At 42.2% G+C, this 60,948-nt stretch overlaps 1 protein-coding gene across 8 annotated transcripts; it reads left to right on the top strand.

Annotated features, from left to right (window-relative positions):
- Window positions 1-664: 664 nt before the first annotated feature.
- LOC135549853 (tropomyosin alpha-3 chain) lies at window positions 665-35,084 on the top strand. 8 transcript variants are annotated; one of them, XM_064980198.1, is made up of 10 exons: window positions 665-902; window positions 2,525-2,650; window positions 15,572-15,705; window positions 18,458-18,575; window positions 18,884-18,954; window positions 24,164-24,239; window positions 25,711-25,773; window positions 26,455-26,524; window positions 26,711-26,789; window positions 27,253-27,607. In XM_064980198.1, the coding sequence occupies exons 1-10, from the start codon at window positions 789-791 to the stop codon at window positions 27,254-27,256; spliced, it is 855 nt and encodes a 284-aa protein (XP_064836270.1). In that variant the 5' UTR covers window positions 665-788; the 3' UTR covers window positions 27,257-27,607. The 8 variants fall into 8 exon arrangements, with proteins under 8 accessions (XP_064836270.1, XP_064836267.1, XP_064836269.1 ...); XM_064980195.1 differs by lacking the exon at window positions 24,164-24,239 and adding an exon at window positions 20,401-20,476; XM_064980197.1 differs by lacking the exons at window positions 26,711-26,789; window positions 27,253-27,607 and adding an exon at window positions 33,705-35,084.
- The last annotated feature ends 25,864 nt before the right edge of the window (window positions 35,085-60,948 follow it).

Below are 60,948 nucleotides of genomic sequence, written 5' to 3'. Positions count from 1 at the left end.
GTAATTTCAAACACTGAAGCTAACTAATATTTTCAACAATTTAAGGTGTGCCCAGAGCTATGCTATCGGGGTTTCCTGATTTGTTATGGGAGTGCCCACTACCCTGCACCCCTAGACACCTCTGTAATTCGAACCCTGTGTGTGTGCATGCATGCGTGTTTGGAAGACAAAAAAACAACTGTTTATTTTGTTTTATGACAGCATCTGCCTAATCCTCTATGCCCCACTCTCATTGTCCTTCTCTATATTTCTCTCTCCCACCATCTCACTTTTTATTAATAAAAGCCCACACAGTAGGAAACGTACAATATATGTTAAATATGTCAAAGAAAATGACAGCTGACACAGGAAGACAGAGGGAAATGGATGGGTACTTGGGGACCAGGCTTTCTTTCTGCTGGTAGAAGTTGCCCGTATGCACAGATCTAGAATCCGCTTGTGTTCCACAAACCTGACCTTAACCATCAGGGGAACAACGCAACATCAAAGTACGTTCATCCTACTTTGCTTTATTATGGAGAGGGAGGATCAGTAGATCACTTTGAAGAATGGCGCTTTAAAGGATTGAGTTGGGTGGAGCCAGAAGGCTAAAGTGGGAGGTACATGTTTGTGGGTGTGGCCATCTACACTTGGGGATATATATGTTCTCTATCTATCCATGAGTTTGGTCTCTCCTCTGCTCTTTCTCCCTCCCTCCTTCTCTCTCTCCTGTTCCACTGAGTTGACCAGACTTGACTGTCCTGCACCCTTTACCCCCCTCAGTCAAATAGCCCAAAAAACCTTTAAAAATGGAGGCAGTCAAGAAGAAGATGCTTATGTTGAAGCTGGATAAGGAGAATGCTCTGGACGCGGCAGAACAAGCCGATACTGACAAGAAGGCAGCCGAGGAGAGGAGCAAGCAGGTGGGCCAACAACATTAAAAAGAAGGGGGGGGCTCTATCATGGATAGGAACATGGACACCTTGAGCGGTCAAGGAGCCTATTATAGGCTACTACTACCCTAGGGAGCAAAACTGGTTACAATGACGTAATTTATTTTGCGTCATGGTCAGGTTGTATATTTATTGTACAAGGACGTTTTTTCCGAAGTCTTTTTAGTGACCAGAAAAAGACGTGGTGTGTGATAAATGGCATCCTAGTCCCTATATATAACACTACTTCTGACCAGAGCCCTGTGTGTATTGTCTGTACAAGTATAAATCCAATTAACCACCAGAAAATGTCATTTTAACGTCCCATGGCAAATTTTGCCCCCTGGGACAGGGATGGGGGGTGGAAGTCTTGAAAGGTGAAATAGCTTATAGGTTTCCATGATGTGGCTGTGTTATTGAAAATGGTCAGCGGTAGTCATCTGCTTAGATATAACTCAGTTACAACCCATTGGCCTGTCATTGTTAATAGTTTAAAAAGTTCTGAAGTAATTGGTCAAAACAGATGTGAAATGTTAAACCGATATTGCAATATACTGGTTAGTGAAAGAGTCATCTCACCTGCTTTTCTAGATGTGTTTAACAGATTTGTATGTGTGTGTGTATAATATATATATATATATATATATATATACTTTTATTTGTAAGGGTTTTCTTTTACATTCCAGTGATTTAATTAATGTATTATTCTTGAAAATGAGAACAAAAGTTCATGACATTACTCTAAATACTAGAGGTTAGGATATGGTTAAGAATAGGACCGAGTTCACTGGACTTAACAACTGAATCCAAAGTGACCCCTGTCCAGGAAAAAAAAGACACTGGGAAATTCAAAACCATGCCAAGACAACTTGTTAGAAACTTTAGACCATATTTCTCTCATTAGCAAGGCCAGACAGGCTGTCTGTCAAGGCTGGAGTGGTTTAGCTAGTGATCTCTCCACTGAGAAATTGTGAAGGGCTAGACACTAGGATGGAATACGACAGTGGATCCATTCATTGAGTGATTGTCCATCCAGAGGTAGTATTTATATCTAGATGGCGTTGAAGTGGAACCACGCCAGGCCTGTCATCAGGCTTTAGGTTATTTGTGACAAGAGGACAGGTGAGGCGGCTGCAGAGACGGGTTCAAATAGTATTTGTTTTCTTTCAAATACTTAAAAAAGTCTTGCCTGGCACAATGGAGCCAATGCAATAGACTCAAAAGTGTAAAACCGGCCCATGTGCCCCCCCAGGAAGGCTCAATCAAATGCTCAATGTATTTTAAAGAAGAAAACTACTATTTGAACCCAGGCTTGGGTGACAGTCAAGATGCCTTGATGAATGGATATGGACAGGGCTATGAGGCTATCCGTTAACAAATACTATTTTCACACTAATGAGCCGAGCTTTACTGTGCTGGCCTGGTTATGTATCCACCATAGTTGCTTGAACCTTGTTGAAAAGGTCAAGGTGAAAAGAAAATGTCAGTCAGCACAGTACGATTCAGGTCCGCACCATAGTGTGAAAAGAGTGTGCAAATCTCACGCGCCCTTTCTCCATCTCTCTTTCCTCTTCTTGCCCTCCCTTCTCTCTCTCTCTCTCTCTCTCTCTCAGCACGAGGATGAGTTGCTGCAGATGCAAAAGAAGCTGAAGGGAACTGAGGATGAGCTGGACAAATACTCTGAGGCCTTGAAGGATGCCCAGGAGAAATTGGAGGTTGCGGACAAGAAGGCCGCAGATGTAAGTGTGTTGTGTTCTTCCTAGGTCTTACATGAAGTATTATGAGGACAATAGTATTACGAAGACAATGTGTTACGAGGACAATGTGTTTTGGAGGACGCATGTCTCTCGACCTTTGCCTCTTCCTAGTCCGTACAGAAGATGCAGCGATGAGACAAGACTGTAATTACCAATTGGATTCCACTAAATTGTGGAGAAACATGGGTAGTCAGATCTAGACAGATGCTTTAGTAAGTCACAAATAAGAGCTTTGAACCTGGAGCGATGCAGGTTCTGTGCAGGTACCCATTAAGCATTTAGCAAGCTTGAAGGCACCAAAAGCCTCATACATGTTCATAGTGCATACTGTATGTCAAAGCAAACACACTTGTACTATGAAAACACAAGTTTATATATATATAAAAATGAGACAATTTGAATCTGGGGGAAACTAGGTGGGCCAGATATGAGGGCCAGATTGGGAATTTTAAGATAAGTGCCATGGGATCTTTGGTGACCACAGAGAGTCAGGACACCCGTTTAACGTCCTATCCGAAAGACGGCACCCTACACAGGGCAATGTCCCCAATCACTTCCCTGGGGCATTGGGATATTTTATTTTAGACCAAAGGAAAAAGTGACTGCTACTGGCCCTACAACACCACTTCCAGCAGCATCTGGTCTCCCATCCAGGGACCAACCAGGATCAACCCTGCTTTGCTTCAGAGGCAAGCCAGCAGTTGGATGCAGGGCGGTACTGACCACAGGAGGTTAAACCTGGTGCCTCGTGTCTCTCCCCTCCCTCCCATTCTTCTCATTCCCTCCGGTCACCCATCCACAGCTGCTGCTGTTTTATCCACATATTCTGATCATGATGTCATCCATTCGAACTATGACCATTTTAGGGACAATAATCATCGATATTCTCACTAGAGTTCGTCAAGTCTGGTCCTGGGGACCAGGCTTTTGTTCCAGCCCAGCACTAACACATCTGATTTAACTCATCAATAAGCCCTTCCTTGAGTTGCATCAGGAGTGCTGGTGCTGGGCTAAAACAAAAGCTTGTACACCCTGTGGGTCCAAAGGAACAGGTTTGAAAAACCCCAGATCTAGTTGCTGTTATGTTACTAGCGATAGAAACACAAGACACTAACCATCTCCAAAGTCATCAGATCAACAGATACTATAACCATTCCGACTTTCTGAACAACACATGACATTTGGATTCACGAGCCATAGTGCCTTTACCCATACATTGCCAATGTTTTAGTTAAGTCAAGGAGTATGTGAAAACCACAGAGCCCTGCATGTTTCTGGGATGATAAATTAGTGACAGTTTTTGACTGACACTTTTAGTCCTCTTTGGTGAAAGTTAATTTTGAGCAGTAAACTGCTGGAGTTAAGGGTTAACCCTCGTGCTAGGAAGCTAAGATACAATTCAAAGGTTTGGTTTTCATGCTAATTTTGGATGGTGCACACAGGCTGTACTATCTGAACGCTCCCCAAAGAATGGAATAGAATATAACAGACCTTTTCTTGTCAAGTTGCACAGATATTGTTATTTTTGCTGTGACACTAAATACAAACATAACAGACTGGGAGCAGGACAGGGTCAGCCACAGAGCAACGCCCCTGGAGAAGTTTGGGGATTAAGGGCTTTGCTCAAGGGCACAGTTGCTGTAGATGGCATGTGAGTTATTGATGCCAGCAATCCTCTAGTTGCCAGGCCACTTTTTCCACTGGGATTTGAACCTCCCGTTACCAACCTCCCTCTCTAACCTTGAGGCTATCACAGCCAAGACTATACTTGGGTTGCCAATCTCATCTGAGTCACCTCCCCCTTTCTATTTCTTTACTGTTCTCTTCCTCTAGTTGTTTAGGTGTCTTTTTCTCATTCTACAATTTCCCTTGCATTCCCTTTGTCTCAGTAATTCTCTCTCTTCCCTCCATCTGTATTTCCCCTAGTTGACTGTAATGAAGTGCTTTTCTCCGGACTCTAGATATAGAACAAACAGCAGCTGTCATCATAATAATTTTCCTCAATAGGGAGAATGCATGGAATGACCATGATAAAATACCAGAAGAGCTTAGGTGTGTTGCAGTAAATAGGTCTTGTGGTGCCATGGAGTGATGATTACCCAATGACTCGTATGGCCAAGGTCATTACGGGTGTTATGTGCTCTTGTCTGGTCAGCCTGCCCTACGCTGTCTGTACAGTTATGTGGCAAAATCATGAGATTGTGTGTGTGTGAGCTTCAACATTGCGTTTAATGGTCTGAAATGGGGACAGAATGGGTCATAACAGAAATACCAGAGGAGGGGGATGTACAGCTCAACATTTGAGTTCAAATGTTTCATATGAAATGACAGTACAGAATGTCACCTTTTCATTTGAGGGTATTTTCATACATTACCTTTTAGAAATGAAAACACTTTATATCTTGTCCTCCCCACATTCGAAGATGTCATAAGTATTTGGACAAATTGCAATCATACTGTATTAAAGTAGTCAAAGGTGTAGTATTTGGTCACATATTCCTAGCACACATTGTCTACTCTACAAACTTGATGAATGGATATGCAGTTTGTTTAGGTTGTGTTTCGGATAATGTTTTGCTCAAAATGAATGGTGAAAAATGTCTTATGTAATTTTTGAGTGAATGAATTGTAAGAATAGATATTTTTTAACACTTCTACATTAATGCGGATGCTACCTTGATTACGGATAATCATGAATGAATCATGAATAATGACAATCATACCCCCAAAATCATGAACAAAGATCATACCCCAAGAAAATGCTAACCTCCCATGTTATTGGTAATGGTGAGAAGATGGCCTCTAAACGGCATCTCACTTGCCATTACTCATGGTTCATTCATGATTGTTCTTAATCATGGAATTATTAGGATTAATTTAGAAGTGTTCAGAAACATCTTATATACTCACAAAGAAAATGACTCCAGTCATCATTCACCTTTCAATTACTATTGGGCAAAGCATAGCACAACCAAAACAAACTGCAATTGCATACAAAATGGTTGTAGTCACAAGCTTAATGTAGTCATTGCGTGCAAGAAATATGTCCAAATACCCATGATTTCTTCACATGGGTGGGACCAGATACATAAAGTGATTTCATTTCTAAACGGTAAAACAGATATGTATAAAAAATACCTCAAATAAAAGGTGACATTATGTACTGTCGTCTCATGAAACATTTGATCTCAAATCCAAAATGCTGGAGTATAGAGCCAAATGTACAATTTGCCTGGCTACCCATACACCTTACTATATACCACACCCACGGACGTTTGTTTTTTCTCCGCAATGTGTCTGGATCTGAGGACCTCCCCGACCCTACACCAAATGCGAACACATTCGGGCAGTCTTATTGGTCCAGAAAGCGATAGGTTGTACCAGACCTAGAACACTCTTGGGTAAAGCAGCGGTTTGAAAATTAGTCATTGGCGTTGATACTCTGATTGGTTCGAGACAATCCAATCCCTAATTACTTTGTTTTGTACAACTCCCCTCGTGCCCCTCGTCACCAGAAATGACTTCAATGATGGCATCCTCAGACTAAATAAAATATGTAGCGAACGACAGAGCAGTCGAAGAATTTAGGGTGCATTGTCAGGCTACATGTATTTAGGTTGGCCGCCACCTTATTTCCCCTATAGCTGGTTATGTCCTAAATATCTTCCTCAGAATAGAATCATTGTTGCATAGAGACAACTAGATCAACATGAAGCAATAGTGTCACAGAGATTAGTGAAGGGCATTTATCCCTGCAGTGTATTCAGATCTCTGCCTCTCTCCACATGCTCGGGATTAGCGTCATAATAAGCAACGCTAAAGGACAGTTTTATGACTGCCTGAGGATGCCTAGCTCCTTACGCTCTTGTATTAAATCAAGGGTACCCAACTTTCAGCAAGAGGGTAAAGAGCAACTCAATCTTCGCACATTAAGGAGCTCTCAAAGCTCCGGTCTTTCAGCAGCACTACTTAGCCAGCAGCTAATGGCTAAATGTCCATTCAACTCCTGTTGAAGGCATAGTTTAGCATGCAGTATTTACTAACAGCTAACACATTTTAGCATGTAGGCTACCGCTATGCCCTTTCTTACCATGATAAATCCTGCTAACAAATTGTGGCTGAAATCTAGGTCTAGGAAATCTAGGTCTAGATGCAGCCTAAATTTTCCTCTGTATCCAATTCACTAAGACCTTAAAATGGTACACACACAAGGAAAAAGTAGCCAAGAATGCGCAACAGACCTCCCCCCCCCCCCCTCCAGTTCTACAGCTGCACCATTGAGAGCATCTTGACTGGCTGCATCACTGCTTGTATGGCAACTGCACTGCCCTCACTACAGAGGGTGGTGCGGACAGCCCAGTACATCACTAGGGCGGAGCTCCCTGCCATCCAGGACCTCTACATCAGGCGGTGTGAAGGCCTGAAAAATTGTTAAAGATTCCAACCACCCAAGCCATAAACTCTTCTCTCTGCTTCCACATGGCAAGTGGTACTGAAGCATCAAGTCTGACAACAACAGCTCCTGAACAGTTTCTATCCTCAAGCCATAAGACTGCTAAATAGCTAACAAAATGGCTACACTGACTATCTGCATTGACCCTTCTATAATTTTGGGGGGTCTCTATACGCATTCACACACACACACAACATTTGCAAACACACACAACATGTGTGGCCGTTTAACGTCGGGCTGTTTAAGATCAGGGAAGATGATTTGTTTTTCTATGAGCATGGCCTTATTTCTATGACAGCAAATTGGATGACTGTCATTCATATGCCATTCGTCCAGCACAATATAACATTGATAGGTTTAAGCTACTACATGATACTTGAATGTGACCTATACCCATCATGAGGTTGCTGTAACATAGCCTATCAATTAAACTTTAAAAAGTAGGTGCACAGGTCAAGAGACAAGTTGGAGTAATCAAGGTGACAGACAGTGACACATTCAACACCGCCTTGCACACTCTTGCCTGCATCTAGCTGATCTGGGGTGTAATCATTAGTCCAAACAGTTGCAACTAAAATGAGAGTTTCTATTGGGCAAATTCAGATAGGTCCATCCCCGTTCTGTTCCGTTTGTTTCCATTTAAAGAAACGCAACCGAATTGGCGGAATGAATACACCTACACACACAGTTCACTTTCATAGCAGCCACATACAAACAGCATCATCACTTTGTTTGTTGAATAATTCCTTCTCACATCTACGCGCTCTCCTCCTTTCACTTTTTCCCTTTGCTTGTGGACTTCAGTGCACAACACAACGTCTGTCTGTGACAAGGCAAAAAAATGTATCCAAGCCAAACCTTCATACCAAAACCACTAACCGCTACACAGCCTACATCATCACCATATTAGCTGACGCCGTAGTCAACAAAGTTACTAGAACTAAAGTGCTATTAAACGCACTCTCCCACAATCCAATCCATTTGTACGATCACACAGTACCGTGTATAGCTAGCTGTTACACCTGCGGGCCCCAGTGGCAATAAATGCATAAAACCAAAAGCTTACCTTCACTTGGAAAAGTTACAGTGTAGGATAACCTTAGCTAGCTAACATAAATAGCATTCCTCAGGTTTTGAGTAGGCTAAATTAGCTGCATTAGCTAGCTAAGTAAGTAAGTAAGTGAAAGGTCAACTAGGAGGAAGAAGAAAATACAATGAAATATGGCTAGCTCTATCTCTCTGCTACTTCTTAATTTTTTTATAAATGAATTTGTTCAAAACAGTTCAACTGTTGTCTTTCTCTGAGTCAACAACTCACCACACGTTATGCACTGCAGTGCTAGCTAGCTGTAGCTTATGCTTTCAGTACTAGATTAATTCTATGATCCTTTGATTGGATGAGCAACATGTCAGTTAATGCTGCATGAGCTCTGATAGGTTGGAGGATGTCCTCCGGAAGTCTTCATTATTACTTTTTAAGTCTATGGAGGTGGGTGAGAACATTGAGCCTCGAAAGTTTTGTATCTTACACAGAGGAGGACAGCATCTAGCAGCTACACCATGGTGCTATCCTACAGTGCTATTGAGGCTACTGTAAACCTTCATTGCAAAACACACACACACACCATATACGCTGTTGTCATTCATCCTGATGCCTAGTCACCCTACCCCTATACATATATAATTATACCACTCCAGTATCCCTGCAAATTGTAAAGATGGTATTAGCAGACTCTGGAACTGACCCTGTATAAAACTTACTTACTTTTTTTCTACTGGATTGTTGGGAAAGAGCAAGAAAGGCATTTCACTGTACTTGTGCATTGTGACAATGAAACTTTTAAACGTGAAAATAACCTCAACTTAACTAAGACACAAATGTCATGGAATCATTTTTAGAATTTTTTTCAATAGACTTACTGTTACAAACTTAGTTCTACATCTAAATAGACCCATATTCAAGTAACATTTCACAGTTATGTAAATGTATAGGGATACTTTGGCCATAGCAATGCAGAATCACTGACCACATTTACATGCACACCAAATATCCCGTTATTTTTCAGAATACTCAAGTATTCTGTTGTTGAGTTGACTCATATAAACATCATATCCCGTTTACAATAAAAAGCTTGTATTCGGGTTGAGAACCCTGGATAAGATGCTTCGGATATGCTGATCTAAAACGGGATATTGTGGCATGTAAAAGTCTTGTCCTGTTTCCTTCCATTATATACGAAACTGAGCCTGCGCGGACCGTGAAAAACCGCGTTCTGCGCTGGTTCAGTTTCGCATATTATGTGTGCAGAGTGACGTTTTCATCTGCTTGTCAATCACATCACTTCAAAAAGTAGACTACCTGCGCAGTTTGATCAACAATAATAATTTAGCCTACTATAATTCATTTACTATAATTTAAATTAAGTTTCTACTTACAATTTCCGACATTTGGTCGGCCATTTTGTTTGTCAACTACGTTTGATACACGCTTCTCTTATGTCACAACGTGTTGCCCCAAAATACTAAATAAAGTAGAATAATGTCTGACTTTGATATAATTAATGCATTAGTAATATAGATAACACCAGTAAAGTTGTCTGTTTCGTTTAGGGACCGGGGAGAATATGCAATTTCTCGAAAACAGTGGAATGATTGTTCCTGTAGAAAATTGAATTGGATTTATTTTGGGCAACAGACAAAAACAACAAAATGCACAATGCGAACCCAGAGGATATCACTTGAAAGTATTAATTAAAACGCTTGTTTCCAAAGTGGTCCTCGATGGTTCATCGTGTGTGACTATGCGCTTGGTATGTGTATATTTGTCCAAATGTCATGAGTTTGACCAGTCTTAAGGAAATTAAAAGCTGATAAAACGGCAAAACACTCTTCTGATAAGACTTCAGCTCGTCTTGGTTGCATATTTTATGTGGTTGAAATACGGTCTGCTTGCATAACGTTGTAAAAAAAACAAAAAAAGACATGAATTTGCATTTTTTTCAAGAGATGCTGAAATAAATATTTATCCACTACATGTGAGAGGTTATAGGCCTACAGTCGGTGTCCATATTTGTTACTATTGCATTTAACCCATGTGAATTTAAATTAGGAATATTCTGTTTATTCATGACTACAGGGATACTTATGAGAAGAATATCAAAGGTGCATGTAAACAGCTTATCCCGAATAAAACCTGAGCGGGATATGAGCTTCTATTCGGAATACTGTGTGCATGTAAACTTGGTCAATGTGCAGAAACTCACTCAACGTCTAAAATTGTCTCACAGTGCCAAACATGTGGTCTGGGGCGACACTTGGTGGTCACAACTGGACGTGCAAGTGAACGATCAATTCACCTACTGAGAACCATTCACACGAGTGAACCATTCACACCACACGAGTGAGTAACAAGGTCGGAAGAAAACAAGGAGGGACTTCCTGGACTTGAACAATTAGAAGTGCTTATTTTATTTTTCTCTTGGAAACCGTTTTAATATTTTCAATTGAGTGCCCTAATAAACACAACCCTGGTAGTGAGAGACAGGAAGGGAGGGCCAAGACCTGTTTGAAACACAAACACCTTCACAGCTCTGTGTATTCACTGAAATTGAAGTGTTCAATTCCATTCAAAACACTTTATCTCACAAGGAAATATTATTTTGGGCATAATTGAATTATTAGCTAGGCCTGATGTTTTCATAACCCATCTTTAAACCAAAATTTAACAAGACAATGTGCATTTTCTTGTTTTATATCACACTGAATTTAGTGATGGCTCACAAGTAGTGACTTGATTTGTGTGTGTGTTGTGGTGCATGTCTCAGCATCCTCAAGTTGTTGTGCAACAGGAAGGAATGAAGAAGCTGTCATATTTGGTATCTGGAGGCTTCAGGTGTAATGTGTTGACAAGCAAACAAATGTATGCACACAAAGCAAGTAGTCACATATGATGAACAAGTAGGCATACCATACAAAATAGCCTGTAGATAGACACACACTTACACCATTCAAACAAATGTGTACTAAATCGTGATGTTGAGATGACATTCTCATGCAGGTAAATCCCCCCTTACATGTACTTTCATATGCTACCTCGGGAGTGGCTTGGAATGCGAGTGATTTATAAATGAAACGTCACTTCACCTGGTCAGGACACGTGTAACCAGGGAGTGCTTTCCGGTCGAAGATACATTGTGCTCAATGTGCTGACGGGATCATTTTTTAAACTTTCCTTCTGGGGACCAACTAGTGTTCTAGGGGCTGACTCTGGATCAGCATTCCAGTTTATTGTCTACGCCAGACATTTGGGTGTGGAGCAAGCCGGAAGTGGGTTGAAAAGGAAAGAGCTGAACCAAGCGGGCAGGGCATAGTGATTTAGAGACAGGGGAGAGAACGGACAGCAAATCCCTTGTTAAGCCAATTTTGAATTCATTCATTCATTCGTTTGATTGAGCTTAAATTGTAACCGCGTGCAATTGAAAGAATTCGACTCATTTTCCACAGCGGAAGCCAATGAATTAGGACTGTTAGCTTGCCACGTCTGTAGAATAAAAAAAACCACACAAAAATATTTGCGTCTTCCTGGTAAATGATAGCAGCAGAAACTATTTAAAATATCTAACCGGATTAGGCTACTTTGAAAACACGAATTTTGGACGAAATTCGGTTAGACCAGTGTCAATCTTAAATGCGTTATTGAGTGTCCCTGCTGTTTGGAGGAAGAACGCATATTCCCACGCCACTACCCTACTACAATCAACGTTTGACCATTTGGCAGGGCGTTGCTGCTTTTTTTCTCTCCCGTTCTGAAGAACTCGTGCCGAAGTTGTAAAACTTTTTTAAAGAAGGGGAAACAAACTAACTAGGACTAACCTACTCTCACAAACAAAATAAAATGTCTGGAAACAACAGTATCGACGCAGTTAAGCGAAAGATCAAAGTTTTACAGCAACAGGCAGATGAAGCCGAAGAACGAGCTGAACTTCTTCAGAGACAGGTCGAGGTGGAGAAAACATCAAGAGAACAGGTAAAATTATATTTTAGTATCATCCATCGACATTCCCATTTTGAAAATATTTCTTTGGCATTTTGACTATTAGATCGACGTGCGCAGATGGGCTACATTGTTTCTTTTTAAAAGTATACTACCACTTGGACTGGGTTGTCATTCATGCAATTAACCTTTTAACGTTACACCCCTGCCCTACAAGGAGCCTATTGACATGGGACTTTTCGTTGCAGGTTAGGACAGTGGTACCCAACCGTTATCTGTTACTGTACCACCACCAACATTTTACTGTGCCGGAGAACACCTGAAGTATCCTCTCGTGCATTTTATCAGTATATTTATGGCATCATGAGTCGTAGACCAAGTCTTAGTACTGCTGGTTGTGAACTACAGGGTTAGGAGAGCATTTTCGCTAAACCTTTTCCTAACCTTAATCTAATTCTCCTAACCTGCTACGAACAAGTCATTTGTAGCTGTATGGAAGTGAGGTGTTTTTAGGTAATCTATTATTGACACCTATCAAATGGGTTGTGCATTGTTGAGTAACATTACAAAGGAATTGTTAGTGTAAGGTGTTGCGCAACATGTGTGGCGGCTTTATGACCACATTTTTGAAATTGAGGTCATTGAGGGACTGGGGCTTAAAAAGTAACTGTCCAGTGTTTGCGGACATGACCTGTAATTAATTACAATATGGGTTTAATAGTTTTGTTAATTATGTGTGTTAAAACAAATCTTTCCTGTGTTGGAATGGTGTGGGCCTATACACATCATTCAAAATATGAACACAAGTAGACTCCTAATTGGCCAGCTCATCCTCATCAGGGGGATGACATCCTCTGAGGAAAGTTTTTATTTTTGTATTTTTTTGACTTTCTGTTTGTTTGTTTCCTAATTTGTCTCCAATTTATGCTTTGGCCCCATACGAGTATTTGATGAGTCAACAACATAATTTGGTTGTGAGTTAACAGAATATTAACTTTTAAAAGTTAGATTTTCACTGGACAGGTACTTTAAGCCAAATATACTGAGGGGGATTTGATAATTGCTTTCCAGATTTGAGCCAGGTGCCCAGTTTTGGCCGAAGGTCAAGTCTGCTCAAAACAAAAGGGGTCTAGGTTAAGCACATGGCGTAATGAGTAGGATTCTGTTTTCACATGCAAAAGTGATTGCTTTGGATAAAAAGGCTTTATCTGCCTTCCCAATGAAACTCGCTTTAAAATGCAATATATTTTGTGTTTCCCCAAGCAGAGAGGCACGCCGCTGCTAAATCATGGCCGCCCCATGAAGACACTTTACCAAAGAGTCAAGTCTACAAAACTTAGTGCACTCAGTCATAACATATTTTAGTTTTGGGGGACAAATCTGCATTTAAATCCAATATTTCATCAATGAGAGAATTTGCAGAATGTAATCTAGCTCCATCTTCTTCCCAGTGGTGTGAGATCTATCATCTGTTTCATACATTTCCTTCAATTCGCAAGAGACACGTAACTTTCCACAACTAAGTTACCTTATAGCCTTTCTCTAAAATTGATTAAATAAAACCTTTTCATCACTCTTCACACAATATTCAATTTTGATAAAGCATAAACAGGTTTTTAGATTTTTGCAAATGTATTAATATTAAAGAACAAATCACATTTACATTAGTCATACCCTTTACTCAGTACTTTGAAGCACCTTTTGGCAGCGATTTACAGCCTCAAGTCTCCTTGGGTATGACGTTACATGCTTGACGCACCTGTATTTAGGGAGTTTCTCCCATTATTCTCTGCAGATCCTCTCAAGCTCTGTCAAGTTGGATGGGGAGCATCGCAACACGGCTATTTTCAGGTCTCTCCAGAGATGTTAGATCGGGTTCAAGTCTGGCCTCTGGTTGGGCCACTCAAGGACATTCCGAGACTTGTCCCGAAGCCACTCCTGCTTTGTCTTGGCTGTGTGCTTAGGGTCGTTGTCCTATTGTAAGGTGAACCTTGCCCCAGTCTGAGGTCTTGAGTGCTCTGGAGCAGTTAAAAAAAATCAAAGAGCTCTCTGTACTGGGTTCGAGTCCAGGCTCGGTCGCGGAGACCCATGGGGTGGCGCATGATTGGCCCGGGTTAGGGGAGGGTTTGGCCGGCAGGGATGTCCTTGTCCCATCGCACACTAGCGACTCCTGTGGCGTGCTGGGCGCAGTGCACGCTGACACTGTAGCCAGGTGTACAGTGTTTCCTCCAACACATTGGTACGGCTGGCTTCCAGGTTAAGTGGGCATTGGGTCAAGAAGCAGTGCTGCTTGTTTGGGTTGTATTTCTAAGGACGGACAGCTCTCGACCTTCACATCTCCAGGTCCGTACGGGAGTTGCAGCGATGAGACAAGACTAACTACCAATTGGATACCACAAAATTAGGGAGGAAAAAAAGGTTAAAATAAATCTCTCTGTACTTTGCTCCATTCATCTTTCCCTCAATCCTGACTAGTCTCCCAGTCCCTGCTGCTGAAAAACATCTCCACAGCATGATGCTGCCACCACCAAGCTTCACCGTAGGGATGGTGGCAGGTTTCCTCCAGACATGAAGCTTGGCAATCAGGCCAAAGAGTTCAATCTTGGATCTGAAAGTATTTGGGTGCCTTTTGGCAAACTCGAAGCGGGCTGTCATGTGCCTTTTACCTAGGAGTGGCTTCAAAAAGTGACGGTAAAGGACGTGTAGGATTCTGTGTTTTCACAAAAGTAATTTGATTAAGCTTATCCGTCTCCCCAAGGAAAACTAGTTAAAGCTTCCAACATTTATTTTCTGGAAAACCCGGCCCAGCGTAGGAGAACTCCCTCACTGATAACGCGGAGCTGTAGGAACACTGGCTTGTGGTCATTGTAGTTAATTACCACATGTTCTGCTCGTAACTAATACAAATATTGACCTGTTACAAATTGCATCTTACATCTTCCAACAGTTAATGCTTGGTAGAGAAACGGTGCGTTGAGCTCACAGAATACAAAGTAACAGATTCTGCAGTGTTGTGTTACACTGAACATAACCAGTGTACTGGATGGATGCATGTGAGAGAATCAAGGTGAATAAATGGTAATCTGACTGGAGCATTGAGTCTAGCCTCCTACTTCGGTGGACAACGTGAGATGAGATGCAATGTTAAGTGCTTTGCGCACTAGAAAAAGCACTATACCTAGGATAGGATAAAGTAATCCTTCTCACCCCCCCCCCCTTAAATGATTTAGATGCACTATTGTAAAGTGGCTGTTCCACTAGATGTCATAAGGTGAATTCACCAATTTGTAAGTCGCTCTGGATAAGAGCGTCTGCCAAATGACTTAAATGTAAATGTAATCATGGCATATACAGTAAATCCTATGTTGAAAGAGGGGTTGAGGTCAATTCCAATTAAATTTGAGGCTAAATGTCAGTATATGTCCAACTCTTTCCCTTCTCCCCCTCCCTGATACAGGCTGAGGCTGAAGTTGCTTCCCTGAACAGGCGTATCCAGCTGGTTGAGGAGGAGTTGGACAGGGCCCAGGAGAGACTGGCGACCGCTCTGCAGAAACTGGAGGAGGCAGAAAAGGCTGCAGATGAAAGTGAGAGGTCAGTGGAACACAGCGCATGTGAACAGAAAGGGGAAAACACTGTAATTCTCCAAACACCACTGTTTTAAATGGATACTCTGGGATTTTGGCAATGGGGCCCTTTATCTTCTCCCCTGGGGTCAGATGAACTCATGGATACCATTTTTATGTCTGTGTCCAGTATGAAGGAAATTAGAGGTAGTTTTGAGAGCCAATGCTAACTAGCATTACCCACATTAGCATGCAACTATCTATTTACTCTTTCCAGCAAGTATGAATTATAAACCAACCAGTGCTTTCTGTAAGGCAAGAATCTCGGATTGCAGCTCTATTATAGCCTGGGCAACTGTTGGAAATGGTGTGTCATTTGCATAAAGTTGTATACACTTGTACATGTTTGAAAAAGGACTGATATAAGCACCCACAAATAATTTATCGAAGGCCCTATGCAGCAAAGGAAGCATGACTTTTTAACATGGGATACCATGAAGTAAGACGCTCTGGATAAGAGCGTCTGCTAAATGACTTAAATGTAATGTAAATGTAAGACCTATTGGGAAAAAGTGGGGACTTGGCCATAGTCACTGGTCTGAACCAGGGATGGGCAACTTTGATGGCGGTGGGGGCACAACAATTGGAGGAGGCACAGTGGCTCATGGGTCTGCGGGCCTACAGTACCAGTCAGTTTGGACACACCTACTCAAGGTATTTCCTTTTTATTTTTTTTCCTCATTGTAGAATAATAATGAAGACGACTATGAAGTAACACATGGAATCATGTAACCAACGTTTTTTTAAACAAATCAAAATATATTTTAGATTCAAAGTAGCCGCCGTTTGCCTTGATGACAGCTTTGTACACACTTGACATTCTCTCAACCAGCTTGATGAGGATTCGTCTTAAAGGAATTCCTTCATATGCTGAGCACTTGTCTGCTTTTCCTTCTTGTCTGCTTTTCCTTCATCCCAACTCATAAATCAATCAAATGTATTGATGAAGCCCTTTGTACATCAGCCGATGTCACAAAGTGCTACACAGAAACCCAGCCTAAAACCCCAAACAGCAAGCAATGCAGATGTAGAAGCAAGGTGGCTAGTAAAAACTCCCTAATAAAGGAAGAAACCTAGAGAGGAACCAGGCTCTGAGGGGGGACCAGTCCTCTTCTGGCTATGCCAGGTTGAGATCATAACAGTACATGGCCAAGATGTTCAAATGATCATAGATGACCAGCAGGGTCAAATAATAATAATAATTAGAATCATCACAGGGGTTGTAGAGGGTGCAGCAGGTCAGCACCTTGGGAGTAAATGTCAATTGACTTTTCATAGCCAATCATTCAGTTGGAGACAGCAGGTGCGGTCGAGAGAGAGTCGAAAACAGCAGATCCTATATGGTCTCTTACAGCCATTCTCCAATGGAAATGCCTAAAAAGACGTCACAATGCTGCAGACACCTTGGGGAAAACGTGGAAAACGTAAGCTGACTCCTAGCTCCTTCACAGCCATATAAGGAGTCATTGGCATGAGGTTGTTTCAAAAAATGCGGCACTTCCTGATTGGATTTTTACCTGGGTTTTGCCTGTAACATCAGTTCTGTGGCACTCACAGACAATATCTTTGCAGTTTTGGAAACGTCAGCGTGTTTTCTTTCCAAAGCTGTCAATTATATGCATAGTCGAGCATCTTTTCATGACAAATTATCTTGTTTGAAACGGGAACGTTTTTCATCCAAAAATTAAAATAGCGCCCCCTATATCCAAAAGTTAATTGAAATGCGTTCCAGGTGACTACCTCATGAAACTGGTTGAGAGAATGCCGAGATTGCAAAGCTGTCTATGCAAAGGGTGGCTACTTTGAAGAATCTCAAATACAAAATATATTTTGATTTGTTTAATACTTTTTTGTTTACTACATGATTCCATGTGTTATTTCATAGTTTTTATGTCTTCACTTCTATTCTACAATGTAGAAAATAGGAAAAATAAAGAAATCCTTGAATGAGTAGGTGGTTGAACTTTTGACTGGTCCTGTAAATGCAGGCTGCCAGTTGACCATCTCTGGTTTAAACCTAGTCAGTTTGTCGTTGTTGGACTGGAATTGAAAGCACATAGGCGCAACGATGACAAAGGGGGAAACGCGTACACATCACAGGGGTATAAATCTGAAGGATCTGTTTAGATCTTCCCCTCAAATATGATGAGAGGATGTCAAGTGGGATGAGAGGATGGAGCTAGATGAAACTTGGCCAACATTCTGCTAAAAATGTTTAAGAGTGCAAGGGCGAATTGAGTTATTTCACACGTGCACTTCAGACTTTGAATTCCCTAATGAAAATATGCAAATACATGCTACATCATGCCAATAGGCTCTCTCTAGCTCGTTGTTGGCTCTTCCCACCTCTTTGCTTGTTCTTCCCAATGTGCTTCATTTGCTCCAATTGGAAACGATGCCGGTTGATACTTCTTGGGTTAGTTACCACTATCTTTGACGATTTGTGTTTGGTCTCGCTATCTTCTGTTAATTGATTGGATGTCTTTCTCTGATGCACCCTTTGAGTTTCTCCCTCCATTGTGCCTCCCAGAGTGTGTGAAATGTAGTGTCACATGCTGCTGACAGTGTGCAATATTAACTATGTGTTTAGTTTGACAAATATCCAAAGTCTAATATTGAGTATTGGCTTATTACCACAGGATACGAAAAATGTAACAGTTTCAATACCAAATTAATTCCTAGATGATACATTACATCTAACATGTGCGCATTTGTTCCAGGGGCATGAAGGTGATTGAGAACAGGGCCCTGAAGGATGAAGAGAAGATGGAGCTACAGGAGATCCAGCTGAAAGAGGCCAAGCACATTGCTGAGGAGGCTGACCGCAAGTATGAGGAGGTGAGGATATCTCTCTCACACACACGCACACAATGCTTTAGTACTACCTCATATGCGCGCACACACGGACACAATGAGGTAACATCGAGACACCAGTGGATGAGGTCATCGCATACTTTTCTTCTCACGTGAGGCTGTAAGCTCACGAGTACAGTTTTTCCCTAGATGTACCCAATTTATATCCACAGTGGGCATCTTTACTCACACTTCACCTGTTCACCATCTGCGCACATCTTGCGAGTAATTGTTTCCATCTGCCATCTTGTGCAACTGGCAGTAAATAATTGTGTGTGTGTGTGCGTCTACAGGTGGCTCGTAAGCTGCTGATCATCGAGGGGGATCACGAGCGCACGGAGGAGAGGGCAGAGCTTGCTGAGGCGTGAGTGGCCACGTGATTGAACTGCACAATAGTTACACACACACACACACACACACACGCATACACAGAACTACACTAGTGGTACGTCACATCACTTATTCCACACAGCCGAATAGGATTTTGTCAAATAATTTAGTTATACTGATGTTTTCCTCCAAATTAATGTAGAGATCTATTACACACACAATATTGCATCAATTTGACATGTACAGCATTGTAGCTCTGTATTAAACATACTCTGGTCACACAACTACAGAACTACACGATGCAGAATGCAAACATACATCTTGATGTCTCATTTGGAATATATTTGAACAATTCCTGGTCTACATCACTATACCAGGCCAGCCATGTATTAGGGGTTCAAGCAGCAAATCTAGGCCACATCCTCTCATGCAGTGCTGTGCCAGTTGGTCACGCTATAACAAGTGATTGAAGATGAAAACTTTCAAAGTTCATACCCTTCTATCATCTCAAACATGGCTGCTACTGACCAATGAACATTCAAGTGGTCTTGACCTGGCACATAAATGCATATAAATCAGACACATTATTCATATTGTAACAACTTGATATACATGTTCCAAACACAGTCGACTCAATGTGAACACGTTTAAATCGACCACGCGGAGGCGCTATAACGACACTAATTTATTCCTCTTGATCGGACTACCTTGATTCCAATTGACCTGAGGAAATTTGGCACACTCAGGGATGAGTCTAGCTAACCTGTAGAGTATGGTTCTTTGGCCGCATGGTTGCATTGTTGGACAGGGAAAAACAAGCTCATTGGCTTATAGCGGCCATATTGTTTGAGCGAGAGCCTTGGAAAACCTAGCGTTTTAAATATGTATCCATTGATGCTATATACCAAGTTTGGTGCTGAGCGGTTCTGGAGAAGACCACATTTAATACAAATGTTTAAAAAAATAGATCATCCAAAGAATTTTGTGATCAGTTGAGTTCTGATATTTGGCAAGTGTGGTAAGGAGTACAGAAGTGGCAAATCCTATGGTGCCTATCTGTCCAATTTTTTCTGATGGTGACATTGTGGGGCTGTAGTTTGAGCCCCGCTATGGCTGCTTGACGCTATTTTTAAATACAAATACTGCTTGGAGTTTGCACTTTTGTGACTGTTCCATAGTATTGGACCAACAAAATCAAGCACAGCAAGTTTTTAAAAGTGTTTTATATGGCTCTGCATTATAGCAGTCCCACTTCCGGTATCATCCCAAACTGGCCCAATCCTCACTGTTCCCATGGCCATAAGAATAAACGTGTGTGTTTGCATAACAATGGTTCTGCATCCTAATTAATAAATGCCCTCCTCCCCCATCTGTCCGTCTTTGCATGTTTCTGGGGGTCCGACCTAAATTCAACGCATGACCCACCCTCCATACGCCCCTGCACCGCATGTGTGACTCCGCCCCCTCCCTGCACTAACAGCAAAGCCAGGGCCCTGGAGGAGGAGCTGAGGGGTTTTGACCAATCGCTGAAGTCCCTGCAGGCCTCTGAAGACCAGGTATTGTGTGTTTGTCTGTGGAGTGAATTCATACCCCTCAATTTATTCCAAATTTGGTTTTCTTTGTCTCAATTCCAAAATGATTAAACTTTTTTTTCTTACACACACTACCCCATAATGCAAAGTGAACATGTGCTTTAAAAATGAAATACAATTAATTTACATAAGTATTCACACCCCTGAGTCAATACATGTTAGAATCACCTTTGGTAGCGATTACGGAGTATTTGCACTCTTGGATTGTACAATATTTGCACATTATTATAAATTCTTTAAACTCCGTAAAGTTGGTTGTTGTTCATTGCGAGAAACATTTTGAAGCCTTGCCATAGATTTTCAAGCAGATTTTGGTCATACCTGTAACTAGGCCACTCAGGAACATGCACTGTCTTGGTAAGCAACTCCAGTGTATGTTTGCCTTTTGATTTAGGTTGTCCTGCTCAAAGGTGAATTTCTCTCCCAGGGACTTTTGGAAGGCAGACATAACCAGGTTTTCTTTCTTCTAGGATTTTGGCTGTGCTTAGCTCTATTCCGATTTTATTTTTATCCTAAAAAAACACTCCCTAGTCCTTGCCGATGACAATCATACCCATAACATGTTGCAGCCACCACCATGCTTGAAAATTTGAAATGTGGTTTCTTTCCCAAACAACGCTTTGTATTCAGGACGTAAAGTACATTTCTTTACTTTTTTTGCAGTCCATTTTAGTGCCAGGATGCAGGTTTAGGAATATTTTTAACTCATTTTAAAGTCACCATTGGCCTCATGGTGAGGTCACTGAGCGGTTTCCTTCCTCTCCAGGAACTTAGTCAGGAAGGACACCTGTATATTTGTAGTGACTGGGTGTATTGATACTAGAGGTCGACCGATTAATCGGAATGGATTTCAAGTTTTCATAACAATCGGAAATCGGTATTTTTGGATGCCGATTTCCGATAAAAAAAAAAAAATGTATTTAAAAAATATTTTTTATACCTTTTTTTATTTAACTAGGCAAGTCAGTTAAGAACACATTCTTATTTTCAATGAGACTGCCTAGGAACTGTGGGTGAACTGCCTTGTTCAGGGGCAGAACGACAATTATTACCTTGTCAGTTAGGGGGCAGAACGACAGATTATTACCTTGTCAAATCAGGGGTTCCAATCTTGCAACCGCACAGTTAACTAGTCCAACGCTCTAACCATTGCACTCCACGAGGAGCCTGCCTGTTACGCAAATGCAGTAGATGCCAAGGTAAATTGCTAGCTAGCATTTAACTTGTCTTTATAAAAAACAATCAATCATAATCACTAGTTATAACTACTAATGCATTTTAGCAGGCAATATTAACCAGGTGAAATTGTAATTTCTCTTGCGTTCATTGCACGAAGAGTCAGGGTATTTGCAACAGTTTGGGCTGCCTGGCTCATTGCGAACTAATTTGCCAGAATTTTACGGAAGTATGACATACATTGAAGGTTATGCAATGTAACAAGAATATTTAGACTTAAAGATGCCACCCGTTAGATAAAATACCGACCAGTTCCGTATTTCACTGAAATAATAAACGTTTTGTTTTCGAAATTATAGTTTTCGGATTTGATCATATTAATGACCAAAGGCTCGTATTTCTGTGTTATAATTAAGTCTGATTTGATAGAGCAGTCTGATTACGGGCCTGCTGCTGCTCATTCATTTAAACAGCACTTTCGTGCGTTTCGCCAGCAACTCTTCGCAAGCACAGCGCTGTTTATGACTTCAAGCCTATCAGCCTAATGGCTGGTGTAACCAATGTGATAGTCAAAGGTATATGAAATACGAATGGTATAGAGAGAAATAGTCCTATAAATACTATGTTAACTACAACCTAAAACCTCTTACCTTGGAATATTGAAGTCATGTTAAAATGGGACCACCAACTTTCTCATGTGTACTTAAAAGGAGGGGTGTGTGTGAATAGGGTGTCTGTCCACTGTGTCTGAAAACATGCTTTGGCGATAAAATTTAACTTACAAAGACAAATATGATTGTTCATGTTCTGAATCATTCAGTGGGGTATTTCTAACAGATCATTGACATTATATCCAATAAGTCAGATTTTGTAACCTAATGCAACTGAGAATCAGTACAGAGCTCTGTTGACATAACGTGCAGGTTTCTCAACATTTTAGGATTCTACATTTTGGTTGTCATCAGTTTCCGCGGGTTGCAAAACTAGCATGACACGAGCTGAATTAAATGTAAAAGGCTTTGAAAATAAAGCTCAGTGCTTCGTTGACATTTCAGAGACGCTTGTTTTTGAAAATGACAGGAATTAGGAATTAATATAAAAAGCGTATACATGTCATGTCTTATCTATATCCATCTTACCTCTACTGTTTTATGTCCTGCAGATTTTAGAAGAAAGATTCGTTTTTAAGGGGGAAAGTGAGCCTGTCAGGCAACCAGTAGCTTTAATTCATGCACAGAATCCAGCCTAGCTGACGCAATGCTGTTTTCCTTATTTATTTTTACCACTTTAAAAAAAAAACCTGGCCTCCATTGATTTGGTCACCCTAATTCTGGCCATAAACATGAGGTTTGGGCCATTTGGTGTTTTTTTTTTTTAAGAGGATTATATAACTTTCTTTTTTTTTACCCATTTGTGAAAATCGTGTGTTTTTTGATTAGACACCCCACTGTGTGTGGTGAGTGTGCCTACACTTCATGGTGTGTAAGAGAAATGCATGTATGAGCGTGTTCATGCTCAACTGACTGCTTTTGTGTAATCTACCATTGGTCTAACATCAGGCTCGAGATTTATGGATGTAGGACATATTTATTGTTAAAAGATCTCAAAAGGTGCACATAGAAAGTCTCTCTCTGTGAGTGTGTGTGTGTGGAGGATGAGAAGGAAGTAATCAGAATCATGGCCTCAGGACAAACGGGTGGTCCTCTTTGGATGACTCCCGGACCTGCAGACTCCAACCTCTCCTTCTCTTTCCATATATTTTCAGTATCTGCCTTGTCTCTCCTTGACTTGCGCTTGCCTCCCTTTCTCTTCCCTACTCTTTTCTCAACTTGTGTTTGCATGAAATCCAGTGTGCATGTTAAGGAAGTGGCATCCTACTGCTTTAAAATCGATTGGAGTTCCGGTTGTGTTTAGTAGGATAGCTTCGCCCAGTTTCTATGTCAACTCATCCAATAAGAAATGCTTGCTTTAGTTTTCTGTTGCAAAACATTTTGCTATGGTGTGCCCTACTGAAAATAACACAGAATTGACCCATGAGAACTTGAGCATGCACAACTCACTTTTTTAATGCCCTTAAGGACATCTCCAGCATAAAACATGCCATTCTAACGACAGTGAACAATACTCGTATAGCTTGTCTTTCGTTGAGGATGTTGCTTAAACTGATTTCCTGTTGTGAGGTAGGCACACTTTAATATGGAGATATGGTAGTGTCAAGGGTCTGTGACCGCTGGGTTGTGTGGTTAGCCTCATGTCTTTTCTCTGACATAAGGCACTCATTCTTCATGTTTCCTAATTATCAACTCCTCCTGAGACCATTTGTCATCTCTCACCATCAATTATCTTAAACTGTATTGCCAATGTTTTCACACTGCTACTCTTTCCTTCTTTTCACTGCTCCGCCCTCGTTGCCATCTTTCCTTGTCTTCTGATTCTCTTGAAACAAACTCAATGGCGACCTCTCCTCAAATCCAGTAAATGTGCTGAACTGGAGGAGGAGCTGAAAAACGTCACCAATAACCTTAAGTCCCTGGAGGCCCAGGCAGAGAAGGTAGCGTGTCCGTGTGTTGGTATTTTACCTGTTTGTGTAAACCTCAGATTAATCTAGCATGTACCTGTGGGCATGTTTTTGTCTGACTGTTTACATCTCTGAGGTAGCGATTTAGTAAGTATTGTGCGTTGACAATTTTTCTTTGCACGTGATGGTGGGGAGGGGGAGGGGTGCTGTGTGTGTGTGTGTACGTACACAGAGTACCTGTATCTGTGTGCAGCATGTGTATTTGAGTGCAGCTGCTGTATTCACCCTACACCAGAGGTTCTGTATTGACTCTGCCTTGAACAACATTGCCTGTGTGTGTAGTTCATATCCAGATGCCTCAGGCAGTTAACCTTGGGTTACTTGGTCAGTGTAGTTAATTTCCCTTTGGCATTTACCCCCATTCCAGTCTTGAATACCTCCTACCTCTCCCAGACATCCATTCTTGTCATCAATGCCCTTTACAGCCTATGTTTATAATTCCTAGAAAGGTCACACTTGCATGATTAATTGAGAATTTAATCTCCATATTTCTGATTGGACCGAAGGCCTGCATGGACAAACACCCCCATACTAAGTTAAGGGTTTGGTCTAATATAACACAGAGAACGTTACTTTTAATGAATCGTTCCTTTGCACCCACTTTGTAATTGTTTTCCTCCAATGACCCTGCAGTGGAATACAGATGAACACTTCCAGAGCTATGTTCAATAGGCACCAAACAGGAGAGACTAACAGGACTCATTTTCTGTTGCAGAAACATTTGACGGTTTCCAATGCGTGACCTAATGACCACAACCTAGGTTTATAATTGTTGCCTCTGTATTCCTGCAAATGCATGTCCAGATCTGCTCCGAGCAGATGCATAGTAAACATACCTACAAGTAAACTTTCTTCAGTGAAATAATGGTTAGATAAGTGGTATTCTACTTCCACCTTTTTATGGACAGTAGTGTTCTCGTGTTTCACCAGTGACTGATTTAGACCTGGGAAACCAATGGCCTTTCCTATGGGGCATAATGTTTAGAAGTAGTCATTTGAATAATTCCTATCTACAGTTATTTTGTTTGGTACATTTCTATTTTCAACATCCTGAACGTTTTACACCTCGATACTCATCAGATGTTTTTTTTTCCCCCAGCCAATCAGTCATGATTGGGTAATTGAGACACTGCGTTCCAACCGTATTCAAGGCCCCACCCAGAATTGCAATCTCAGCAAGAATTCTGGTATCTCTAGAGCTGTAGACAGATGGATTAATTTAACCTCTGAAGGAGCCAAGTCATACATGCACTATTGACTTCACTGGGATTGCCCTATTTGTTGAACTAATTTGGCATTCATTATAATGGCATGTTTTTAGGAATCCTTCTATTGCAGCATCAACAAACTGGTCTTTTACATGAGATTGAGTTCATGTCAGTTATTTAATGTTTTGGTGTTTGGGTGCTCTGCATTGAACTGACAGTCCTTTCTTCTACTACAGTACTCCCAGAAGGAGGACAAGTATGAGGAAGAGATCAAGATCCTGACTGACAAGCTCAAAGAGGTAAGTGGATAACCTGTAGAGCAGGGATCATCAAGTAGATTCAGACGTGAGGCTATTTATTATTTTATAAGAAAAATGAGCTGACGGTAAGGGGGCCAGAACATAATTACAAATAATTAGTACTTTGCAAGTTGAGCAAGAATCCCCAACAGATGTAATATTTGACTAAAACATGATCATTTCAAACCTTGCTTACATTTGTATAGGATCACATACAGTGAGCTCCAAGTATTGGGACCGTGACCGACAAAAATATCATCCCCGCCAAAATGCTAACCTTCCCTGTTATGCTAACCTCTCACCATTACAATGGGATTGGGATTATGATATTTGTGCGTTCAACCTTCACTCATCATCATTCACAATTTTATTCAGGACTATCTGTAATCATGAGTGTGACACACTCAAATTACACACTACATTTACCACAAAATAATCTAAAATGCAAAAAACAAATGGCAAATGCTTTCAACAAGTTTGTAGACTCACATGCTTGATGGAATCATTGCGTGCTAGGTATATGGGACGAACGTGAATTTGTCCCAATATTTCTTTATTCACAAAGTCAGGTTAGTTTGGTTTTAATTCCTTTTGTAGTCTACAAGTTAACCTATTTAGTCTAGGTCATCAAGGTTTTAGTAGTTTCTTGATTGAATGCTTTGTTTTGACTTATTTTCTTAGGCTGAGACTCGTGCTGAGTTTGCTGAGAGGTCTGTGGCCAAGCTGGAAAAGACCATCGATGATCTGGAAGGTAGGATCCAGACGCTTTGCCTTGACGGTGCATTGGGACATACAGGAGGGGTCCTGTTCTGGCTTAATCAGTCTATTTTAGCATATATTACTTTCCCTTTGGCAGCTTCCCTCACTCTCCTGTTTTTTTCCCTCCTGTTCTCCACTCTTTCTCTTTTTCCCTTCACTCTTTGGCCTCTCTGAACAGATGAGCTATATGCACAGAAACTCAAGTACAAGGCCATTAGTGAGGAGTTGGACCATGCCCTCAATGACATGACATCCATGTAAATACGGGCTGACCGTGTGTGTGGTTGGCATGCAGGGCCTGTGGGGTTTGACTGAGAATCTAATATTCCACTGCACTGAAGTCAGGGGGCCAGGAAAAACACCTGACTCTCTATAACACATCACCTAATAGCCATGTAATGTTCACTTTTCTAAGGAGTTGGCATATGTGACAAACTACATCATGCAAAAGCAAAGCTTGAGTCATGCAACAAAATCTGCCAACCAACACTATTTATACTAATGGGTTTTTGTGATTGGAAAAAATATCTAAGTGTGATATGAGTGGTGTGACATTTAAAAGGTGGTTTGAAGTAATAGCTAAATTACTGAATGCTTACAATATCAATTGCACTAAATGTCCACAAGAAAAGAGTCGGTGACACCCAATGGCTACTAATCATCACAATGTAATGATTCTCAGAATCTGTAGTCACGGTCTCTCAACCCCTCTGTTTTCAGATAAATGTCGGGAAGCTCACTTCCTCACTCCCCTGTTGTGGTTTCAAGAATTTCGTCTCAGTCCTCCTGATGAACATCCATTTCGGTGGCGTGGTTCTCTCTCCCCCTTCCTTCCTGTCCATCTTCACTCATTCCTTACGTGGTTGTTAAATCTGCCCCCTTTGTGCTTTTCTTTTCACTCTTAGTCCTTTGCCCCACTCTCTCTCTCGGGCAACTATTTGTTTCTTTGGGTCACTATGCACTGTGCTCAAGCCTGCACTCTTTGTATTTCTCTGTTGCCTTGTCCCATGTTTCACCCTGTTCTCTACATGTGATTCTATATAAATGTTGAACAAAGGGAGGAGGAAAAACCTGTCTGCTGTCTCTAACAATGTTTTTTGTTGTTTTTTTGGGGGGGAGGGGCGCTAGGGTAGCTTCAAAGTGACATCACAAACACAATGGTTTCTGTTGCTCTTACCATGTTCACTGTTTTTCCACAAATAGTCATGGTAGAAATTGTACATTTTAATGAGCAGAGGGATTGGCAGTAGTGATGGTGCCTCCACAGTGGGGTTTAGGATAGAAATAAGAATGGAACAGGGCAAAGCACAAGGTTTCATTAAACATGTGACAGTGGTATTTTTGCCAATTTACTCTTATCGAGAGCTGCTGCAACAAGTTCATTCAAACAAGATGTCACATAATTGATAGGGTTTGTTTACACATACAACTAGATGAGCCACAATGGTGCACGAGCAGTACAACAAAAACTGAATAGAAGTGCAGCTTACATGAAATATGAACATACTTGAAAAATTAAACTCATTCAAATTTCAATATGAAGATCCACCCCATCTACTGTCCGTGACAGCCTAACTTGGGTTTGGGCTCGTTCTGTGCTGCATCTGATCTCCTGTAGTTTCAAGTCTTGTACTTGCTCCCGGCTATCTTGGTGGAGTGGGTTTGCAGAATTCTATGATGTCACGCAATTTATAAACTGGTCAGGTAAGATGGATAGATTTAGATCGAGCACTGATTTAGTCCTGGCTTGCAGTTGGCGTTCCAATTCATCCCAATGGGGTTGAGGTCAGGGCTCTGTGCAGGCCAGTCAAGTTCTTCCACACCGATTTCAACAAACCGTTGCTGTATGGACCTCGCTTTCTGCACGGAGACATATTTGTATTTATTATGGATTCCCATTAGCTACTGTCAGAGCAGCAGCTACTCTTAATTGGGTACAGCGAAATTAAGGCAGTTTATACAATTTTAAAAACATTACAATACATTCTCAGATTTCACAACACTCAGCCCCCATTGTCATGCTGAAACAGGAAAGGGCCTTCCCCAAACTTTTGTCACAAATTTGGAAGCACAGTATAGAATGTCATTGTATGCTGTAGCGTTAAGACTTCCCTTGACTGGACCTGAGGGACCTAGCCCGATCCATGAAAAACAGCCCCACACAATTATTCTTCCTCCGACAAACTTTAGTTGGCTCTATGGATTCAGTCCGGTAACATTCTCCTGGCATCCGCCAAACCCAGATTTGTCCGTCGGCCTGCCTGATAGTGAAGTGATTCCTCACTCCAGAGAATGTGTTTCTGCTACTCCAGAGTCCAATGGTGGCGAGCTTTATACCACTCCAGCCGAGGCTTGGCATTGCGCATGGTGATCTTAGGCTTGTGTGCAGTTGCTCTGCCGAGGAAACCCATTTAATGAAGCTCATGACGAACAGTTCTTGTGCTGATTTTGCTTCCAGAAAGCAGTTTGGAACTCTTTAGTGAGTGTTGTAACTGAGGACAGACAATTGACACGCTTCAGCACTCTGTGTGCCTGTTCTGTGAGTTTGTGTGGCCTACCACTTTGCGGCTAAGCGGTGATGTTTCCTTTTTACAATAAGTGTCAAAATATTTATACCATTCACTTAGTTTCATAGTATGATAATGTCAGAAACATGACCAATAGTAGTAGGCTACATCAACTATAGCAGTAGACCTACCTGTATGGGGAAAAACACACATTTAAATGGAACTGTAGTCTACCTCGTTCATAATTTGGAGGTAGGTTGTAATCTATAGTATCAATGGGTTTTATAAACTTTTGACACATTCAAAGCAGCTGATGAACAGAAAGGCAGTTGCAGATAGTGTTAGTTGTATTAACTTTTGAGGCAGCGGATAATGTCGAATAGACCCTTCCCCGATATTCTGATTTGATAGGACAAAGTTGTCAATGGATATGCGTTCTGCCCTGCAAAGTACAGACAGCTAGCCAACTACCGTTCAATTCGTGATTTAATGAACAATGCTAATTGACTGCAGATGATGGTAGAATTTTACTGAACTTTTTTATTTTTGATGGCATGAGAAATATGGCTGTCCGTATAGGCTACTCGTATTGAACCCAAAGTCAATAGATTCCTGGCAGACGAGACGGTGTGCTTCTGATTCTGCTTCCACGCCCGCATCTGTTTACATCTCTGGTGTGGCAGGTAAAATGACTGCGTTCACGTCCTGTTCACATCCTCTTCATGGTGTCGCTCCTCTGAAACAACCCCTCCTGAAAAGAATCACATGAAATTGCACTTGTGCTTAATAGCTTACAGAGGTATGGAATGCAATAGTTGGAACGTATCGACCATGTCCTTTGTACAACAAAGGTGTAGCCTAAATACTTCGAGGGTGTTCATCGCAGATCAAGGAGGGGGCAGTGGAGTGTGCAGCAGCTACATAAAAATAAATGTGCAGACATCTTTAGCCTAAAGAAAATCAGGTTTCCAGAAAATCCAGACCCGCAGCCACTCCGATTATAGAGATTTCAATTAGATTAGAAAAACTTGATTCAGATTTTATTATGACCACATTCCTGATTATGGTGGTTAAAAAATATTATTTGTAGTAAATTCACTTCAACTTAAGGATGCAGTGGTTGAATATTCAGGGGAATATCTTTCTTGCACGAGGAAAAACATGACAACTTATCCCAGTGACTCTATCCTAGGCCGCGGTCAACTGGGCCAAATTGTGGCATGTTCAGATTGAAACTTTACGTAGAACAGACGTGCCTCTGACATGCAGAATAGGGGTCAGCTCTATTTATTAGATTTCTTTCTGCAATGTTTCACAATTGCATTAAAGGCCCAACACACCCTACTCAAACAGAGCGACAGTGTCGTATACAGTCACTCCCAGAATTTGTGCTGCCATAAAAGTATGTACATATGCTCGGTCGCTGCGTTTGCCTGAAGTGTTTAGCGGCCTTTTGCTGAACGTGGTCCTATAGTGTCCATGTTGCTCAGGTAATCCCTTCCTCAGTGTACACATCCCTTTTTCCAGATGCATTTTACACTTCCTACACTGTGCTTTAGTGGGCTTCCAACGAGTGGTCACTCAAAGTATTCCTTTGGGCTGGGCGATTATGGCATATTAACTTGTAAGCTATATCTGGATTTTTAAATATGTTTTCTGTAATTAAGCTTTGTACAATTTTAAAGGTAAAAACGAATGCATTTGAAACCGTTAGCAATGATCTAATGAATTCAGGGCTTTAGATTATACCTAGGCTAAATATCAGCCTTCCACAACCATAAGACCCATTCATTTAATTATTTTATCAAAATACACTGCTCAAAATAATAAAGGGAACACTTAAACAACACAATGTAACTCCAAGTCAATCACACTTCTGTGAAATCAAACTGTCCACTTAGGAAGCAACACTGACAATACATTTCACATGCTGTTGTGCAAATGGAATAGACAACAGGTGGTAATTATAGGCAATTAGCAAGACACCCAATAAAGGAGTGGTTCTGCAGGTGGTGACCACAGACCACTTCTCAGTTCCTGTGCTTCCTGGCTGATGTTTTGGTCACTTGAATGCTGGCGGTGCTTTCACTCTAGTGGTAGCATGAGACGGAGTCTACAACCCACACAAGTGGCTCAGGTAGTGCAGCTCATCCAGGATGGGACATCAATGCGAGCTGTGGCAAGAAGGTTTGCTGTGTCTGTCAGCGTATTGTCCAGAGCATGGAGGCGCTACCAGGAGACAGACCAGTACATCAGGAGACGTGGAGGAGGCCGTAGGAGGGCAACAACCCAGCAGCAGGACCGCTACCTCTGCCTTTGTGCAAGGAGGAGCACGAGGAGCACTGCCAGAGCCCTGTGAAATGACCTCCAGCAGGCCACAAATCTGCATTTGTCTGCTCAAACGGTCAGAAACAGACTCCATGAGGGTGGTATGAGGGCCCGACGTCCACAGGTGGGGGTTGGCAAATTCGCCACTGGCGCCCTGTGCTCTTCACAGATGAAAGCAGGGTCACACTGAGCACATGTGACAGTCTGGAGACGCCGTGGAGAACGTTCTGCTGCCTGCAACATCCTCCAACAGGACCGGTTTGGCGGTGGGTCAGTTGGCCCTGGGTTCCTCCTAATGCAAGACAATGCTAGACCTCATGTGGCTGGAGTGTGTCAGGAGTTCCTGCAAGAGGAAGGCATTGACGCTATGGACTGGCCCGCCCGTTCCCCAGACCTGAATCCAATTGAGCACATCTGGAACATCATGTCTCGCTCCATCCACCAACGCCATGTTGCACCACACTGTCCAGGACTTGGCGTATGCTTTAGTCCAGGTCTGGGAGGAGATCCCTCAGGAGACCATCCGCCACCTCATCAGGAGCATGCCCGGTGTTGTAGGGAGGTCATACAGGCACGTGGAGGCCACACACACTACTGAGCCTCATTTGACTTGTTTTAAGGACATTACATCAAAGTTGGATCAGCTTGTAGATTTTTGTGATTTTGTCAGCACATTCAACTATGTAAAGAAAAATATTTAAGAATATTTCATTCATACAGATCTAGGATGTGTTATTTTAGTGTTCCCTTTATATTTTTGAGCAGTGTAGTTTAACCTGCTTTTTGGCAATAACTCTCTGGCTTTCTCGTCAGTCCTATGAAAATTCCCGTTTTGTTCATAATGCACATTCACTAATGATGACAACTAACTCCTTGTCGCAGGTATTACAGAAAATGTAACGCGGCTCCATCTCTCAAGCACAAGCCCACGTGCTAGCTCCTTGTCAAGTTTAGCTATCTTGGATCTATTTGCTAGCTAACAAGGTAGAACAGTTGCATTGTGAACACACCCTTCTACCTCCAACTGTTTGAACAACGTGCTAGCTTGTCCACTATGTTCAGATGTTGAAATCAAGTGGCCTTTCCATATTTCTCAGCTCTGTAGTGCTAGGGCAAAAGAACAACACCTCATGGTCCACAGGACCGAGTTTGGGGAAACACTGCCCTAGTGGTTGACCTAGTAAGTCTGCCCTTTTGCGGCAATTTTTTTCTTCATCTTCCCTCTACTCCATGCTCAGGTAATGTGACCTTTTCTGTACTCTGCATATTTTTATTCATTCTGTTTACTATGCTCCACTATTTTTCCTTACATCCACTTGATTGTTTTACACTCTACACTTTTTTTATAGCAGTGTTGCTCAATGTGTATCCTGGGGACCCACTAAATGCTGGGTTTTGGATATTTATACTGCTTTTACTCAGGCAGCCCAATTATATATATTTATTATCATTAATTGGTCTTATGACCAATCATAAGCTCAAACATATTTGATGTGTAAATATCTGATGTGATTGGTCAAAAGACCTAGTGAAAGAACTGGACTCTCTGTAAATGCAGCCTTTGTATATTTGCCTGGGTCATGAATACAAGTTAAGCCGCTGAATAGGGTTGCAAAGTTACTGGTCATTTACCAAAGTTACTAGACTCCAGTTTGGTAATTAACAGGTAACGGGTATTAACAGGTTGCTTGAATGTGGCTAGCATGACTGCCTATGGTAACTTTTTAGTAAATTATACTTTTAAAGTGTGTGTATACCTTTGTATATACAAGTTTCTAGTGAATAGACCACAAGGTTCAAGAGAAAATAGCTAAATTAATGAAGAAATAACTCTGCAACTGTTCCAACTATAAAGTAATATTTTTTAGATTGTGTGGCCTTATCACATAAAATAAGAGACCCAGAGATTAGTTACAGGATCATCTGAAGTACTCAAAGACCACCTAGTTATCGTCTGATAAAATAACAATGGGAAAGTTACCAACATTCTGGTAATTTACTGGTAAACTTCAAAAGTTTCCAGTAATACCTTCCCTTTGCAACCCTACCACTGAGGATTGCTCATTTTAGAAATGTTGAGTTATATTTTTAGAGGGTAACATTACCCAAACCCTCATTCATATTGGGCAAAATCATAATCGCAATGGGAAACCGTCGCGACGGTTAGAAAACAGGTTTAAGTAATTATTGGGGTCATAGTCAGTTGTCATAAACTGACAATGGCTGATTATTGCAGTGTTCTGTAGCCCTTAAATCAGAGAGCTCCATTAGTGGTACCTAGGGATTCTTGGCGTGTTACCAAGACGAATAATAAATGATTAATCTCTCCCTCTCCAGAGAGACTGGCCAATGCCAAGGAGGAGAACCTCAAGATCCATGCCACCCTGGACCAGACCCTGCAGGACCTCAACAGCTTCTGAGAACCCCCCCCCCCTCCGACTTCTCTCTTTCTGTCTCTCCTTTCTCCTCACTCTGCTGTTGTTGGGGATTTACCCTTGTGATGCTGAAGCATGCCAAAACCACTATTTACTATGACACCTTTATTCTCAACAGCTTTGATTGTTCTTGTTACAGAGTTCATCAATGTGACACATTGTGGAAGGGCTTGCCTTTATCCATTGGAATGGTCTTAAGTATGACCGAGTGTCCCTATTAATGTGGTCTACTATGCCATCTTCTCCTTGCTTGAATGTGGCTAGCATGACTGCCTTTAAGGATTCCTTGCCAAGTTAACGAGAACACTGTCTGTCCACTCACCCATAGAATATCCCATTTTGGTTTCTATCCATTCAAGATCAACCATAGAAAATGGGGAAACGGGCACATGATTTTTCTAGCCATTTACTACATAGGATTATTCACTTCTGACTTCAGTCCTGCCGTTGTATTCCATGGACTGGTTCTGTTTTCTTCTGTATCACCTTCCTTTAATGACTAAACCCTCAAAGTTCACACATCTGAAAGTGCTGAAGTGGTAACTACGTTGCTTTGGCATTTGCAATCCTTTGATTAGTAAACACCAAAAAAGTATATAGTGGATAGGGTCCAAAATGGAACTAGGCTTCTTTCCGTCCTTATATACAGTATATCCCTTTTATCCCACCCTTTGCCTACTTTACACCAATATAGTCTGGGACAAAAACCACATTGGGTGGTCTGAATTTGATGATGTCCAAGCGGTATCATGCAATCAAGTTAGTTGTTTTTGTGTTTTTCCTATTCCTTGGGGATATGCACAATTTGTTTGATATTTTGCCCAATGTATGTGTTTTCTCCTACTGAAACCATAGCCACAATCAAAAAAGTGCTGCACTTGTATGACACTTAATTATTCGGCCTCAACTCTCCAATTCTGAACTTTTTTAAGCGAATTGGTCTTTTGACCTATTACATCAGATATTTTCCAGAGGTTATTGGTCAAACGATATCAGAATTGGGTTGCCTGTTAATGCAGCCTTTAGTTTGAGAAGTTTATAGTGAGGTTGTTGGGTTCACAAATCAATGGCTATCACTTTGCCCGTACCAAGCCAATTATAGAAAATGGGTGGGGGATTTAAACCTATACTTTAAGTAGGATTTAAACTACAACACGTAAAATAATTCACCTCAATGTTTTAACTGGAAATTCACCAGAGATGTATAACCACTTTGTCTTGTTCCATTGTAATGACGTTTTCTTTGTTGAATAAAGACCATGATTTTTACTGCCATACAAAACTCTCTGGATTTTCATATGAAGTTAAATTCTCAAAGTGCAATCTGATTGTTGTGTAGACTATTTTAGATTGCACAAGTCAGGGATGGGTCAATTCAGTCTGAGTTGCTTTATAATTAGCCCATTTAAAAAAAGTATAATTTCCATCATGTTGCATGCACAACCACTCACTAGCAAACAGTAATGTACAGCTCCTACCTGGGAGGAAAAGTCATCTTCATTAAATGATGAATCACATTTTTATGTCTTGATGTGTAGTGTCTTCATACTGTATAGACATTTTTATTAAATGAGTGGCTGACATTTATGTTCAAACCTTATTGTTATTGATAAGTGAATTTGTATGAATGTCTGTATTTGTCTGTGTGCTTTGTCCATGTTTTGGTAACACTACTTGTATGTGTCCACTCGGTTCATATCGAGTTTGTGCCTTGTGTGTGGGAGTCCTCAATGCTTTGTCCTTGCTGTACCGAGGCAGAAATCAGAAGAGCATGTCGTTGTCAGTTTTCCAAGAAAGCCTGGCCTCAGTCGGCTCCACGTAAACAGGCAGGATCAGCTTGTGATTGGTACGCATCACCACAACATTGCAGGAGTCTGGCTTCTTAATGACCTCAAACCATCAGGGTAATCAATGGCTGGTTATAACAAGAGGGCAGAACAGATGGACATCAGTCAAATCTACCCCTGGTCCCTTCAACACTTCACCCTGAGGCATAACGTGATTGTATGTTGCATACGTATATCCAAGGTACGTACGTTAAGCCCTTCGTGGTAAGTCACGTGTCTTTATGTAGGGCTTGGGCCTCATCTCATCAGGTGTTGGTAGTTAGGATTGAATTCAAAGTGTGTGTCAATGAGAAAAGGCCAATAAGATTCACCGTTCACATCATCTCACCCCCAAGGCCTCCAGACACACACCCTGGCCCTTTTATCAATTAGATTCCTCATGTCATGTGTCCTCTCTCGCATCTTTTGGAAAAGGTCAAAGTTAATCAAGGAGAGTAAACATGGATGGAAATGAGACAGTCCTTCACCACTCACAAGTCATTAGGCAAACTACATTCATGGGAGGATCCCAAAATAAATGTGGAAAGTGATCAAAACAAATTAAGTTGGAGACATTTTATAGGACACAAGTAGCTTATTGTTTTTAATCATGAGTATCCTCAGAGTTAGCTAGAAGGGAGGACAGTCTTGTTTGCCTACTAACGAAATGAGACTCGACCACTTCTGTGTGTATATATATATATATATAGTGTATGTGGACACCCCTTCAAATGAGTGGATTTGGCTATTAAAGCCACATCTGTTGCTGACAGCCAGGTGTATAAGATCAAGCACACAGACATGCAATCTCCATAGACAAACATTGGCAGTAAAATGTTTTTTACAGATGAGCTGACTTTCAACGTGGCATAGTCATAGGATGCCACCTTTCCAGAAAGTCAGTTTGTCAAATTTCTGCCCTGCTTGAGCTGCCCCGGTCAACTGTAAGGGCTGCTATTGTGAAGTAAAAATGTCTAGGACCAACAACGGCTCAGCCATGAAGTGATAGGCCACACAAGCTCACAGAACAGGACCAAACGAGTGCTGAAGCGCGTAATAGTCTGTCCTCGGTTGCAACACTCCACTACTGAGTTCCAAACTGCCTCTGGTAGCAACATCAGCACAAGGACTGTTCGGCGGGAACTTCATGAAATACGTTTTCCATGGCCGAGCAGCCGCACACAAGCCTAAGATCAGCATACGCAATGCCAAGCGTTGGTTGGAGTGGTGTAAAGCTCGCCGCCATTGGACTCTGGAGCAGTGGAGACACGTTCTCTGGAGTGATGAATCATGCTTCACCATCTAGCAATCCAATGGACGAATCTATGTTTGATGGATGCCAGGAGAACGCTACCTGCCCGAATGCATAGTGGCAACAAAAGTTTGGTGGAGGAGCAATAATGGTCTGGGGCTGTTTTTTATGGTTCTGGCAAGGCCCCTTTGTTTCAGTGAAGGGAAATCTTAATGCTACGGCATACACTGACATTCTAGATGATTCTGTGCTTCCAACTTTGTGGTGACAGTTTGGGGAAGGCCGTTCCCTGTTTCGGTATGATGATATTACTGTGCACAAAGCCAGGTCCATACAGAAATAATTTGTCGATCGGTGTGGAATAACTTGACTGGCCTGCACAGAGCCCTGACTTCAACCCCCTCAAAAACCTTTGGGATGAATTGGGCAGACTGCGAAGCTTGGCCTAATCGCTATAGCAGCTCAGGGGGCATCAAGTCCATATTAATGCCCAGGTACTTTTGGTCATGTAGTGTATCACACGACACATTTAGTTATCACAGGATGCAATTGAAACTTCAAACACAGGAAAAATGTATAATTTAATAAACCTATTTTATCGATAGGAGTGGGAGGGTTGGTGCATTGCTAAGTACACCGAAGAAACTATATGCGTAAGAATGTCCAAGCCCATTTCACACCATAGCAAGCTGAATTTGTAGGTTTATTTTTCTTTCGTTTTTGGCAAAATTAACACGTAGCACTGACTCGCCGATGGATTGATGTTTCAGCATTTTCACAATGAAGATTTGGGCGTTCGACGAGGTATGTGTGATATGAATGTGCCGTTACAAGCCCGGTTTGAGTAAGCGGTGCAGTGTTGCCAACTTAGCGACTTAGTCAGACCCCTCTAGTGATACATTTAAAAAAATAGCTTGGAGACAAATCTAGCGACTTTCTGGTGCTATTGGAGACTGACGTGAAAGCACGTATCGTTCTTACTCTTCTCAAAGAGCAGCGGGTGCTGCCGTGGGACCCACCCCGCCCCAAAGCACTCACAGGCGGCCCAGTCCTAGCGCAGCAGTCCCTCCCAGCTGCAGTCAGAGCAGGAGATGTTCACCCCTCCGTGTCCAGACTGCAAATGAATCTCACATGTGGGAAGCCGCTGGCTGATCTCGCCCTGGCTTACATTCAGGGCGGAATGTAAATGTAAAATGTTCTTTGTCTAAAATAAATCACTGTACAAAAATAAATCACTGCATTTGACTCACACAGCCTCAGTCACTTACTCACCTTGTCCACTCTGTGTCTGCCTCTGTGAAATAAGCTAAACATCTAGATGGCTAGCTCATCATGTCTCAGTCTAAACTGTACACTCAAAAATACAGAAAGGAGTGGGAATCAAACCCTGAATTCAAAGGCTGGTTGAAGCTGTTTATTGGAGATGATCCACTGGCATACTGCCTATATTGTAAGGCGGATTTCTACGCCAAACTTGTGATCTCAAAACATACTCAAAAGGCAAAGTCTTATAACAGTTCCACCCAAAACAAGCTGCCATTTATGTTTTAAAACATTTACTCTGCAAAAAAGGCTGAGGCCACCATGGCATTAGCTATCGCTGAACACTGTTCCATGCTGGTATGTGATCACATCAGAGAAGCATGTAGAGCTGCTTTCTCAGACTCCACTGCTGCTACCCACTTCAAAATGCACAGGACAAAGTGCACAGACATGATTAATGGTGTTCTAGCACCATACTTTCTGAAAAAGTTGGTCGCTGATGTGGGTGACCAGCGTTTCAGCCTCCTCCTCCTCGATGAGTCCACGGATGTAAGTGTTTCTAAGTACCTGGGGGTTGTGATAAGGTACTTTAGTGACACCAAGTAGACAATTGTATCAACATTTCTGGGGCTTGTTGAGTTGGAGGGAGGAGATGCCAAATCTATAGCCCGTGCTGTTGTGGCTTTCCTCGAGAAGTGTTGACTTAAAAAATAAAAACTCCTGGGGATAGGGACTGACAATGCCTCTTATGACGGAGATTAACAATGGGGTCCATAAAGTGCTGAAGGAGGAGTATGGCCTCAAATATCTGGTACCTTATTCACTGTGTGTGCCACTGCAGCTTGCTCATTTGTAGTTCTAAACATATTTAGGGTGTTTTTTACTCACCTTTTGTCTCTCCCACAATGTTATTCCTCTCTCAGACAGCATCTATCACAATTACATGCATATGGCAAATTATGCAAATTAGGTGAGGACGTCATTTAGCGACTTTTAGGACAGCCAATAGCTACTTTCCTTACTGAGGAGTTGGCAACACTGACGCGGTGAGCGCACGATCAATATCTACCTTCATAACATGAATGAGCTGCAATGTGAAGCTAGCTCATTTCAGGAAAGCCTGAGTACTTCTTGCTAGATTTCTCGTACACCCTTCTGGAAAAACGGACATAGGCCTATTGGTGTAATAATTATATAACCAAAGTTCTCGAGTCCTGTCTGAATAGGGCTTAACTTACTGTCAAAATAATATGTCTAAAATAAGTGAATTACAAGTGAACCTAAGTTTCACAGACATACAATGCAGACATTTGGCATGGCATTCAATAGTAAAAGGTTGAAAGTGACTGAAAAGGACCATGAACTACAGATGTATTAAAGTTTTGGGGTTTATGGTAACTTTTGCACACCTGAAATAATGGCTTAGATCACAGTAATCATGGCTCTCTCTTTAGTTCCACAAAGGTCATATGTCTGTTACTCTCCTCTCTCTTTTTATTTATGCAGCACCACCAAAGGAAACATGATTCATCATGATTAAGATCACAGGTGCTTAAGAGAAGGTACAGTATAGGCTGCTCAGAACACTGTATGTGCAGATAAACAGGAAATATTGGTATAATGGCTAAGGTGTAGGTCCCAGGGACCGCTACCCCCCTGCATAAGGCTACCCCCAAAAATGCACTACAGCATTTATCAAGCAAGCAATAACTCTTCATTGAGACAATGCTGAAAAATCAATCCATGGGATAAGCAGTGCCACGTTTTCATTTTTGGTTAAATCAAAATTTAAGGAAAGTTACCTTGCTAATGCCGTATTTGGTGTACACAGGAACATTTTCTCCCACACCTACTGATAAAAATCATTGTATTAAGTCATACGCTACAAACGTTTTACAGTGCATGAAGTTTTGAATGCATCCTGTTATTACTAAATGTTTAATGCGACAGGCATTTAGTAATATGGCCCTACTATGTTTAACACAAAAAAACATTTGATTAATAAAATATTTAAATTAGTCATCTTCCTCAAATTAAGGGGATGATGATGCAAATCTTTGTGAGAGGGAGGAAATCTAATTTCATTGGTACTCAACTCGCGGCTTCACACATAATTTAGGATAAAAAAGTGGACCTTTCCTCTTTTGTCCTCTATTGCTCCTCTATTATTTCCCAAGCAAGGGTGAAGGCCGTAGACCCACCAGACCAACTCTTGAAGTTGGCAGTTGTCTAAAAAAAAAACACTATTAGCTCAAAACAAGTTTTTTTTTACCCTTAAGTTTTTGTACATTGCTGTAAGTATACCTGGGATATTGTTTTTTTCAACAGGAAAAGTAATAAAACAATATCTAGAGTGTGTCTTGAAAAAATATATATATATTTGATCTAGTTGTAATAAACCCATGTTTTAAAATCTCTGTGTGTGCACACTGACAGGCTTAAGCCTAAATTTGATATACAGTACCAGTCAAAAATTTGGACACACTTGCTCACCGAGTTTGGGAAACTCTTCCCTAGAGGAATGGTCTAAGATCCCTCCAAATGTGTTCTCCAATTTCATAAAACATTTTTGAAAAAGGTTCAGAGCCGTATTCCTTAGCAAGGGCAGGTGCCAGAGTATTGAAAACAGGGGTGCCAATAATTTTGACACCTATCTTTGAGAATAAAAAAAAACTTGTGAAACAAAATCTCTTTCTCTGAGCAATTGTATTACTGTAAAATAATATAATTTCCCATTTGGGGGAGCATACAAAAAAATTGCTCAGTATTTGTACTTTTTGTTTTATACAGTCTTGTTCATTGGAATGACAATGGGTCTCAGGATCTTGTCACGGTATCTCCGTGCATTGAAATTGCCATCGATAAAATGCAATTGTGTTCATTGTCCGTAGCTTTTGCCTGCCCATGCCATAACCCCACCGCCACCATGGGATACTCAATTCACAATGTTGACACCAGCAAACCGTTCACGCACACAATGCTTTACACGCTGTCTGCCATCTGCCCAGTACAGTTGATACCGGAATTAATCTGTGAAGAGCACACATCTCCAGCATGCCAGTGGCCATCGAAGGTTAGCATTTGCCCCCTGAAGTTGGTTACGAAACCGAACTGCAATCAGTTCAAGACCCTGATGAGGACTACATGCACGGAGATGGGATTCCCTGAGACGGTTTCTGACAGTTTGTGCAGAATTTCTTTATTTGTGGAAACCATCAGTTTCATCAGCTGTCCGGGTGGCTGGTCTCAGACGATCTGCAGATGAAGAAGCCGGATGTTGAGGTCCTGGACTGTCGTGGTTACACGTGGCCTTGGGGTATCTGTAGATTACTTTACTATTAAAATTTTTGCTTTTCCTTCACTGCATTCCTAAGGAAAATTATGTACATCATAGTCCATACATTTTTCCTGACACCCAAAAGTACTCATTACATTTTGAATGCTTAGCAGGACAGGAAAATGGTCTAATTCACTCACTTGTCAAGACAACATCCCTGGTCATCCCTACTGCCTACTGCCTCTGATCTGGCTTACTCACTAAACAAATTCTTTGTTTGTAAATGATGTCTGAATGTTGGAGCGTGCCCCTGGCTATCTATAAATTGAAAAATAAATAAGAAACTGGTGCTGCCAAACCTTGTTCATGCTCAATGGTGGTGTATAGAGACTCCACATCCATGGGGACTAAAAATCTGTATCTATATTGTTCAATCCCTTAATTTTGTTCAACACATCTGTGGTATCTTGAAGATAGGCTGGGAGTGAAGTCCAAAAAGGCTGGGAGTGAAGTCCAAAAAGGCTGGGAGTGAAGTCCAAAAAGGCTTAATAAAGTAAAGTAATTAATGTACTTAGAGATGGGTTCTGTCAGACTTTCATTACCACTAATGACTTGTCTACCTGGGGGATTTAAGATTTTTGTGGACTGCCATTGAAAATAAATTTGAACTCATTGTCTGAAATGTAGCCATTCTCCTTACCTTCTGTGGGGATCCCTTTCAATTCAGTTTTTAGGTCCTCTGTAGGGTTGAAGGTAAGAGAGTGGTAGAATTCATCATTGTCTAATTGACAGTAGGCTTCTGTCACATATTTGTCTTTACTCCACACTACTGTAGCACCACCTTCGTCTGCTTTTTTAACCACAATCTGTTCATTTTTCGACAATGATTCAACTGCATCCCTCTCTGTCTTAGAAAGATTATGTCGTGTTTGGTTGGAGTCAATTATACCCTTAAACAGATTCTCCACATCAAAATTCACTTTCGTGGAAAATGTATTGAGTGTGGCATTCTGGACGATGGGACAAAAAGTGGACTTGGGCTTAAAAGGTGTTTTTGAGGGAACAGAAACTGCCTGACCTGAGACACTGGCATCTGTAGTTGGAGAGATATTTTGCTTGTACCAGGCCTTCAGTTGCAGATTCCTGTAGAAACGAAATAGGTCAATCTTTGTATTAAATTCATTAGTTGAATATGTGGGGGCTAAGGACAGTCCTTTAGACAATACCCTTATGCAATCATCAGAAAGGGGTTCTCCAGAAATGTTCATCACAGCCTTGTTCTGGTCCTGCTCCATGTGGTTTGATAGTCTTGATTTCTTCCTCCCCTTCCGTGTTGGCCTCTTCCGCGTCCTCTCCGTCTCTTGTTGAGGAACCTGCGTGACTTCTCTTCCTGATCTAAAAAATCTTGGGAGGAGCTGGCTTCTGAGTCTGGGGTGATCCTCATTGTCACTGCTTGTAAAGTTGAAAGAAACACATCTAGGATTCCTTCTCTGCAGATGTGATTCTGAATTATTGCGTGTTGGTTTTCTCCAGGCAAAGACCTTGCATCAATGCTATCAATTCTCAGGGAAGGTTGTTTTTCCCCTTTTTTAAAACACTCTTTCTTTTGGCTTTCTATGGTTTCTTTCACAGCGTCCCTTCCCGTGATTTGATGTTTTTCTGGTCTGGTATTTCACCCCAATTACTTTAGCCTCACCCTCAAGCACTATTATAATAGCTCACACAAAACACTGTCGAATCAAATCAAATGTTTTATTTGTCATATACACACATTGTTAGCAGATGTTAATGCGAGTGTAGCGAAATGCTTGTGCTTCTAGTTCCAACAATGCAGTAATAACCAACGAGTAATCTAACCTAACAATTCCACAACTACTACCTTACACACAAGTGTAAAGGGATAACGAACATAAAGATGTACATAAAGATATGAATGAGTGATGGTACAGAACGGCATAGGCAAGATGCAGTAGATGGTATCGAGTGCAGTATATACATATGAGATGAGTAATGTAGGGTATGTAAACATAAAAGTGGCATAGTTTAAAGTGGCCAGTGATACATGTACATTGGGGCAAAAAAGTATTTAGTCAGCCAACCAAAGTGCTCCCACTTAAAAAGATGAGAGGCCTGTAATTTATCATAGGTGAACTTCAACTATGACAGACAAAATGAGAAGAAAAATAATCCAGAAAATCACATTATAGGATTTTTTATGAATTTATTTGCATATTATGGTGGTAAATAAGTATTTGGTCAATAATGACAGAGATCAAACATTTTCTGTAAGTCTTCACAAGGTTTTCACACACTGTTGCTGGTATTGTGGCCCATTCCTCCATGCAGATCTCCTCTTGAGCAGTGATGTTTTGGGGCTGTTGCTGGGCAACACGGACTTTCAACTCCCTCCAAAGATTTTCTATTGGGGTTGAGATCTGGAGACTGGCTAGGCCACTCCAGGACCTTGAAATGCTTCTTACGAAGCCACTCCTTCGTTGCCCGGGTGGTGTGTTTGGGATCATTGTCATGCTGAATGACCCATCCACGTTTCATATTCAATGCCCTTGCTGATGGAAGGAGGTTTTCACTCAAAATATCACGATTACATGTCCCCATTCATTCTTTCCTTTACACGGATCAGTCGTCCTGGTCCCTTTGCAGGAAAACAGCCCCAAAGCATGATGTTTTCACCCCCATGGTTAACAGTAGGTATGGTGTTCTTTGGATGCAACTCAGCATTCGTTGTCCTCCAAACACAACGAGTTGAGTTTTTACCAAATAGTTCTATTTTGGTTTCATCTGACCATATGACATTCTCCCAATCTTCTTCTAGATCATCCAAATGCTCTCTAGCAAACTTCAGACGGGCCTGGGCATGTACTGGCTTAAGCAGGGGGACATGTGTGGCACTGCAGGATTTGAGTCCCTGGCGGCGTAGAGTGTTACTGATGGTAGGCTTTGTTATTTTGGTCCCAGCACTCTGCAGGTCATTCACTAGGTCCCCCCGTGTGGTTCTGGGATTTTTGCTCACCGTTCTTGTGATCATTTTGACCACACGGGGTGAGATCTTGCGAGGAGCCCCAGATCGAGGGAGATTATCAGTGGTCTTGTATGTCTTCCATTTCCTAATAAATGCTCCCACAGTTGATTTCTTCAAACCAAGCTGGTTACATATTGCAGATTCAGTCTTCCCAGCCTGGTGCAGGTCTGCAATTTTGTTTCTGGTGTCCTTTGACAGCTCTTTGGTCTTGGCCATAGTGGAGTTTGGTGTGTGACTATTTGAAGTCGTGGACAGCTGTATTTTATACTGATAACAAGTTCAAACAGGTGCCATTAATACAGGTAACGAGTGGAGGACAGAGGAGCCTCTTAAAGAAGAAGTTACAGGTCTGTGAGAGCCAGAAATCTTGCTTGTTTGTAGGTGACCAAATACTTAATTTGCAAATAAATAAATTAAAAATCCCTACTTGATTTTCTGGATTATTTTCTCATTTTGTCTGTCATAGTTGAAGTGTACCTCTGATGAAAATTACAGGCCTCTCATTTTTTTAAGTGGGAGAACTTTGGTGGCTGACTAAATACTTTTTTGCCCCACTGTATTACATAAAGATGGCAAGATGCAGTAGATGATAGAGTACAGTATATCCCTATGCTTCTATGCAAACAAATATTACTGCTCGACCTAGCTCCTCCCCTCATCACCCTCTTTTCCTTATTCCTCCTCTCCAATCCTTTTTCTTTCACACTTTTCTCGACATACAACAATGTAATATTTCATCTCAACGGAGCGGCAGCCACCCAACGTGTATCCAAATGATATTTGATTTGTCACATACACATGGTTAGCAGATGTTAATGCGAGTGTAGCGAAATGTTTGTGCTTCTAGTTCTGACAGTGCAGTAATATCTGACAATAAAATCTAACAGTAATATCTAACAAGTAATCTAACAATTCCCCAACAACTATCTAATACACACAAATCTAAAAAGGGGTGAATGAGAACATGTTCATGTAAGTATATGGATGAGCGATGGCGAAGGTGCAATAGATGGTATAAAATACAGTATATACATGTGATTAGAGTATTGTAAGATATGTAAACATTATTAAAGTGGCATTGTATAAAGTGACGAGTGATCCATTTATTAAAGTGGCCAGTGATTGGATCTCAATGTAGGCAGCAGGCCCTCTGAGTTAGTGATTGCTGTTTAGCAGTCTGATGGCCTTGAGATAGAAGCTGTTTTTCAGTCTCTTGGTCCCAGCTTTGATGCACCTCTACTGATCTTGCCTTCTGGATGGTAGCGGTGTGAATAGGCAGTGGCTCGAGTGGTTGATTTCTTTGATCTTTTTGACCTTTCTGTGACATTGGGTGCTGTAGGTGTCATGGATGGCAGGTAGTTTGCCCCCGGTGATGCGTTGTGCAGACTGCACCACCCTCTGGAGGGCCTTGCGGTTGTGGGCGTTGCAGTTGCCATACCAGGCTATGATACAGGATACTCTCGATTGTGGATCTGTAAAATTTAGTCAGGGTTTTGGGTGACAAGCCAAATTTCTTCAGCCTCCTGAGGTTGAAGAAGCTCTGTTATGCCTTCAGCGAAGTGGAGATGTTTCCTACCTTCACCACCTGGGGGCGGCCCATCAGGAATTCCAGGACCCATTTGCACAGGGCCGGGTTGAGACCCAGGGCCTCCAGCTTGATGATGTGTTTGGAGGGTACTATGGTGTTGAATGCTGAGCTATAGTCAATGAACAGCATTCTTATATTGGTATTCCCTTTGTCCAGATGGGATAGGGCAGTGTGATGGCGATTGTGTCGTCTGTGGACCTGTTGGGGCGGTATGCAAACTGAAGTGGGTCTAGGGTGGCCGGTAAGGTGGAGGTGATATGATCCTTGACTAGTCTCTCAAAGGACTTCATGATGACAGAAGTGAGTGCTACGGGACGGTAGTCATTTAGTTCAGTTATCTTTGCCTTCTTGGGTGCAGGAACAATGGTAGCCATCTTGAGGCATGTGGGGACAACAGACTAGGATAGGGAGCAATTAAATAGGTCCATAAACACACCAGCTGGTCTGCGCATGCTTTGAGGACGCTGCTAGGGATGCCCTCTGGGCCAGTAGCCTTGTGAGGGTTAACACATTTAATTGTTTTACTCACGTCAGCCATGGAGAAGGAGGAGGGGGGAGGGGGAGTCCTGGTTTGCAGGCCGTGACAGTGGAACTGTATTATCCTCAAAGTGGGCAAAGAAGGTGTTTAGTTTGTCTGTAAGCATGACATCCGTGGCGTGGCTGGATTTATTTTTGTAGTCCGTTATTTCCTATAGACCCTGTCACATACATCTCATGTCTGAGCTGTTGAGTTGTGACTCCACCTTGTTCCTGTACTGGCATTTTGTTTGTTTGATTTCCTTGGGGAGGGAATAGCTACACTGTTTATATTCAGACATATTCCCAGACCTCTTTCCATGGTTAAATGCAGTGGATCGCGCTTTCAGTTTTGCACAAATGCTGCCATCCATCCACAGGTTCTGGTTAGGGTAGGTTTTAATAGTCACAGTGAGTACAACATCTCCACTGCACTTCTTTATAAATGCACTCACCGAGTCAGCGTGTAGGTCGATGTTGTTCTCTGAGGCTGACGGAACCTATTCCAGTCCGCGTGATCAAAACAATCTTGAAGATTGGCTTCCGATTGGTCGGACCTGCATTGAATGTTTCTCGTCACTGGTACATCCTGTTTGAGTTTCTGCTTAAAGACGGAAGGAGCAAGATGGCATCGTGGTCAGATTTGCCGAAGGGAGTGCGGGGGAGGGCTTTGTATGCATCGCGGAAGTTAGAGTAGATGTAGACTTGTTCTCAAGTTTGCTTTGTTAAAATTCCCTGCTACAATAAATGCAGGATGCATGGTTTCCAGTTTGCATATAGTCCAGTTCCTTGATGGCCATCTTGCTGTCTGCTTGAGGGGGAATGTACACAGCTGTGACTATAACTAATGAGAATTCTCTTGGTATGTAAAATGGCCGGCACTTGATTGTAAGGAATTCTAGATGGGGTGAGCAGAAGGCAATGAGTTCCTGTATGTTGTTTTGATTACACCATGAGTCGTTAATCATAAAGCATACACCACCGCCCTTCATTCTCATATTATTCAATAGTTTCAATACCATGTTAAGATAATGAAATGCATTCTGGGATTCTCCAAGCATGGTTGTTTCTGTCATCGTTTTAAGCAACAGTTGAGCTAGCTATCAAGAGACACTTCATTAAAAAAGAGAGAAAGTCGAGATTAGAAAATGACAGATTTAAAAATCAGCAATGTATCAACACAAAAGTGGAGCCCAAAAGAGGAAGGTCAAAAATGAGAAAACAAAGGAGGTATCAAAATTGGTTAAATTAGATTCCTTTTTCAAACGCAGTTCAAGTGCAGCCATTGCTAGCACAATCAATGTAGCGGGACCAGAAGAGGATGTAGGTTTATCATCACCAGCAGCAGCTTTTTGTGGGTCAATTGAGCCAAGGACAAGCTGTTCCATCAAGCTAGAAGAAGCAACTTTGACAGAGGAGTCCTGACAAGCTATCCCCGGGCCGGGCGGGGAGGAAGAGGAGTGGGACAGATGGCTTATTTACCTATCAAACTGACAGGGGCATTATGCAACAAATGTGGATGCAAAAGTTAAATGAAACGCTATTGCATTAGTCTCGTGTAAACCTACAAGCCCATTCCCAAGAGATGGCGAAAGGCAGGGTTTTTCCGAGTCGTATTACACCACGACAACCAAGGCTGGAATCAAATTACCACGTACATGGATGGCTATGTTGTTCAACCAAGCTAGATTGCAGTACTGTGAGCCCTGCTGGCTGTTCGGAGATCGGTGTGCCCCTTTCTTCACTGACGCGTGGTGAACTAACATTCAAAATAACATGTCATGAGACATCCCAGATTCACATGGGTGCCTGTTTGGTATATGATCAATGGAAGCTCAATGTCACTATTGACGCAGAAATGGAAAGAGGTGTGCGTAAAGCAGCAAATTTCTGGCGACAGGTGTTAGAGCGCATAGTTAATGTAACTCTCACATTTACATCATGTCATTTGACGTTTAGAGGGCACCGTGAAAAGCTGGGGCAGGCCAACAGTGGGAATTTTCTTAGTTTAATTGAACAGCTTTCATTTTACAACATAGTTCTGAACTAACTTTTAGAACACCCCGCAGGATCCTTTAACTATCTTAGTGTCACGCCCTGACCTTAGAAAGCCGTTTTATTTCTCTATTTGGTTAGGTCAGGGTGTGATTTGGGTGGGAATTCTGTTTTCTATTTCTTTGTTTTTGGCCAAGTGTGGTTCCCAATCAGAGGCAGCTGTCTATCGTTGTCTTTGATTGGGAATCATACTTAGGCAGCCTTTTTCCCACCTAATGTGGTGGGTATTTATTTATTTTCTCTGTGTGTTTGTGCTCGCCACGGTTGCGTCACATTCGGTTTCTGTTTACCAGTTTTTTGTGAAGGTTTCACTTTATTAAAGATGTGGAATTACATGCACTCTCTATGACAGGGAGTTTGAAGACAGTGAACGTGACACTTAGTCCTCAAATCCAAAATGAGCTGATTTTATATCTTAGCCGAGCGAGTGAAGTGTGACATTCAGGAAGAGATGCAGGAAACCCCTTTTTTTTCTATTATCACACCGGATGTATCCAAAGTAGACCACTTAAGCGAAGTATATCCTTATGTGAGGGTGATAAGGGATACAAATAATGTCGCCACAGAGTCGTTTTGGGGATTTCTAGAGACTGCTGACACATCAGCAACTGAGCTTCAACATAAAATCCTAGGCAGCATAGAGGATAACAGGCTGGATATTTCAAAATTTCGTGGGCAGGGGTATGATGGAGCTGCTAACATGAGTGTGATCTATTTGGGTGTGCAGGCCAGAATATCTGAAAAAGAGCCACTTACTGTTTATGTGCATTGCGCAGCGCACAATCTTAACCTGACCCTCAGAGATGTAACAGTTTTATGATACTGTTGAACTGGTATACACAATCTTTCGGCATAGTCCCTTGCTGCAATGAGATATAGATATGTGGACGTAATGAAGGCCCTCACCAAGATTGTGCTTTTAAGTGACAAGAAGTACGAGAGGGATGAAGCACTGAAAAAGAAAATGTAAAAATGTAATGTTTTTTAGTCGTTCTGCAGACTTAAGATTTTAGAAAATGTGAACGTCGTCTGCAAAATGCTACAGGCCAAAGACGCAGACCTGCACAGTGCAGTCAGCCTACTCAAGGACATGATAGAGGTCCTATCCGGATTCCGACAGGATTTTGAGAATTCAAAAGTCCCTGCAAAGACCCTTGCTGACAAATGGGGAGCTCAGGACGCATTTGAAGACACTCTGAGAAGGAAGGTGAGGCGTCATTTTGATGAGCTATGCGAGGACGAGCGACTTGCCTGATGGGGAGAGTAGTTGTAAAGTCTATCTTTAATGCAAACCTTGAAATTTTTATCCACCAGCTGTCAAACAGATTTAAAGGTCTGCTGGCAACATCGAGTCTGTTTGACTCCATCCATCCCACTACCCTGGCCAACGCAGATGATGCGCTCTACAAGACTGCCAGCCGGCTGGCTGAACATTACAGCAAAGATATAACAGCAAGCTTCCCTGGCCAATAACTCTCTTTCAGGTCCTGTTTTAAGGAAATAGCAAAGCACACTCCAGTGAGAGACCTGGCCAAGATGCTCATTGTGGATTACAATTCAGTCACTGCTACATTTGGGGAAGTAGTTACAGTGATGCTCCTTTTTATGACTGACTGGAGCGGTAGCCGGTGCTGAGTGCTCCATTTCCAAACTGAAAATAATTAAATTATACCTGAGGAGCAGCATGGGACAGGAGAGACTGAGTGGGTTGGCCATTCTGTCCATTGAAAACACCAGGGCAAGGACCATGGATTTGAATTCCATAGTCAACGACTTCGCAGAGCACAAGGCCTGTCGAATGCCAATCAAATGAGTGAGTAAGCTTATTTTTACAGGGCAGGCTACCCAGACAGCTTATATACATCAAGATTTATTGAGATTAATTTACACTGCTTGTCAATCTACATCTATGCTCAATCTGTCTTTGGAAACCATGTTCTGGTGCATGGCTGCTGAGCCATTTCATTGTCATCATAGCCTATACGTTTAACTAGGCTATAAGAATAATAGTAAGCACATGCGCCTCATATATTGTTCAGGTATGCTGCCATTTAATACATCTGTTTGAATGCTCCTCTTGATTGATTTGCTGGTGTTTTTGCTATAGGCCTCTGCAGGAGGCAGATCATTTGAAATACCGGTATGTCAGTTTTTCCGCTGTGCATAACTTTAGCAAGTACTGGGTCATGAAATCACATTTATTTATATAGCCTTTCGTACATCAGCTGATATCTCAAAGTGCTGTACAGAAACCCGGCCTAAAACCCCAAACAGCAAGCAATGCAGGTGTAGAAGCACGGTGGTTAGGAAAAACTCTCTAGAAAGGCCAAAACCTAGGAAGAAACCTAGAGAGGAACCAGGCTATGTGGGGTGGCCAGTCCTCTTCTGGCTGTGCCGGGTAGAGATTATAACAGAACATGGCCAAGATGTTCAAATGTTCATAAATGACCAGCATGGTCCAATATTAATAAGGCAGAACAGTTGATACTGGAGCAGCAGAACGGCCAGGTGGACTGGGGACAGCAAGGAGTCATCATGTCAGGTAGTCCTGGGGCATGGTCCTAGGGCTCAGGTCCTCCGAGAGAGAGAAAGAAAGAGAATTAGAGAGAGCATATGTGGGGTGGCCAGTCCTCTTCTGGCTCTGCCGGGTGGAGATTATAACAGAACATGGCCAAGATGTTCAAATGTTCATAAATGACCAGCATGGTCGAATAATAACAGTTGAAACTGGAGCAGCAGCACGGCCAGGTGGACTGGGGACAGCAAGGAGTCATCATGTCAGGTAGTCTTGGGGCATGGTCCTAGGGCTCAGGCCCTACGAGAGAGAGAAAGAGAGAGAGAAGGAGAGAATTAGAGAACGCACACTTAGATTCACACAGGACACCGAAGTGGACAGGAGAAGTACTCCAGATATAACAAACTGACCCCAGCCCCCCGACACATAAACTACTGCAGCATAAATACTGGAGGCTGAGACAGGAGGGGTCAGGAGACACTGTGGCCCCATCCGAGGACACCCCGGACAGGGCCAAACAGGAAGGATATAACCCCACCCACTTTGCCAAAGCACAGCCCCCACACCACTAGAGGGATATCTTCAACTTACCATCCTGAGACAAAGCTGAGTATAGCCCGCAAAGATCTCCGCCATGGCACAACCCAAGGGGGGGCGCCAACCCAGACAGGATGACCACATCAGTGAATCAACCCACTCAGGTGACGCACCCCTTCCAGAGACGGCATGAGAGAGCCCCAGTAAGCCAGTGACTCAGCCCCTGTAATAGGGTTAGAGGCAGAGAATCCCAGTGGAAAGAGGGGAACCGGCCAGGCAGAGACAGCAAGGGTGGTTCGTTGCTCCAGAGCCTTTCCTTTCACCTTCCCACTCCTGGGCCAGACTACACTCAATCATATGACCCACTGAAGAGATGAGTCTTCAGTAAAGACTTAAAGGTTGAGACCGAGTTTGCGTCTCTGACATGGATAGGCAGACCGTTCCATAAAAATGGAGCTCTATAGGAGAAAGCCCTGCCTCCAGCTGTTTGCTTAGAAATTCTAGGGACAATTAGGAGGCCTGCGTCTTGTGACCGTAGCGTACGTGTAGGTATGTACTGCAGGAACAAATCAGAGAGCTAGGTAGGAGCAAGCCCATGTAATGCTTTGTAGGTTAGCAGTAAAACCTTGAAATCAGCCCTTGCTTTGACAGGAAGCCAGTGTAGGGAGGCTAGCACTGGAGTAATATGATCAATTTTTTTGGTTCTAGTCAGGATTCTAGCAGCCGTATTCAGCACTTTATCCAGGAAGCCAGAAAGTAGAGAATTGCAGTAGTCTAACCTAGAAGTGACAAAAGCATGGATTAATTTTTCTGCATAAGTTTTGGACAGAAAGTTTCTGATTTTTGCGATGTTACGTAGATGGAAAAAAGCTGTCCTTGAAAGGGTCTTGATATGTTCTTCAAAAGAGAAATCAGGGTCCAGAGTAACGCAGAGGTCCTTCACAGTTTTATTTGAGACGACTGTACAACCATTAAGATTAATTGTCAGATTCAACAGAAGATCTCTTTGTTTCTTGGGACCTAGAACAAGCATCTCTGTTTTGTCCGAGTTTAAAAGTAGAAAGTTTGCAGCCATCCACTTCCTTATGTCTGAAACACATGCTTCTAGCAAGGGCAATTTTTCTAGAAGCATGTGACCATGGAGGATGAAATTAGCTCAACCCTCTTGCTTAAGAGTAGGGAGTAGATGAGTACGAAATACAAAGCCAAGTTTATAAATGTGGTTGTGTTTTTCACTGGGTAGATACAACCCACTAACATTCCCCTTTTGGATCACTCTTCCTTGGATCTTTTCATTCATATTGGGTTCGTTTTTTTCAAGACGTTGTGTGTGTATATAGAGAATTTGAATTAAAGAATGTAAATAATAATCCAATACTCTCACTTCATCATTACATCTATCAGTCTCACAATAAGTTTCATTTGTGGGCATGTTTTATATTTGAAATTAATTCAAATGGAATTGACCCCAACCCTGGTGGAGGTATTCCTTTAATGATAACTAGGGGGTAAGAGCAAGTGTCTTTTGGGGTTCCTTTCCTAAATCATAAAACAGTTTATTATTCAATGTAAACTGAAATTCCAATATCAATTGAGAGCTCAACAGGCACATTACCTTCCATAATATCATCAAAAACCTGTGATGGGGTGTAATACTGTGGTGATGCGACTATCACTTTGCACAACATTTTGTACATTAAAGTCATGGCCGGCTTTTATTCTTGAATTTAAAGTATTCAAACATACACCGTTGTGTGTCCAGGTTGCTCTAAGTCTAAAACATACTGTACTGGCATTACCTGTAACGATTCTCCTCTTCGTCTGAGGAAGAGTAGTCAAGATCGGACCAAAATGCAGCGTGGTACGTGTCCATGTTAAATTTATTACAACTGAACAAAAAAAATACAAAATAACAAAGTGAACGAAATGAAAATCAAAACAGTTCCGTATGGTGAAAACAACTACCCACAAACACCAGGTGGGAACAGGGTACCTAAACAAAAACATAAAATAAATATAATTGTACAGGTGAATAGTCAGGAGTGTATGTTCATACAAAAAAGTTAAGTTGCAACAATATAATCCTATGCAAATTCCACCTGTATAGTTCAGGGAAAATCCCATTTAAAGCACTTGTGGTAGGTAGCCTGTAAGATTATGTTGTGACTTCAAAGCAAATACTCTGACAATCTTTTGCACTGTATTCTAGCAGCTCGGCATAACACTTCTTACAGAATCCAACACAATGTCATTTAAAAGTAAGACTCCAACCTTAAGCCACATCTTGTTATGTTGAAACAAAAACAAAGCGTTATCAGCTTGTGGTAGGCATTTGGTCACATGTATCATCAAATCATTCTTCCGAGGCTGTAGCCTTGGCTTTAGTTTCCCAAACCTAGCAGGATTTTATGAATGAACTCAAACGTATTGGACAGTTCTTTCGGATATCTGAGATGTAGAGCATAGATCAGACCAAACATTACCGGGAAAGCATCCGTAAGTCTGGGGGGGTCAATTACCACAACTTCACTCTCCAGGAAGACAGATCTTGACCGGAATGTAGTGGGTTGGATTTTCAGTGTTGTCACCAACGATTGTCAGCAGGGCTACGGGTGAGTCACCAAGCTCTGGCTCGTCTGCATCCTGCACCTGAAATACACAATGGACTTCAGATGAGAATACTAGACCGACATGTTATTTAGCAATATGTCTATGCGGACCTATGGTTGGCTAGATAGACCATACTCACCCATTTAGTCCTCTTAGATCACCTCAGAAGCTAGGGTGGGTTGATTGGGAATGGGCACAATATTACAAAATAACTAGAATGACAGGAAACCTACCTTGCATGTTCTGAAAAATCCGGAGACTTCCTCACCCAGCAACACAAGAAGAGCACGGAGAATAGTTGTGGGAATCATGTAGTTCATTAAGGGAAATAGGCTTACTAATCTAACCTGGTACCAGAGAAAGATTTGAATATTTAGCTTTAAATCACTTGTGACGTGCTGACGTGCTGAGCTTGGTTTAATTAGGAACATGGTACAATTTCAGACATAATAATAATAGATGTGGCATAAAGACAAGTTATAGTCTGATGGGTGACAATATTATCATTTGTCAAAAAAAGAAGAATATAATATCAAGATAGCTGTAATGTTTGATATTACTATTATTGCCTTTCAAATTCCACGAGAGAATAGATAGTGTTGCCATTGTTTTTCTAAAATGTAATTATTATCTTTAGTGTGATAGTGATAGGTAATCTTGTTAGGTAACATTAGAATACGAAATGTAAATACTTGAAAGAACATAACATTTCCATCAGTTTATGTTACTGTAGGCTATACTTTATGTAAAATCGAGAAAGAAAAAAACGAATTTCAAATGTAAAATCTATTTTATTCATGGATGTCTTTGTTACAACAATGAAACAAAATGCATGTGCAATGAAACACAGAAGCTTATTTTTATAAAGACAAAATTAAAAAAAATACCCAAAACATGCCAAGCGTGCTTGTGAATAGTGAAGATCAGCACAAAAGCAAAAAGGCATTATAATGGATATACAGTAAGTGTCATGATTTTTTTTAGCTGTTATCGTTTATCCTCACAGTCACCACAAACCTTTGTCACTTTCACTTGATTGCAACACTTCCTACAAACAAGTCGCTTACAGCTGAAACAGGGGTCATAGGTTTTGTTCCGAGTGCATCTGCCCACCCTTTTCTCCTCCCAGGGAGCTGTTTCTCCTTCCACCCTGCAGATTCTCCTCCCCCGGGGCTGTTTCTCCTTCCTCCCCGCAGTTTCTCCTCCCCCGGGGCTGTTTCTCCTTCCTCCCCACAGTTTCTCCTCCCCCGGGGCTGTTTCTCCTTCCTCCCCACAGTTTCTCCTCCCCCGGGGCTGTTTCTCCTTCCTCCCCACAGTTTCTCCTCCCCCGGGGCTGTTTCTCCTTCCTCCCCACAGTTTCTCCTCCCCCGGGGCTGTTTCTCCTTCCTCCCCACAGTTTCTCCTCCCCCGGGGCTGTTTCTCCTTCCTCCCCACAGTTTCTCCTCCCCGGGGCTGTTTCTCCTTCCTCCCCACAGTTTCTCCTCCCCCGGGGCTGTTTCTCCTTCCTCCCCACAGTTTCTCCTCCCCCGGGGCTGTTTCTCCTCCCTCCCCGCAGATTCTCCTCCCCCGGGGCTGTTTCTCCTTCCTCCCCACAGTTTCTCCTCCCCCGGGGCTGTTTCTCCTTCCACCCTGCAGATTCTCCTCCCCCGGGGCTGTTTCTCCTTCCTCCCCACAGTTTCTCCTCCCCCGGGGCTGTTTCTCCTTCCTCCCCACAGTTTCTCCTCCCCCGGGGCTGTTTCTCCTTCCTCCCCGCAGTTTCTCCTCCCCGGGAGCTGTGCTCAAGTCAAATATGTTGTAGAACACATCAACAGGCCAGCGGCGAGTTCCTCCTGTCACTGTTCCTCCTTTTACCTCGTACAGCTTTGCCATCTGATCCAAAACAGAGACTGATGACCTACGCTGCATGCATTGACAGTGTCCTACAGAGGTCCATGCAAGCCAGACATTTTTATTGCTATATCCTATCAGAAAGTGCAGATTCCAAGGTTTCGAATGAACCTATTTTTGCCAAACAACTGTACAAATTGCAGAGATAGTCTCTGTTTCAAAATATAACATTTTCCCATGCCTCCATGCATTCCTCATGTGAGTAGGCTATTGGTGACAATCAGCAATAGCCATTCTGGAAATTCCATTATATTCTTACTGTAAAGTATGTGTGCTGACTGAGGTAGGGCAGGGCCCTGTGATGTCTGCTAAATGAACAAGTTTATTTCATTGGCATGGGCAGCCATAGATTGGCATGGCCCAGCCATAGCCTTGGCTACTAAGCACAGATAAATACAACTCAAAACATGCTATTCTGTTCTTTTGAAATACATTGCCTTGTATCATGTTTTTTATGACCTTCCTACTGAAATATTAATGAATTTATTTGAGATTGTGTATATTAACACTAGAAAGACAGAGAGCATCATGGTTACTCAAAACCAATTTAAATGTTTAATTACGCTTCCATTTTTTAAGTCATGTCCCGCTACTCCTTGACTTTTCCTTCATAAGTCTATATACGTAACACACTGTCATTATTAGAATCTCAATATCTCAAACAGAACTGGAGTTATGACCAGAACATGCCATATTTTATTTTTTCCCGGCCTGCTCTGCTACTTAATTTTTTGTTGTTGTTGAATGTGTCATGCCCAGTTGATAATCACACCGATAATTGCCTCAAAACTGAACCTAAACTATACAGAAACACATTTCACACATATAACAACAGATGACATAAATGAAGTATAATATGATGGGGTGGAAAAGTGGAGAATGGGTGAGTTGATGAGTTAAGGGAAGCGAACAATGCATAATTATTATCCCCAATTGTGATTGAAGAACAGGGCCGGTACAGTGAAGGCCATTCTATTGTATTGATCTATTCTAATTATAATCTCAAAATGGTATTAACCCTATATCAGTCCAAGTAGTCTACACAGTGAGTGTGCATAATTTACAATGGCAAGACCAAGATGAAGGGATGCACATGCTGCGTTAGCATTACTACAAGATCTGAATGAAAATGACTCAGATTGCTGGGAAGAAATGGATCATGACATTTCTGATGATCATTATTGTGATTCATGCTGCATGGCTTTCCATCTCTAGGAAAGGATCCATATCGGATAGCAGGAGAGAAAGTGGCGGATAATGTTTTGGATCAGATGGCATGGCTGTACTAGGTGAAAGGAGGAACAGTGAAAGGAAGAACTCCCCGGTGGCCTGTTGCTGTGTTCTACAACATGTTTGACTTGGCTGTCTGCTATCAAAGCACAGGTGTTGTTCAAGCAGTGCATGTACAACACCATGAGCAGGAGAGACTTTATCATGTCTGGCGCATGGGCTAAGTGAGAGACATCAAATAAAATAAAATGTTATCTGTCACATACACGTTTAGCAGATTTTATTGCAGGTGTAGCGAAATGCTTCATACACTATGAAGGCCGAGGAAGCAGCAAAGATTCCATGCGAGTCATTACATGAGCCAAATTGAGCACAGCTCCCGGGGAGGAGAAACTGCAAGGTGGGCAGATGCACTCGGAACAAAATCTATGACCCCTGTTTCAGCTGTAAGCGACTTGTTTGTAGGAAGTGTTGCAATCAAGTGAAAGTGACAAAGGTTTTTGGTGACTGTCAGGAGAAACGATAACAGCGAAATGAGATCCAACTGTTGCATGTAAAATAAACATTTTGACCGCTGTCATATGACACTTACTGTATATTCATTATAATGCCATTATTGCTTCTGTGCTGATTTTCACTGTTCGCAAGCTTGTGTCACGACTCCAGCCGAAGTCGGTTCCTCTCCTTGTTTCGGGCGGCGCTCGGCGGTCGGCATTGCTGGTCTACTAGCCATCGCAGATCCACTTTTAATTTTCCATTTGTTTTGTCTTTGTTTCTACACAACTGTTTTTCATTACCCTAATTATTGTTCATGTATTTAAGCCTCTCTTTCCCCCATGGTGTTGTGCGGGATTGTTTTATATCATGTTCAGTAATGTTGGTGACTGGTTATTTCGACGGGTGCTGTTTCTTGCCCGTGCGTAAAGGTTTATGTTTGGGCAAGTGTATTGTTTTACTTTGCACCATTCATTATTCTGAGTATAGTTACATTGCTCCCAATTCTCTGCTCTCCTGCACCTGACTGCATACACCAGCTACACCCACCATTCTGAGACAAGGGCAGAATCCCGCACCTTGAGGATATGGAGTCAGCAGGAGCAAACAACCCCGTATTAGGGGTCGAGGACCGCGTCCAGCAGCATGTGGTCATGCTGCAACATCTTGGCACCGCCATTGATCGCGTCCTGCAGACGATGGATCGCTGGGATTGAAGAGGAGTACATTCAGCGCCTCCGCCTACACCACCAATGGCATCACTACCCACCCCTCCTTCACCTGGTCCCAGTGGGATTCGGCTCGCTCTTCCGAGGGAGTATGATGGGACGGCTTTGGGATGTCAGGGGTTCCTACTCCAGCTGGAGCTTTACCTGGCAACCATTCACCCGGCCGTGAGAGCGTGTCCACCCTTGTCTCCTGCCTCTTAGGGAAAGCCCTGGAGTGGGCCAATGCTGTATGGGGGGAAGGAGAAGCGGTGTTGGACCAATTAGAGGAGTTCAACCGCCGCTTCCGGGCAGTTTTCGACCACCCACCTGAGGGTAGTGGGTAGAGCGGCGGGTGAATGGCTTTTTCACCTTAGGCAGGTAACGAGGGGCACACAGCAGTTTGTGTTGGACTTTCGGACCCTGGCCACCAGCGCGGGACAGAACGACAGGGCCCTGATCGATTCATACCGTTGTAGTTTGCGTGAGGACGTCCGTAGGGAGTTGGCCTGCAGGGACACCACACTAACCTTGAGCAGCTGGTAGACATGTCCATCCGGTTGGATGACCTGCTGGCTACCCGCGGACGTCCAGATTGGGGTCTGTTGATTCCATCCACCAGTACCACTGCTGCAATGCCCATGGAGCTGGGAGGTGCTGCACTTAGGCCGACTGGAGGAGGGGCCGTTCCATGCACCATCTGTGGTCGCAGAGGGCACACTGCCGTTCGGTGCTGGGGAGGTTCCTCTGGGAGTTGAGGCAGCAGGCCTCAACGGTAGTGATCAATCAGGGCCCACTCTCGAGTCACCGCAGGTGAGTCGGCACCAGGCTCACCCAGAGCCCACAGTTGCTCACATGTTTTTGTTTATACATTTTTATGATTTTTTCCCCGCATTGCCAGCATAAGGTGCTCGTAGATTCAGGTGCAGCTGGGAATTTTATTGACAGACCAGTTGCCCATAGTTTAAAGATCCCCATTGTTCCTGTGGACATGCCCTTCCCTGTGCACGTCCTAAAGAGTCAACCATTAGGGTCAGGGCTAATTAGGGAGGCCTCTGCTTCACTGGGCATGGTTACGCAGGAGGGTCACAAGGAGAGAATCAGTCTCTTCCTTATTGATTCTCCTGCGTTTCCCATGGTGCTGGGCCTACCCTGGTTGGCCTGTCATGACCCCACTATTAAGTAGCAACAGAGGGCTCTCACAGTGTGGTCATGAAAGTGTTCGGGGAGATGTTTAGGGGTTTCCGTCGGTGCTACTACTGTATAAGGGAACACCCCCTGAAATGGACAAGAATGAATGGGATGTTATTGGCACCATACGAAACATATACACAATGTACAATACCACTCAATTGGACATTGTTTCATTCAAAACTGATTGCAAATGCCAAGTGTAACACTGCAAAAATCCAATAGATGGCGAGTGCACTCCACTGTAAATGTTCATATTGCAAATGTAACATAAGTCAAGACCCAAGTGTAAAATTGTGAAATTTTGAACGTTTTTTCAAAAACTTATCATCCCCTTTAAAAAAGTGCTTTTTGGACCGTTTTTTAAAATTCTTTCGATAAAAAACAAAATCAATTACACATGTATAAATAAGAACTCTATGAACATACTTTTGTCAAATTGTATTATCATTATTTTTTAAATATTTTTTATTGTCCATAAGGCATATTTTTTGTATCATATTTGCAATATGATTTCATAGGAAGTCAAAAGTCAAAGTCAAAAGTCACTTTTTTTGTTGTTGCCAAATGCCATAACAATTTCTTTTTTGTGTCCAAATGCAATATGAAAGATTTGAAAGTGCCACATCAGGATGTTATGTTAACGGTTTTTGAAAAATTTCCAAAATGAATAGGGGTGCTCTTTTTTTGGATGGGCACGGATGGGGGTGCTTCCTACCCAACCATGGACCCCTTTCAAACCCCTAAAGGCATTTAAAACCATTATAAAAAATGTTATCCTGGTAATCCGTTCCAATCACCAGGTGCACGGCTGTCCATTTGCAATATGTTTGAATGGGCAATTACCATCACGAACTTGTCATGCTCAAAAATACTGCAGAAATGCAAAATTGACTGGCCTGATGAACTCGGGATGGCCGGGCAGTGATAGTGGTTCCTTTCCATCGCTCGTTGTGTTGATTTCATCATGTCCATTTGATTATGTTTTTTCACTGTTGAATCATATTGCAAATATAGTGTGCATTTGCAATATGTTTCAATGGGCATTTACCATCACAAATTTGACATGCTCAAAAATCCTGCAGAAATGCAAAATCGACTGGCCTGATGAACTCGGGATGGCCGGGCAGTGTTTCTGGTTCCTCTCCATCGCTCATTGG

The sequence above is a fragment of the Oncorhynchus masou genome, chromosome 12 (genome assembly GCF_036934945.1).
Source record: "Oncorhynchus masou masou isolate Uvic2021 chromosome 12, UVic_Omas_1.1, whole genome shotgun sequence".
NCBI classification, from domain to species: Eukaryota; Metazoa; Chordata; class Actinopteri; order Salmoniformes; family Salmonidae; genus Oncorhynchus; species Oncorhynchus masou.
This window is presented reverse-complemented; position numbering and strand designations above follow the sequence as displayed.

Bases quoted from the DNA above. Each gene is read 5' to 3' on its own strand.
- LOC135549853 (XM_064980197.1), top strand. From the start codon at position 789: ATGGAGGCAGTCAAGAAGAAGATGCTTATGTTGAAGCTGGATAAGGAG. The intron at 903-2,524 runs GTGGGCCAACAA...TCTCTCTCTCAG, and splicing joins CCGAGGAGAGGAGCAAGCAG to CACGAGGATGAGTTGCTGCA. The intron at 26,525-33,704 runs GTAGGATCCAGA...CTCCCTCTCCAG, and splicing joins GACCATCGATGATCTGGAAG to AGAGACTGGCCAATGCCAAG.